This window comes from Arachis ipaensis, chromosome B1 (genome assembly GCF_059453495.1).
Source record: "Arachis ipaensis isolate K30076 ecotype BB chromosome B1, ASM5945349v1, whole genome shotgun sequence".
In the NCBI taxonomy this organism is placed as follows: domain Eukaryota; kingdom Viridiplantae; phylum Streptophyta; class Magnoliopsida; order Fabales; family Fabaceae; genus Arachis; species Arachis ipaensis.
The window spans coordinates 16,212,501-16,282,098 of record NC_142436.1 but is presented as its reverse complement, the minus strand read 5'-3'; the positions used below and the strand labels follow the sequence as shown (position 1 = coordinate 16,282,098).

At 37.2% G+C, this 69,598-nt stretch overlaps 1 protein-coding gene and 1 long non-coding RNA gene across 3 annotated transcripts; both read left to right on the top strand.

Annotated features, from left to right (window-relative positions):
• Positions 1 to 2,186: 2,186 nt before the first annotated feature.
• LOC148575817 (uncharacterized) lies at positions 2,187 to 5,655 on the top strand. Its single transcript, XR_015902668.1, has 2 exons — positions 2,187 to 3,260; positions 3,380 to 5,655. It is a non-coding gene; the product is annotated as an uncharacterized LOC148575817 (long non-coding RNA).
• A 22,761-nt stretch (positions 5,656 to 28,416) lies between these two features.
• LOC107647117 (vacuolar protein sorting-associated protein, putative (DUF1162)) lies at positions 28,417 to 54,950 on the top strand. 2 transcript variants are annotated; one of them, XR_015902246.1, is made up of 36 exons: positions 28,417 to 29,101; positions 29,234 to 29,330; positions 29,796 to 31,987; positions 33,984 to 34,098; positions 35,205 to 36,071; positions 36,264 to 36,537; positions 36,609 to 37,030; positions 37,183 to 37,309; positions 37,386 to 37,510; positions 38,466 to 39,124; positions 39,287 to 39,404; positions 39,496 to 39,612; positions 39,865 to 39,956; positions 40,376 to 40,527; positions 40,970 to 41,025; positions 41,732 to 41,945; positions 44,856 to 45,275; positions 45,350 to 45,627; positions 45,759 to 45,844; positions 45,921 to 46,007; positions 46,138 to 46,396; positions 46,476 to 46,883; positions 46,983 to 47,079; positions 48,528 to 48,823; positions 49,693 to 49,809; positions 49,969 to 50,136; positions 50,340 to 50,462; positions 50,550 to 50,639; positions 50,743 to 50,808; positions 50,916 to 51,064; positions 52,492 to 52,574; positions 52,661 to 52,756; positions 52,864 to 52,986; positions 53,341 to 53,424; positions 53,629 to 53,772; positions 54,461 to 54,950. XR_015902246.1 is itself a non-coding variant. In XM_088501135.1 (36 exons), exons 1-36 carry the CDS (start codon positions 28,821 to 28,823, stop codon positions 54,794 to 54,796), a joined length of 9,459 nt encoding a protein of 3,152 aa, XP_088357261.1. In that variant the 5' UTR covers positions 28,417 to 28,820; the 3' UTR covers positions 54,797 to 54,950. The 2 variants fall into 2 exon arrangements, 1 of the variants encoding a protein (XP_088357261.1); XM_088501135.1 differs by having other exon boundaries at positions 50,743 to 50,849.
• The last annotated feature ends 14,648 nt before the right edge of the window (positions 54,951 to 69,598 follow it).

Genomic DNA, 69,598 nt, shown 5'->3' with positions numbered 1-69,598 from the left:
AAAGTCAAAATCATAGAAATTAACAAAAGAAAAAAAAAACTAAAGCAAAGCTATCGACAGAGGAACCAAACTGACGTCATGGAGGAACGAAACAGGCAGCAAGGGAGGAACGAAACAGGCAGCAAGGGAGGAACGGCGAGACAGACGGGATCGAGCAAACTGACCAACAATGGAGGAAGCCAGCCGACCGCGCTTCGATCTGCAAGTCCACACGACGAAGACGAAGACGATGAAGAAAAGACGAGGATGGACGGCCAAAGGCGGCGACGTGGAGGAGACGAGGATGGACGGCCAAGAGCTCGAAGCACCCTCTATCTGTCACTGCCGGCGGCGAGGCACCCTCTGGCTGACTAGAAGAGTTCGGTGACGGGGGAGGCGGTGACTGCTGTTGCCGCTGGCTGAGAGAGAGAGAGGCTGCTGGCTGAGAGAGTGAGAGGAGTAGCGCCGTAGAGGTTAGGGATTTTTGGGGGGTTAGGGCTGCAAGCAGTATACTATTTATATTATCTATTTTCTTTTTTTTTTTAATTCTAAAAACCGTTAAAAAACCGGTCGGTTCTACCGGTTCGCCGGTTTGACCGGTTTTTATACCGGTTTTTTGCCAAGCAATTTTATACATCAATCGAATCGGTCAGAGAATTGGTTTCCGATTAATCCGGTCGAACCGACCAGTCCGGTTCGATTTTTAGAACAATGAAAAAAACACACCAAATTTCATACGTTATTAAAAAACACTACTATGAATTCAATATCAAAATTAAAAAGCTTTTACGAATTAGTTAAAAAAATTCTTTAATTCATGAATTATTTATTTTTTAAATTAATTTATAATATTTTGATTTATAGTATGCATAATAATTTATTTAAAATTACAAATATAACAACAAAGTTAAATTTAAAAAGATGAGGAAAAAAAATTTAAAGAACAAAACTGAAGTCTGAAACATAACTAAAATTATTTGGTGCGTATAAATATTTACTTATGTTCCAGTTTTACATATGAATATTTTTTTATCTTTTTAAATTTAACTTTGTTGTTATATTTATAATTTTAAATAAATTATCATTCTTATTATAAATCAAAATATTGTAAATTAATTTTAAAAAATAAATAATTCATGAACTAAAGAATTTTTTTAACCAATTCATAAAAAATGATAAATTTTCTTAAAGCTACTCTCACAAAATAAAAACAACATTTAATAGTTTTTTATGCAAAATGTAAAAAAAATTGGTATTCTACACAATAATTTAGAGACTAAATTTTGAATTGGAATATTTGTTTTTTTAATATTTATAGTTTGTAGTATTTAACATTATTTATCGCATACTTAGAATATTTAATAAAAACTAATTAATTTTATTAATAAAGTAAACACAATAAAATATATTTTTTTTAATAGCAATCCATTATAGTCCAAAAATTATTGTTTTTTCTTGGCCTAATACAACAAAATATATTTGTAATTAACGTTTTATTAGAATCAATATTTAGTTGAAAAAGACAAAATGACAAAATCTAAACTTTGTCTGACAAATCTTAACAAAGCAATAATATCAAAGAGTAGGTATCACTCATAAACTCATGCCACCTTAGTTTTCTCATGTATAGAAAAAATTTTATATTTACACTATAGAATTCACCTAAAAAAAATGATTACTTAGAGAAAAAACTTATATCTCATTAGTTTTTGTGTTAAATAATTAAATTCGATTCTTACACTTATGAATGAAAAATACATGGCCATCCATATATGGAAGAGAGTGTATTATTTTGTTTATTAATGATCTTTCATTTTGTAAGCTACTTGCCTCCATGTATCACAATAAAATATGTGTCTCATTTTATGGATGTTCTTTTTTTTTTTCTTTAGTTTTGTGAGGTATCAAAAACTAAGATGATAAAGAAATGATGAATAAAAAAAGAAAGGAAGAGAGAGAAATGAAGAAGAGAAAGAGCTACTGTATTGAGTGGTTTTTGAATTTGTATTTTTTAACTAAATTTTACTTTATAAATTTGTACTATATATAGAATTGCTTAAAGGATTCTAATTAATTGTGCTGAGTTGGACATACAAGCAGACTTGCTAATTAACTTTCTGGTTGCTGCACATGCTTCTCACTCTTACTACTTCTATCACCAACATCTACCCGACTACTTGGACTTCTAACATTGTTGTTGACACTTCTATTACTAACATTAGCCCTACTATTGAGACTTCTATCATTAACTCTGTCTGAATTTGCTATGCTCTTTTCATCAGTTTTACTCCTTGGGATCTCTACACTTCTTTCCATAATTCTGAACTTTTATATGAAATTACTTGACAGTGATTTTGTTAGTGTGTCTGCAATCTGGTCTTGTGAGAAAATGTGTTAAATGTTTACCTTCTTATTACATAATCTCGAACAAAGTACAAATTATCCATGGACAACAACCAAAACACCACGCTAATCATTAGAGCTCCAACAAGCCCACTCAGTCAGAATGCCTTCGTTGCGTTCTCGGCCATAAAACTTCACGATAGCAATTTCAAAGCGTAGAAGAAGCAAGCGTTAGCATGCATCAAAGTTAACAAACTACAGAAATCACCTAGATCCAATAAACATCCCAGTCAAGTTCACCTCAGAAGCAGATCAAAGCCGTGGAATAGAGACTTCAAAATACGCAGAATGGGAGATCCAGACCAATGGCTTGTAGCGTGGCTCATAGCATCCATGGAGTCAAACTTTGTCATTCGAGTAGTGGAGTATAAATACGCATATCAGATCTGGAATGTTCTTGAAGAGTACTTTGAAGCTCGAGTCAAATCGAAAATTAAACAACTGAAAATGTAGTTGAAATCATTCAATAAGCAAAGTTCAACATTCACTGAGTATATGGCCAAGATCATGAATGCACTAGGAGCACCATTTTCCAGTGAAAAGTACATTGAAGCTGCAATAGGAGGACTCAATGAAGAATATAGTGCCTTCATCAGAATGGCAAACGACAAAATCAACCAAATGTCTGAAAAGCGAGTTTGAATCACAACTGCTAACACAAGAAGAATTGCTAGACAGATTCAAAAGAATGAATATTGGACCGGTTCAAGCAAATGTAACACAAAGAGATGAGAGTCAAGAAAGATCATAAGAAAGAAACTACAACAACTACAACAACTATAGCAGTAGAAGAGGATTTCGAGGTACCAGAGGCAGAGGCGTCTTGGTGGCAAGGCAACATGCTTCAATGCCAGCTTTTTGGAAAGGTTGGCCATACGGTAATGCAATGCTTTCACCGATTTGATCAGGAATTTATGAATCCACAAATGAAACCACTAAACACTAATGGTGGTCCACAATGGCTCGATCTCACAAAGAACTCAACAAAATTACCCAGGAATAAGGCCACAAATGCAGAATTCAACAGCATCATCTCCCATTCCGCAAGCATTCCTCGCGCTGCCTTTGACAGTTCCAGATATGGTGTGGTACCCTGACTCTAGGGCCTCCCACCACATCATGTTTGACCAAAAAAATCTCATCACGGGATTTGATTATGAAGGTGCAGAGAAAGTTTATGGAGGTAATGATCAAGGTATGAAAATTGAACATGTTGAAAGTTCATTAATACATGCATCATTGTCAGATAGACCTTTTAAGCTAAAAAACTTTCTACATGTCCCTACTATCTCCAAGAACCTAGTTAGTGTAGCTAAATTTTCCCTGGACAATTGTGTGTTCTTCGAATTCTGGCCTTACTTGTGCAATGTAAAATGCCAGATAACCAAGAAGATTTTTCTTTAAGGACTACTTAAAGAAGGAATGTACAAGTTTGAAGGAGTCCATATAATTTTCAAAAATATCAAAACCAAAGAAACCTTTCCTGATAAACCAACTTGTCACAATATAAATGTTGAAGATAGAAGAAATCTCACTAAAAAGTCAATCAATAATAGGGATGATGCTGCAGAAGTTTGCTTAAGTTCACAAGCTAATAAAGCTGCCAATTAAGAGTCTGATGCTTACACAGCAAAATGAATAACAGAGTCTATTTGAGTGAAGTTGCTAAGCCTAAGCCTAATGGTAATGGAATTGTACACACAGAGTCCAAGAACACATAACAAATTAACAATTCAATTGTTAAAGTTACTAGTTCAAACACTGTTGTTGAGTCTGCTAATAATGTGCTTTGTCCAGTTATTAGCATTGTTGCACATCTTAACTGTAAAAATGTAAGTCCTATAGCTCAATTGTGGCATAGAAAATTAGGTCATCCATCATAAAAGGTGACTAAACTTGTAATAAAATAATGTAATATTTCTGATTCAATGAATAAAGAAAGCCTTGATCCATCTCTACTCAACACTTGCTGCATAAGCAAAATCCATCAATTACCTCATCTCAACTCACATACAACATATGATCCTTTAGAATTAATTTTTTTCTGATATTTGGGGGGCCAACACCTGTTTGCAACAGAGCAGGTTTTAGGTTTTACATCTGCTTCACTGATGTTAGAACCAGGTATACAAGCATGTATCTGTTACAAGCAAAGTCCAAAGTCTTTAATGCATTTTAGCAATAAAAAACAGCCATGGAGCTTAAGACAGGTGTGAAAATCAAGGCTCTACAAACAGACAATGGTGGTGAACATTTGTCTTCAAGCTTTAAACAATTTCTGGCAGCAATAACATAGGCTCACATGTCCCTACACTCATCAACAAAACGGCATGGTGGTTGAAAGAAGACACAGACACATTACTGAAACCACTTTAACCTTACTAGCCCAAGCCAACCTTCCTCTAACATTCTGGGATGAAGCCACCCTCAAGCCACATATCTAATAAACACACTACTAACCTCAACTCATAACAACCTATCACCACTTGAAGCCATCACCAAAACCAAACCTGACTTCAACCTACTCAAACCATTTGGATGCACATGCTATCCACTTCTTAGACCCTATAATACCCATAAATTTGACCATAGATCCCAAAAATGTATCTTTATAGGCTATGCAATAGATTACAAAGGCTACAAGTGTCTTTCATCTAATGAAAAAGAGTTTATCTCAAGAAATGTCGTATTCAATGAGCATGAATTTCCATACAACCAGTTGTTCAACCTTCAACCATAACAAGTATTAGCAACACCCCAATCCCAACACAAACATCCAACAGTCCATCCACTCCCAGACCTCACCAACTTCATTATCTCAAACCCCCAACTTTATCAAGAACCTCAACCCCCAGTAACTAGACCTTCTACTCAACCAACACTAACCCAACTACAAACAACCCAACAACATCTTCACCCACCCAACCCACCTCACTCATCTTACAATGCATTACTTTCATTACATGAAACTCCCAATGATGCTACTCGCATATGTGCACCATTATCTGTCATAACTAACTCTGATACCATGTGAGGTATCAGAAATTGAGATGATGAAGAAATGATGAACAAGAAAAGAGAGGAACAGAGAGAACTATTGCATTGAGTGGTTTTGGATCTGTATTTTTTTAACTAAATTTTAGTTTACAGGTTTGTACTATATATACAGGGTTGCTTAACAGATTCTAACTAATTATGTTAAGCCGGACTCACTAACAAATTCACTAACTAACTTTCTGGTTGTTGCACATATCTAACTGCACATGCTTCTTACTGCTTCTATCACCAATAAGTTTTGCATGTATTAAATCGTATCTTTGTTGCATAGTCTCAATACCATAAAGAAAGAACAATAACTTATTTAAATACTTCTCATTGAGAAGACATCTTATGCAAGCAAAGCAATCTTATTTAACAGCAAATGAGTGTATCATGGATAAGAATGATGGAAACTAATCTTCATACTTGCATGCTTTATTGGTGCATCTGCATAATGTTTTTTAGTTTTACTAGTTTTTAAGACAATTGTCAAATGAAAAAGTATAGGGTACCAACATATTATCTACCAACTTATTGTCAATAATAATTAATTATTATATTTTAAATACATATATAAAGAGACACATCCAGAAAATATATCTATAAAGACACTTCTATTAAACACAATCATAAAAAAGACATTTTTATTAGACACATCTACGAAGACACTTCCATGAAACACAATTATAAATAAGAGTTGGCAAAAGTTGGCAGATATGCTGTTGGTAAGTAGCGGAACCATTGTCAAATAGATTATATCTGCTATCTTTTTTACATTTTCAAAATAAATATACCTCAAATTCTTCGTGGAATACAAAATCCCAACTCTTTAGAAACTGATTGCAAAGTCACGCATTCACCGATTATGAAAAAGTAGAACAACACTTTGTTCGTCTTGTCATTTTCTCTATTTTCATCCTCGTAGCTTTCAGTATTAGAATTTCGGTGAGAACATTACTAGAAAAGATTTTTGAAGTGAAAATACATAGAGATATCAGATGTAACATTTTTCTATTAACAGAATACTATGTTTAACTCATGATATTTCTGTTAGAAAGGCTACTATAAAACTTTTTTATTTATATATATTTAATATAAGAGCATTTACGTTATTATTTCAATGATGTTTATAAGAATATCTGACAATTTTTTTTCAATTATTCAAATTAAATATTAGTCATACAAAAATATATTCAAACAAATATATTCAAATAACCAATAATGTATTATATATATATATATATATATATATATATAAGAATAATATAAAATACATATAAAAAGCAATTATAAACAAAAAAGACAAGAAAAAAAGTTTAGGACATAAATCCAAATCATGAGGAATCTTCTACTATCTTCAGCTTAATGATTCATCTTCTGGGCTATTTTCTAAAAAATGTGAAAATATATTGGACTGGGAATTAAAAGTCCCGATAGAAAATGAGAATACCATAAAAATTATAAAAATAATTACAAATAGTTTCCTCATATCTCACGAATGGTTATATTTATCAAGTCTCTAAGTCTTTTAAATTTATTTAAGTGAGTAAATAATCATTATTAACTATAAAAAAATTCAAGTGTGGACAAATCTTTCCTACAAAAAGATAAAATTGATATTTTACTTATGAAAGATAGGATATGGTTGACAAAACTACTTAAATCATAAAAAGCTCTTCAAAATTCCTAAACTATTTCTACTAACCTAATCTAACTTAACCTAAACTACAAAATAACAATTGATTCATAATTCATCATAATTTCCAATCAAGCTTACAAAATCTATATAAAAATATTTCATATATTTTGTTATTATTCATACCATAGTCCAAAGGGATTCTCCCAACTCTAAATGGACTACACCAAGCCATCAACCCAAACCAAGATATGAACACCTCTACTCACGCAAATCAATATACCCAGGCGGTCAGCAACTCGTTGGTTACCAGGACGGCAGGACCCGAGCCAGACTAGACTTGGAGAATAAGTAACAACTCTCTCCCCACAACTTAGGTTATCATCCTTAGAGAAGTAGCCAACTAGACGTGGATTAACTCTCCATGCAGTAAGGAAAAAATCACCCACTAACTTTAAAGGAGATTAGGGGTGTTCATAGATTGGATCTAATTTGCGTATCCGCGATGTTTATCCAAATTCAATCCAAAATCTATGGATGTTGATTTGATTCAAAAACTGCAGATATTAATCCAATTCGTAAGGCTATCGGATTCGATCCGCACACTAATAGGATCAGATTGCGAATTTTAGGTTGGTATCCGCATATCCGCGGATCTGCAAAAATATATAAATAAATAAGTAAATGTTTTTTTATTTTTTATTTCAATTAATAATTATCGTATATATTGTATTATTTTATTTTTATTATTTAAGAAAAGTATGTTTAATAATATTTTAAGAGTAAACATGTTTAAAAGGGTGAAAAAAAAAAGAGATTTTATTGATATTTTTTAATAAACATAAACATTTTAAAATATTTTCATGTTTTCCTGATATATCCGATCCGCAAATGTGCGGATTGGATCAAATCCAAACTTAAAAACTGCTCATATTGGATCTGATCCGATATTTTAGTGTGGATTTAATTGAGATTTTGGTTATATCTGATCCGATTCAATCTGCATTCATCCCTATCTCCTTAAGTGATGATCAAGTCATCACCTCTCCCTATAAATACCCCAACAGTTTAGGTATTCTCAACCTAATTCTCACTTAAGCTTGCTTAAACTCTTGCCGATTTAGGTATTTAAGTCCCTTGTAGGTACTCTCCAACCTTCATCCTAGAGCTGACGTGAAGGTACTTCAGCCGCATTCATCACCACTTTTGACTTCTTTCTCCTATTCAATTTATTTTTTATCCATTTTAAGTATATTTTGGAACAACTATCATTTTTGCAAAACAGAAAAATAATAAATATAAAGTAAATTTTTCATCATTGATAAATAATATTTTTTATTTAAATAAAAGTCCCAATTTTTTTTTTTAATAGTAATCGAAAACTAAGCCAAATTCTATCCTAATTTTCTCTCAAAATGTGTCAAAATCCCAAACTCTAAATAGTGGTAGGTGAAAATCTATGCATAGATGTCCTTCAAACAGATATTGCATTCATTCACTGTTACATTATTTATGGTTTTCTCTTCATAGATTCCAATTCCAAACCTCAACATCTCTATTAAAGTAACTAATTTCTCCTTTTCTCTTTTCCTCCTTGTTTTTAACATTTAAAAAATTAAATATTTTTAGAATGTCTTAGGTGTTGCAGTTGCAGGTAGCAATGTTTAGACCTCAGCAGTAAAGAGAACAACCATGGCTACTGAGTCAGCAATGAAAACTTCTTTCACTAAATATGTTAAATATCTAACCTAACCCTCTTAGATCCTCTAAAGTAAGGGAGTTAGTAAAGCAATAAAGTGAGAAATTAATTACCATTAATTTTGTAATTTCTATCATATGTGAGTCCTACTATCTTGATTTAACAGTGATTAACTCCTCACTTTCTCACTTTACTAACTCCCTTACTTTAAAAGATCTTGATCTCTAAAATAATGTAAAGAGAAGGTGAGTGTGGTTGTAGAAAGAAAAGAAGAAGAGAAATTGTGGGGTCGAATGCAATGGTGGTATAGGGTTAGAAATTAGGAGGTGGGTTAGAGAATATATGAATTTCCTTAATTCAGTTGTTGTTTCCTAAACTGTGCTTATCAACTGCCACCAAGTAGTGCTCTTCAAATTCCTCTGAAGAGTAATTTTTTTGTAAATTAGAGTCTTGAAATCAACCAAGAACTTGGGATCTTTTATGTTCTCGCATGAATTAGGAAACCTTTGTCAAATAACTTCCTTCACGCTGCATTTGGTTTATGATTGGATTGAGATATAGACACAAAAACATGGACATTGAAAATATAGACACAATGAGACACAAAAATTTTAAGTTGTTTGGTAATTAAATACAGAGACAGAACAATAAATAACAACTATATGAAAATATCAATATTACCCTTATAACAAATACCATCATCCTATTTTTTCTCGACCACCATTTAAGCCGTAAAATCATAAGTTTTTGAAAATAAAAAAAAAGGTTTATTTTATTCTTTAGAATTTAAATTTCAGAAAGTAATTTTATTTAGAGTAACTAAATCAAAGTTACTTTCTTTAGAGTAACTAAATCAAAGTTATGATTTAATTGAGTTCAATATTAATCAGGACTCATGATTTCCATAACAATTGGGTTTTTTCTTATAAAAAATTTAAAGTTTTGGTAATTAAAAAATAATGTGAATTTTATATGATTCAAATTTTATAATTAAGATTCGGGACTTATACTTTAATTTTACGAATTAAAAGAAATTATATTATCTCTAATTTTAAATTAGAGTACATATTTAAAAACCAATTTGTAAGTTAGTAAATAAATAATATTCTTAAAATTATTTTTATTGAGTTAAACTTGGTTTTAAATTTATCATTCTATCCTCCAATTTTATGAAAACACCTAAAATACCTTTTTTTTTTCTTTTTTCTTATCAAAACCCTAACTCTAATTTTTCCTAACACTCACGCTCTCAATACCACTCAACTACCACCCACACTCAAAAAAAAGAAAGAAAGAAAGAAAAGAAAGGGAGAGTTTGAGAGAGTGAGGGAACAGGAAGAGAAGAAAGGAAGAAGCAAGAAGAAGAGAAGAGGAGAAAAAGGGAGACCGCGCCAGCAGTGTTGGGACTCGCCGTCGCCCTCGACATCGGCGAGAGGAAAAGACGCGCGAGAGAGAGATTGAACAGAGATGAGAGAGACATAATCGTGAGAAGAGGAGCAGGAGTGCGACCCGCCGTGAGAAGTCGTCGTCGTCGTCGTCATCATGGACTGCCACTGTATGCGCTGTCGGCGTCGCCGTTGGGTCCGTTGCCGTCGCAGTGGAGGAAGCCCGAAGATAGAGAGAGAGAGAGAGAGAGAGAGAGAGAGAGAGAGAGAGAGAGAGAGAGAGAGAGAGAGAGTCACGAATGGAGGAGCCATTCACCGTCGTCACGTCTGTGTTGCTGCTGCGTCGCCGTCGGAGCTCCACGCCGCTGTTCTGGCTGCTAGAAACCACCACTGGAGCCCTGTCGTCTTGGTAAGCTTTAGCCTTGTTTCGGATTTCCTCCTATGTTCATTAAAATCATTGTTACCGTGAGGGTTGTTACTAAAGTTGTTTGTTTTTATGGAAAAATGGTTACCGCGAGTTACTGTACCATTGCTGCCTGATGCGAGCGAAACCGTCGGTTAAGAATTCCTTCTCGGTAAAGGAAAAATAACCTCGTTGAAAGTATAGTTCTCATCCAACAAGTAATGCTCAATCAAAGTTTACAATTTCTAATCTAAACCGAGAGTAATCAAACCTCGGGTCGTTCTCCTTAGGAACTAATGCCAATGAGTGCATACAATTTTAGTTGTGAGAAGCAAGGATTTTCAATTATTGAAGTAAACAAATAAAGAAATGAAAGAACGAGACAAAATTGCAATTAATAAAGCAATAAAGGAATAAAGGAACTATGTTTGTAATATGGACAAGTAAAGCTAAAAAATAATGGGAAAAGTGGTTCAAAACATAAATAAAACCTTGACTTGGGATGAGTTATGGAATCCCTTCCTTACCATAACTACAACTATGATAATTATGATGGATTAATCTCACTAAGTCAAAACTTAACATCGAAGGATAAGTCAAGTGAGCATAGTTGTTATTAATCCACAAATCCTAGTTAATTTACCAAATTAATTGGTAAAAAGCTAGCATTAGTGGAAACAATAACAACTAACAACCCAAGAATTATCACTAAATGTTGGACATTATGGCTCTAGTAATTGATACACTCATTTCCCCCAAGTCAAGGGGTACAAATTACCCCATAATCAAAATTGGCATTTCATCAAACACATAGTGGGCATAAACATAAAACATGGCAAGATTGGTAAATTAAGGAAAGCTATGAACCACAAATGCTCAAAATCAATAAAGGCAACTCAAACATCAAATTAAACAACTAGGAATCCAAAATTGCAAGGCTATCTAAATGTTGATAAAGGAGGTGAAAATAAAGGCAAGTGTAGAATAAGTGGAATAATAAAAGAGTGAATTAAAGAAATACTTAAAATAAATTTGCTTTAATCCCAAATCAAAACTTGAAGTAAAAAGTGCTATAAAATCCTAATTAAAATCTTAAGAGAGAATTTTCTAATCTACACTACTCCTACTCCTACTATGTGTTTTTCCTATTCTAAGATGGCTCTCTTGTTATGTGTTGACATGCCCTTAATATAGCCTCTCAAACCAGCCTTCAACACTTCAGAAATGGGCCTAGAGACCCCCAAAATTGTGAGTCACGTGCTATTTTAATGGAGGCATGCACTGGTACCTGTGGACGTGTGCGCACGCACACTCTGCCAAAAACTCTACCTGTGCGTACGCACGAGTGGTTGTGCGCACGCACACTAAGCGATGCTCTGAATGTTCGCGCGGCGCATACAATGCAGCTCACGTGCACGCGTCGCTCCATTCTGATGCTTGTGCGTACGCACGCATGTCTGTGCGTACGCACACATCGCTGTGTTTTTCTCCTTTGATTCTTCATGCTTCCTCCTCTATGCATGCTCCTCTTCCATTCTCTCCAAGCCATTCCTGCATTATACATCTGAAATCACTCACAAACAACATCAAGGCATCGAATGGAAGGTAAATGGAATAAAATTAATCAAATTAAGCACAAAAGAGTATGTTTTCACAATTATGCACAATTTAGAGAGAAATCACAAAAGTATGCTATTTTGGTGATTAAGTGTAGGTTTATGTGATAAAATCCACTCAAATCAAACCAAAATATATCATCAAATATGGACTCATCACTGCCACATTAAAGGTCACTAAGGTATAGGCCGGAATCTTTTTTCGTTCCCAACCTTTTTTTGTATACAAAATTGTCCGTAAGGTTTAAAACTAAGTTTTAAAATTGTCCTTTTACTTAAATCTTAAAATTTTGGACCAAATTACTCATAGCAAAAAAAATTATGAAATAATAAGAGAAAAATAATAGAAGGAGAGTGTTTCTACTCATGCGAAGGGGGAAGGAAAAAAGAAGGGAGAAGGGAAGAAAAAGAAGAAGCTGTCTATGATCCACCTTTGCCTCTACTTTCGTTGTCAAAAATTTAAAACTAAGTTAAACCTTAAGAACGATTTTAAAACCAAGTTAAACTTTATGGACCATTTTCTATGCAAAAAAAGTTTGGGGACGAAAAAAGTTGTTGGCCTATACTTTAATGACTAAAATTGTACTTAACCCTAATTTTAAGGGTTTCGACTATTCGAGGTAGGGACTTTTTTAAAAACTATTTTATTTTAAGAAATTATTATAAATTGATATCAATATGAAAAATAAATTTTTCTGTGATTGTGCGAGTCTTATAGATTTGATGGTTTTGTGTTGTTGGTTAGTTATACGTGAATTATGGATTATGGTTGATTTAATGATTGCTGTGATGGTTTGTCTAGAATTTTGATCTTTGAGGAATATGTTGATTTGGTTAATGTAAGACTGATTATTGAGACGTTGTAATAGCAGTTAAATTGATTTGTGATTGGTGGGACTGATCTTGAGACTTGTTGGAAACATTGGAATTAGAATGCCAAACCATTTTCTTGAAAATCTGATTTTTGAAATAAAGTAGTAACTTTGAAAACGAATCAGTAACTTGATATTGAACGAACTATGTGGGGTTAAATGCTGAGTAAACTAGAATAAGTGTAATTGTTACAGTTTAATTTTGAAAGATTTGTTTTAATTGGAGAATTAGTTATGAATTTTTGAAGTTGAATTGTCTGTGGTTATGAACTGCGAATGATTTTCTGATTGTTGGAAAATGATTTGGTTGTTGGAATTCTTGTTTATGTTGAATGATATGTTGAGAAAAAAAGTTGAGAGATGGTTTGGATGGAACTCTTGAAGGGTGAAAAAATCCGAATTTTAGAGGAGATATTGCTGAAATTTTTATAAGTATTTGAGTGAAATCGAATAATAAAAATAATGGAAACCGGTGCTATTTTCATAAAAGCTAGAGATTTTGTTTTAAAGTTTTATTTAGTTCATTTTTATTAAAGAAATCTCTTTGAGAAGCTTTTAGAGAATTTAAAGTATTTGAATTTGATTGGTTAAAACGAAAATGAGTTTTACTTGATTAATTTTAATTAAAGAATTATGTTTTGCGGAGTGTTGGCAAGGACAGACATACAAAGGGGCGAGTGGAGGTATCGGCCCCCAACTTTTTGTAAAAAAATTTATTTAGTATTTAGTCTAGTATAAAAAAAAGTCCAGTCCATCCTAAATATTAATGATTTCTAATATCTAAAAAGTAAGTAACAATATTGAAAAAATATGAAAAAAATATTATTACTAATACTTTTTAATTAAATAAAATTTTTCAAATCTCATAAAGTGAATTCTTTTTCTTCTTGTGACCATCCTTCTTGATTCATTTGGTATTAATTCTCTCTGTTTCAACTAGTACAATTGAGAGATTTTTTTCAGCTATGATTATTGTGAAGAATAACTCAGAAACAAAATGAAAGATGAATTTCTTACTAATTATCTTTTAATTATATTGAAAAGAAAATTGCTGAAAACTTTGACACAAGTTCTTATCGATGAATTTTATGATATAAAGAATCGACCACTTCGTTAGTAAAAAGTACACACATTTTTTTGTACTTTAAAATATATTGTCTATCAGTATATTTTTGCAATACATCTTACATTATATATTTTTTTGCATAATTTTTAATATTATATATGTTATTGGCCCCATGATAATATTTTTGGATCCGTTCCTAAGTGTTGGTGAAATCCAAAGTAATATAGTTTAATTGAATGAATTATGTGTTTTGGTAAGTTTTGAGGTTAGGTGATGTATGTTGAAATGTGGTGTATATTGTTGAGGATGAACTTATTGTCAACGAAAGAATGGAATTGAATTGATGATTGATCTTTGTTAATGAGGAATGATATGGTGTTGGTAATAGAAATTTGGTTTGGTTTCTCTATGGAATTAATGTAAATCAAAATGGTTAATTGACAGGAATTGGTGGGTTTAGGTCTTGAATGGCTAGGATATAAATTGGATTGATGACTGAGTAAAAAATGCGTCTAGAATTGGTTTAAGTTATTTTTAAAAGAGGAAAATTTGAAATTGGTGAAATTGACACTTATGCAGAGTTTAGGTAAAAATCGATTTTTGACCAATTTCGATGGGCCGTAACTTGGCGCTTGAAGTTTGAAGTTAAATGAACTTATATTGAAATAAAGTTAGTGAGGAGAACTTTAAATTCGTCAAAGAACGGATGGAAAATGATTTTTGTAGCAAAAGATATAGATGTTTGAAAATGGGAGTTTAAAATTGAAAAACTTGCAAATTCTGCAGAACTAGGCAGACCCTGGTCTCGCGCGTACAGACCTGTGGTGCGTACGCATGAACGCGCACTTGCGCATACACATAGGTCATGCGTACACATGAATTTGAAAATCCAATTGGGGCAGTGGTAGGTTCTGCGCGTACGCACACATGTGCGTATGCATGACTCGAGGTTTGTGCGTACACATGAGGTAAGCGTATGCATGACTTGAAGATTTCCATTTTAACCCGAGACAAGTTCCATGTATATGCGTGAGGCATGCGTACGCACGAACACCTTGGTTTGGCCAAATTGATGTTTTTGAATTGAACTATTCTGCCTTTCCAGCGAGGTTGTAACCCCCTCTAAATTGAATTAAATTATTCTTGGATAAATCTTTGGTTAACTGGAGGAAAATGTTGCGGGGACGGAGGTTTATCCCGTCCGCAGTAAAGACGGTGACATTGTCCCGCTCACGAAGTAATGAAATTGAATGACTGATAAAGCAATTAGAGTTAACGAATCTAATAATTTATGAAATTGATTTGAGTCAATAATTATAAGTGAATGTGGTATGAATGATTGAATTGGCAAGGACGGTGGTGCTGACCCACTTGCGTATTGATTTAGCAATTGCTCCAGGCGAGGACGATGGTTTTATCCCGCTTGTTCATAGTTGTTTGTCCCGGGCAAAGACAGTGATTTTATCCCGCTTGTTCGTGGTTGCGTGTAAATATAGGCATGGTGGTGTTGTCCTGCCCACGGTGGGGACGATGGTTTTATCCCACTCACGGATTGAGTTTGATTATGGATATGTTTGATTGTGATAAATGTGAATATAAGGAATTATGTGCATGTTTGGGCGTCATTATTTTGTTAAAAAAAGATCTTTTTTTATTTTTTAACGTGTTTGGCAAATTTCTAGTAGTAAAAGTAAAAGCACTAGTAAAATAAAAAAAAGATCTTTTTTGAGAAGCTGTAATTTACATCTTTTTTTAAAAGATCTTTTTTCCTTAAAAAAAAGATGTTTTTCATGTAATAAATAAACAAAAAAGTACTTTTATATTGTTATACCCAAACATAATTGATTGATAAAAAGACCTTTTTACATGAGATATCCAAACATAAAATTACTTTTACTTCTCTATAAGATCTTTTAAAAAAAGATAACTCGAAAAAAGATCTTTTTTAAAAAGCTCATCCAAGAGTGTTACTTGGATTCCGATTTCAATTTTGATTATGATTGATTGTGATTATGATTAAAAAGTGTTCCGGGAACTATATCCCAAGAGTGTGCTGAGGACTATATCCCAAGAGTGTGCAGGACACTATATCTCAAGAGTGTGGTGGGCACTATATTCCTGATAGCACCATTCTCTCGGATGAAAGGTGAGATGACACTCTCTATTATTTTGGCACAGTTGATACCTCTAGGTAAGGTGAGACGACACTCTCTGTTGAGATAATGGTACTATGATTTGATTTTTCTGGGGATGCACATCGAGAGACCATCCGAGAGTACTAGTTACCAACCGAATTTTGTGTCGGGTTTTGCGTAATAACTATCACGTGAGTTCATTGCTAGTAGGATAGGCATGCATCATACTGCATTTGTTTGAAATTGTTTGGGTCTACATATAATTACTTGGTTTGCCTAATTGATATTCTGTGAACTATTAATTGTACTACTTGTCATAATTGTTATTTATGTGTGATTGTTTGATTGTCTATCTGATTACTTGTGATTGTAAATTGTTGGTTCAGATTATGGTGGATTGTGGTAGCTTGTAAAAGATTAACTCTATGATGGTATGAATGCTGATTGAATTTTGGGCCGGTGGCAATGATTGATTGATTTAGTTATATCTCTTGATGTGTTGTGATGTAATTTTGGGCCGGAGGCCGTGATTATTTAAACGTGAATGAGTTTTGGGCCGGAGGCCGTGATTGGATGAATCCTTAGTAAGTTTGGTGAATTAATGATTAAAGAACTAAATGGAGTTAAGAATGAAATAAATGGTTATGACTTAGGCATGATTTTGGTTGAGTTAGGATAAGGATAGTTTGGAGAAAAGATTCATATAAGCAATGATCACTGCTGTAAAACGAACTTATATGTTTCCTTACGAATTTACACATGTATATGTTTCCTTTCAATCGCACTTCATGTCATCTTTTTTCATTACAAAACCATATAGTCGAGCATAATTTCTATAAAAATAACAAGTAGCACCTTCAATTCTCTTCAATTGCATCACAGAATTCTCAAACTCATTTTGTTCTACTTCAATGACTTTGTTTCCATTTTTTATATTCTGATAATTAAATTGTGTTACAAACAAAGAGTCATTGTCCTCCTTCTAGTTTCTATACCATGCTAAATAATTGCAGCTGAATAAAAAATAAATTATCACAACTATTGTGTGAAACATGTTCCATTCATCTTATACAAAAAAAAAAACAATAATTGAATTTTTGCATATGTAACAACGAGGGGAAAAAAATAAACTTCTCATCAAAAGAAAGTAAAAGACGAGCTAGGTTATTGTATGTCATCTCAAATACTCCCCAAAAAAGATTTATTTTGTCAAAACTCTAAACACAAAGAATCCCTAAAGTTAAAATTGATGAATTAATTTTTTACTGATTACATGTATGCTTGCTTTAGTTTGATTAAATAGGTATGATATTTTATTTGAACAATAACTGACGACCTTATTAAACATCATGATGTGGTTGAAAGAAAAATTCCCTTAATTAATTGTATGGAAAAAAAACTAAGAAAAAAATTTACAGAATGTTCAACGTAAGAAAATACATGACAGGGGAGTAATCGATGACAATATACAATACAATAAAATTCTACAACCAAACAAAATATTTAATCAAATCTAATCAAATTGTTATAATGTGTTTTACATTGACGTGCGCGCTCTACGCTATCGTATTTGTCGTCATCATCATCATCATCTTCTTCTTCTTCCTCCTCGTCCTACTCCGCTTTATATTCATGTTGTTATTTCTTATTCTTTTTCTCCTTTTTTTTCTCATCTTTCTCTTTCATTATCGTCATCACCACCACCACACCACCACTTCCATCTCCTCCTCCTCTTCTTTCTTTTTCTCATTTGAATTTCTTCTATCTCCTCCTTTCCTTTCCTCCTCATTTTCCTCCTCCTCCATCATCATTATTATCATCATCATTATCGTTATTGTTATTATCATCATCATCTTCTTTTTATACGTATAACAGTTCAAATCTAGAATGCACTGAAATTTCTTAATGATGACGACACACAAACAAACTCAGTACAGACTAAAGGTGCACCTTATTTAAATTCAGAATGCACCAAAATTACTTACTGATGACGACATACAAATAAATTCGATTCAAAACAAAAACATACTAAGTGCACCTTATTTAAATCCATAATGCACCAAAATTACTTAATGATAACGATACACAAACAAACTCGATTCAAAATAAGCACAGACCAAGTGCACCTTATTTAAACCCAAAATACAATGAAATTACTTAATAATGACGACATCTAAAGAAACTCGATTCAAAACAAACACACACCAAAAGTTTACCTTATTTAAATCCAGAATGTACTGAAATTATTTTTTGATAAATTCTGCATAACTCAAAACTCCTCATCCTCTTTCTTCATCATCATCATCATCATCATCATCATCATCATCATCATCTTTTCTTGTTCATCTTCTCCTTCTTGTTTTACTTTCTCATTATTCTTCTTATTTCACTCTTTTAAAAAGAATAAAAACAAGAAAAAAAATCAAACAAAGAATAAGAAAAAATACATAATGCTGTAAAATCTCTAGGAAGATGAGAAAAAAAAGAAAAAAAGCTCAGCAACAACAGCATCAATAAAAAATTGACGATGAGGAATAAACACACGAAGAAGAAGGAATGCAAAGAAGAAGGAGGATGAACACAAAGAAGAAGGAGAAGAAGGAGTAGGAGGAGGAACACGGGATACAAACGTTGGGATAGTTTGAGTGTGTATTCACGCTCTCACTAATGAAATTGATTTTTGTTGAATTTGAACTAGTTTGGTTAGACTTGGTTCCTGAAAAAACTTGGATGTGTAGTAAAATTTTATTGAATAATATTATCTATCTGAATCAATTCTGCACTGTTTTAGAGGTTGCAATAGGGCCAAAGCAGTTTGGAATATCCTCGACCCTTCATTCATTGAGACTAGAGGATCGTTTGATTTAGCTCCTTGGCTCAAATAGGGCATATCGAGTAAAGACTGCCTTTTCGCGTCAAGAATATGGTGGATATGGAGGCATCAATGTCATGAGATTTTTAACCCGGATGAAGCTTGGTCCAATAAGAAAGTGGCAATGCTAGCTAGAAATATGAGCTTTGATCTTGGGAACCTGGAGTACAACCGATTTATCTATTTAGATATTGAATGGAAATTTAAGTGGGAGCCTCCATCCAATGGCACTTTCAAAGTCAACTGCGATGCTAGTGTTCTTCAAGGAGCCCAGCGAGCTTGTTTTGGTTGTATTATGAGGGATGATAGAGGGAGATGGGTGCTGGGCTGTTCATGTGCTCTTCTTTTCTGGTTTGTTTGTCATTCTGAGCTGTTGGCATCTTGGCAGGGGTTGATGTTAGCTTGGAAAACTGGATGCACACGTGTTATTTGTGAGACGGACTTTGTAACAGCCCAATTTTCAGTATATCTAGATCATAACAAAAACTGAGTGCTACCAACCTGTCTTCCTATTTATTATCTATTATTTATTAAATATGAGTCTAATCGTGATTAATACGTCATTGTTTTACGGTTAATTTCTAATTATTTTGAAAATATTAAGTCATTAGTACAGAAATATACATTACAAAGTTATAGAAGTCTAGCAAGTAAAGCATATAACATCAGTAATATTGTCAACCATCTCAATATATAAGATTTAAGTCTATAGTCATGTGTCATCAACCTTGTACAGATCCAGTCAGAACGCTCCTAGCATAATTAGATAGTATTTATATACATATATATACATATGACATCCCAAATCCTAACCTATTCAAAAAGCTCCTAAACTGGAACTCCGACTAGTCTAATTCTCTTTATAAGCCTAATTCCCTCTAAGGTCACAAAAGTGATGAGAAGAAACTCTAGGTCTTCAGATGTGACTAAACGGGATGTCGTTAAGCAACAACAACCATATGGTCCTTCTTTCTAGCGGGTCTTGGAGTATATACATGCAGATGAGTTCGACGTCCTCGTAAGCGAAAACTTCTAGTAGATCATGGAAAGGTTCTCCCATCTCCATCTATAGGATAGAAAGAGGGGGTAAGAACTGGAGAGTCCTTAGTAAGGTCAGGGTTAGAAGTTAAGTTCATTGATTATTTATTGCTTAGCGTGCCACGATAGAAGTCAAGCAAGCAATATATAAATAGAAAATACACAGAAAACATCACATAGCTAGGAAATTCAAGAACACATACACAAACAAGCAAACAAAGATGCAGTAACCAAGAATAATGAATGTCTAGCCCTACGCAGGCCATGAGCTCATGTGTCGGTTGCCTACTCGCTCCAGATATTATCCGGACATGAATTCCATATATGGCTTTCCAGATATTCAATTACACAAGTCCTATGGCCGAAGCCAATCAATTGATTCTCAAATTGCATAAGACTTATTGCCGTAGCCATTCAATTGACTTTCGATTGCACTAATTGGCCTATATCTGGAAAACAGGGCATTAGCATGCGGGTGTTCCCACATATAATTTGGCACTAAGGCCCCAAACAAACATTCAGTCTTTAAATATATAAGTCTTATGGCTGTATCCACTCAGTTGACTCTTAATTCTTAATCTCCACTTTCCTTAATCATTTCACAGTTATATTTCTTTTTTCTTTTTTTTCTTCTTCTTTTCTTTCGCATCATTCCTTTAATTCTTTACTTTTAGCATTACAATTTATCTTCACACTCTTCTCTCATCTTTCTAAAACTTTTAGAAAAATTTGTCTTTTTACTACTTTTAGTTATATTTTTATTAATAAGATAATTATTTAAATAAAATAATAATAATAATAATAATAATAATAATAATATAATATTTTAAAGCTGAAATTCAATTAATAATATTTAGTTCTTAAACTTTTAAAAATTCATTTGACCTCCAAACTTTTTAGAAATTACACTTTAACCACTTAACTTTTAAAAATTTTGCTTTAATCCCCAAACTTTTATTTAATTAACTTTCAATCCCAAACTTTTTATTATTTATATTTTGACCTCAGAATAATCAAAGCTGCCGGGGTTTCTTGTTTTTCAAGAACCGAACCAGCATCATCAAAGCTCATAAATTTTCACTTAATTTTTAACTAGTTTTTCAATTTTTTCAGTAATCGATTTTTCTCAATTGTTAACTTAACTTCCCAGCCACCAAATCACCTCAAATTTCACATGATTAAAGCTTGTAAACGGCCTTGTTTTAGGCTGGAACATTTCGGTTTCCAGCATCTCTTTGGAACCGAATCGTTTATCTTAAAAAACACCAAATTTTCATAAAAAATCAAGCAAATAAACATTTTATTTCAAGTATCAATCATCACTTTAATCAACACACAACAACAATGTAATTGATAATTTAGAATTTACCAAACCCTACTTCTTTGTTGCAGCCACCAACACCAAAACACCAAGGAAGTTTTCTGATCGGGAAATCTAAAAAGAAAATGTAAAAAATCGGCTACTCCACCTTAATCACCAACTTGGCCGAACCATGCATGAGAGGGTAGCAACATCATGCCAAGCTTCCCTCCGTGAAAGATGGTATCATTATGAAGAGAAAGAAGATACAAACACTTTAATCGATTTAAATTTTTTTACGGAAGTAACGAACTCAATAAATCAAGCTCCGAAGTTCATGGCTTACATGGTTTCTCACGGTTCTTTCTCTCTTTCTTTAGTTCAATGAAGAATGAAGAGAAAATGATGATGATGTGTTATGATAATTAATGAAGGGGTTGGGTGTCACGATTTTATGCTGCTAAGTTAGGATTCAAGTTATAAATATTTTAAACGGATAATTACGAAAGTTAGATGTATTAAAACACAAGTAATAATACATATAGAGATAAATATATGAGTCACTAATATAAATGATATTAGTAATATAATAATTATAAGGATAGAAGATATATAATGAAGCTTTAGCAAATTAAAGTTCATAAAAAAGTATCGACATTTACTTATATCGGCAGATATTGAATTCCATAATAATATTATTATGTAAATTCTATTTTAATTATGACATATAAAATAAAATAATAACATAATAATAATATCATATTATTATTTATTTTATCTTGAGATTTAAAACTGGCTTGTCAAACTAAAACTAGTCATTGAAAAACAAGATTTCAAAAAATATCATTTTGATATAAAAATTTAGGGTGTTACAGATTTGCTTGATGTTTATCTTGTGTTGAGTAACATATCCAGTCATAAAACAAATGGGGAGAAGAATATTATGTTAAAGCTCTAAGATCTTTTATCCAAAGACCGGGAGGTCCAGCTCCATCTGATTCGTAGGGAAGCTAACGATGTTTTTGATTGGTTGGCTAAATTTGGACCAAGAAGTGAATCAGTTCATGTTTCTTAGATCAAGCCTAATATAGATTTGGAGCAAATTCTGGTACTTGAGGCTATCGATTCTAGCTAGTCTGGCTTGGTTTGTGTTTTGTTTTTTTGTCTTTTGATCTTTTTAATCACAAAAAAAATTTAAAGTATAATGACAAATAAATTTTTAAGAATTTATATTTTAGATAAATTAATCTCTAAAAATAAAAATAACCAATAAAATATTTTAAAATAACAAACACAAATTCTAGAGGACTTTATTGAATTAATGTATTATCTTTAATAACTTTATTGATATTTTTTTTAAAGAATTTTTTGTAGTGTAATTTTTTAAAGATTTATTTATCATTTTATTCTATTATCTTTTGAGTAAATAGTTAAATTGGTCCCTGAAAGATTATCTGATCTCCAATTGGTCTCCGAAAGATTAAATTAATCATAATTGTCCCCAAAAGATTTAAAAATGGTCACGTTAGTCCTTCCATCTCTCCTCCGTTCATTCCGTTAGTAACAACGTTAAATCTTGCTTATGTGGCCGTTAGTGTGGCATATCAGCATGATAGGTTGGTGCAAAATGGCTGATGACAAGTTATGTTTAGAGATTTATGTCAAATTAGTCCTAGAGAGAATAAACCATAATCCCTTCTTCTTATCGTTAAATGCCATTGTTGTTGCAGCAATAAATTGATTCTGCAGAGGCCAAAATTGTTGTTGAACTGCATCATGGATAGCAAACGTAGGGGTTGCAGTCGGCCACTGTCGCAATCACACGGAAGCAATGCTTCGAGCTCTTCACTGCGATTACGGAGGAAGAACATGGACCAAGTGTGTTTTTGTGGGTTGAAGACAAAGATCAAGAAATCTGGGACATTAGAGAATCCAGATAGATTGTTCCATGTTTGTCCAAGATACTCGGTGAGTTATGAATATAGTCTTCTTCAACCTCTTAGTTATGTGTGTGGGATTTTGAGATTTTTGTAACCTAATGTTTTGCAGAAGGGCAGCCACTGCAATTACTTTAGGTGGGCTAAGGATGATGTGTATGAAGGATTAGATGGTGCAAAGGGAGATGTTAAAACGGATGCAGAAATGGAGAGTGATGTTGTTGTCTTAAAGTATAACCTATCATGGAAAATGATGAGTTTAGAAGCTGAAGTTAGAGCACTTAGAATGCAACTGTATTTTGGATTAATAGTTGTGATTATGATGGTTATGATTATATTTATGTTCTTTAGTGTCAAGTGAAGCAATTATTGTCAAATTGTGGATGTTGTGAACCTCCTTAGTTTGCTCTTATTGTAAACTCACAAACTTCTGGATAAACCTTTTGATATGCCATGTTCATCTTAATTTAGTAATACAAAAGCTTCTACATGCACTATTTTTTCTTGATCATGACATAATTTCAGCAAATCACAAGAAATAGAATTAAAATGAAGTGAAATAGGATTAGCATAACATAACCAATGGTCTACCAGTTACTATTGTTTCAAATTCAAATAACAACAATATTTTAAGATGATAATAACATAAAAGTAGTATAGATAGTCAAAAGGGTAAGCTCAAAAAGCCTAACATCAGTTTGTACTAAGGCTATTTTTACCTAAAGGGCTATACAAAAAACAGAGCTATCCAATATACCACAACTACCACATTATTTACAAATGGCAAATTTTGGCCCTGACAAAATAACAAATACTAACTGCCCTATATATCATGCCTTCAAGTCTTCAAGTCTTCAAGTCATTCCTTGTCTTTTTTCCTGGGAGGTTTGAACCTCGGAGTTGGAACAAATGTCATGAAGCTAGCAAGCTTCTTGGCTATTGCGGAGCTACTATCCTTGATGGTTTCAATAGATACAACAACTAGTCCCAGAGCAACAGGCTTTGGAGAGGCATTTCCCTTTGTCATGGCCTTGATGACATGGAGTTTTGGAGGCCTTCCTCTAACTTTAGCCTGCAGCAGACAATATTCATCATTGAACCAAACAAAACAGATTCATAATCAACTACAAAGGGTGATATTCAACAGATGCAAGTGACTAATATTCAATTTGAAACTGAATACAAGATAACCTGAGAATCATTGGTTGAGGTATGTGATTGTTGTGTCAGTAGAAGCTGAGCATCTTGACTAACAGGAATTTTAGTCTGTTTATCTAAAGTAGTTGGTGGGACTGCAGGGAGTGTCTGAATGGGCTAAGTGTCAGCTACATCGTCTACTTCCGAATCAGGAGAACCTTTTGGTGGTGGCACAACTGCAAGCAGCAATTGCATTAGCCTTGCCTTCTCTTGAGCATCGTCTTGCTTTTTCTTGCTACAAGTTCTCTTGTTGTGGCCCACCTCTCCACAGTACATGCACCTAATTGGATTATACTTCATTTTCATCTTTGTCCTTGTGCCAGTGGGTCCTTCATCCTTGTCTTTTCTTCTTTTTGTTGTTGGTCTTCGTGGTTTAGGTTTTATTGGTGGTGGAACAGGTGCAGGAGAACCAGTTTTCTCCCATAGTTCTTGTCCCTTGACGAGATTCACATTGTATTGATAGGTTCTTCTGTACGCCTCCATTATCAACCATTCATGGCAATACTCCTCAAACCTCTTATCATTTTTTTTCTTGAATGACCGAGATTGCGTGCATACAAGGCATTCCTATCATTTTTTTCTTGAATGATACCCACTTGGACAGTGGAACCAGGATTGATAGTAAGCAATTCATGTGCATAATCCTATATCAACCCATGCTGTGCAACCTCACCCCTTTCAACTATCTTCCTAGCTTTCTTAAGAGCTCTGGTTATACATGTGCGATTCAACTTGACATTGCACTTTCTATCAAACCACTCATACACCTCCCTGTGCTTCATTTTCGGGTGCTTCCTTAGTTTTGGATACAACTTATTCATAGTTCATTCCTGAGTTGTAGCTCTATTTTTTCACTTTCTTGCACAAGTGTGATTGTCAATTAATGTTTTTATCCGCCATGAACTATCACTTGGGTTGTGTGCACAGTATACTACCTAAGGACAGTCCTCACTCTTACAAACAGTCCTCACCTAACCTTGTCATTCTCAGTGAACCTTATATTCCTGCCCCATTGAATATTATAATCCCTAGTGGTAGCCATAAAATATTTTTTGGACTTGAAAACCATGCTTACCTCAAATTTCAAATCACCAAATTTGGCCTTGTCATTATACTGTGGATGCACAGTAGGACCCTCGTCCCCAGAGTCTAACTCTTGATCAGAATCTTCAGACTGCCATTCATCTCCCTCTGATGATCCTTCATACAATAAATCATCATCTGAATATGAAATTACATCAATTCACCACAAAATTATAATACAAGAAAATAATTCATAAAGATCTATAATACAAGCAATTACAATAACTCATAGAAAATTAAATAAAGAATACATGCATCAGAGCATTCATCAGATTCAATATCCTCATAGCTAGCTGGAGTCATCAGTGTCAATTGCTTTGTCCGTTTCTCTGTCAACAGCAGGCCTATGCTTCTCTCTAAGATTCACTTTCTTAGCCCTTGAAGACTGTCTTCCATCACCTCCACTATCACTGTCACTATGTATATAGAATCTCCTACAACTTTTGGAGGCTTGTGCAAACTGTCTTCAGCACTCTTATATGATCGTGAGAGTCACTATCATTATCAACTGGGGTTGCCTTAACTTGCCTTCCAGATCTTGTTTTGGTTGTGTCTTTGACCTTCTGGTTAATGTTATTGGCTGGTGTAGGATTGGCAGAAACTTTAGCAGCCTGGGGTTTGGTCCAAGGCTTGGGTTGAAGAATGGGCTTTCTTATGTGCTTATGTGTGGGCTGAGGTTCGGGTTGAGGTGTGGGCTGAGAGTTGTTCCTTTTTGGCTGAGGAGATTTTTTTGTGGTCTTACAATCTGGTTGAGACATTGCTTCATTGTGGTCCTTATTCAATTTTTCTAGAGGATCAGGGATGGTCTACTGCATAAATTTAGGGATGGTTGGCAACTGTAGTACATCATCATTCTCGCTCATGCAGTCAACCACGTGTGGCTTAGAAACTACATGCTCAAAATAGATGTTTATGAGGTGATGATTCCTCCTACAGTCCTTAACGAATGCCAATAGATCAGCATCATTTTCTAGCCTTCTCAAGCCATCATCCAAACGCGTTCCAGGAACCTTCCACAAGCAATTGTTCATCTCAGCATATCCTAACTCCTTATAATATCCCTTCACAAAAAAACACATCTAGAGTGTCTTCTTCTACATCCATTAATATTTCAGTATTATCTGATTCATAAAACAGATATCATGATTCATCTGTTTTGAACTTTTCACCATGGTGAAATACAAAGGTTATATGGGGACCTTCCATCTGCAACCAAAATAGCAACACACTAAACTATTGGAAATTTTTTTTCAAAATCAAGCAAAGCAGAGTCATCATCAACTACAAAAATGAAAATAAAACACACACGTGTAGCTATATAGAGCACAAACATTGTTCTCAAATATCGAAAAACAGAATAATTCATGGGTCATCACGCAAGCCCTAAACCTAAACATATTTTCCAAACCCTAAAATTACGAACAGTAACAATGGATTTCCAACGATCATAGAAACATGTTAACAAGGAGACAAGATGACAATCACTCTGAGAAAATAACGAAAAAAAGGTAACCTACCTCTCACGCAAAGTGATGGTGTGCCCTCTTCGCTTGACCAACGTTGTCGCAAAACTGTCACCTTCAACTCCAACAAAATGTCGTCGTTGGTCTACGCTGACGGTCGCCGTTCAATGCTTCATTTTTGTGGAGGTGAGAACCAAAGATGAAGGTTGAAAAATGAAGTATTGTAAGGAGTGACCAAATAAAACGACGCCGTTGAAACTTTTGCTGACATGTCACACTAAGGCCAGGTAAGCAAATGGTAACGTTGTTAGGCTTGGTTTGGTAAAGCTTTTTGAAGAGGTGCTTGTGCTTTTTAAAAGCTCAAGCTCCTCATTTTGTGTTTGGTAAATAAAAAAAATGATGTGCTTGTGCTTGTAGCTTTTAAAAGATCGGGGTACTTTTGAAAGCACCTAGGATAGAGCTTTTCAAAGTTGGCTTGTACTTTTCAAAATTTAAAAGTCTAATATAACCTCATATGTTAACTAATTTTCAAATTTAATGTTTGCGTTTATGTCTATTATAGTATTTTTAAATTTTAAAAGCTATTTTACCAAACACAATTGATGTTACTTATGTTTATTAAAAGCTATTTTTAATTTGATTTACCAAACATAAATGCTACAACTTTTAAAAAGCCATATTTTAAAAGCTAACTTTTATAAGCTACTTTTGAAAAGTAAAAGTTTTACCAAACTAAACCTTAGTTAAATAATAGATGGAAAGACTAACGTGTCCATTTTTAAATCTTTTGAGATAATTACGATTAATTTAATCTTTCGGAAATCATATTTAAAAATCAAGTAATCTTTTAAGGGCTAATTTAATTATTTATTAATTATTTTTTAATAGAAAAAGTAAAAGAATGCTCTTGCAAAGCAATTAAAACCAAATAAAAAACGATTTATCAAATCGCCTAGAACTAAATGTGCATGTGATAATTTTTTAAATGTAAGCTATAGAATCTGAACGACGAAATGAGATTCTCATTGAGAAGAAAGCGAAAATCAACTAAAGGAATCAGGAAAATTAAATGGAAAAAAGTTTGAATTGAAGAATGATTAGGTGTCAGTGCAAGGGAATGAATGGTGAAAGAAGGCACTTTCTAAGGGAAGTGGACAAAATTTACCTACATATGACTAGTAATTAGGTTAAATGATTAAGAAATTGGTTCCAGCTATGTCAATAGGCAAGAAATAATTTGAATTGATAAAATGATTAGCTTTAAAATTTGACTTTTGTGTGCAGCAATTCATTGAAAGAAGATTGCATACGCTTCCAAGTGGTGAGGATGCTGGAGAACTCCCCCTTTCTTTGCATAAACAACGGCAGATTGAGCATCAGACGTGTCGATCACGAGGAATGCATTGTAGTGACATTGTACTGTTAACTGCCAAATGCACGGTCTAGCATAAACTCTAGTCTCGACTCTTGACACAGCTGAACAGGCGATTGCCAAATTGACACGCGTTCCGCTGGGTTGAGTCTCTGACAAAGAAGTGGGGCCCACTCTTTCCCGCCGATTCATTCCCTAGCGTTCCAGTTTCCATTTTTCTCCGTAACTGAATTTCGTTAACCCTCCTTCTTGCACAAACCCACCTTCATGCATATATCGAATCAACTAACCGTACGCACTCTATGATATCACTATCACACTCATTATGCCATTGAAAAGCTTCATCCGACGGAAACTACTCTCCCTGCTTCAGCCATGGTTGAGAGAAGAGCCCCAACTCGACATCCAGTTAGGGTTCCGTCACTCCCTCGCCGTCGCCGAGAACCTTCGTTTTGACGTCTCTGTTCTCAACCGACTGTTCAACTCCCCTTCTTGCCTCTTTATCAAGGAGCTCACAATCGAACACCTCACTCTCAGATTCTCGCCCTGGCACTCCGTAGCCTTCGACATCGAAGTTCACGGCGTTCGCGTTGTGCTAGCTTTTGAGTGTGTAGCTCCAGTTGAACAGTTTTCTGTTATTTGGCGGTTTCAATTTTTTTTATCTTTCTTGTTTTATTTCTGTTTTTGTGATGCACGTACTTTTGTTAACTGGCGTGACTGTTTGGTTTGTTCTTGAAGGATGCCGGATGAGGAGGTAAGCGCCAGGAGGCTGCGTTCGTCGAAATTTGATTATACGGATTATCTTAGAAAGCGCCTTGAGGTTCTTGATCCTGAGGTAATGGATGAATTCCACTGGAAGTTAGAGTTTAGGATACTATTCAATTTGTTTGAATTGGTGAAACTTCTTAGTTTTCAGTCTAATAACTGATTGTCATTAAAAAAATCGATATAAATTTTGGCGGTTATGTTACCTGTTATTGTATATAAATATTTATAGGTACATGGAATATGAGTTTAATTTGCATGCTCGTGGCAATACTATTGGAATATATAAAACATAATGAAAAATAGTACTGAAACTACCTAATGCGGAGAACTGTATAGTAGTGCGTGTTTCAACTTTCAAGCCATCGTCTTAACCGTTAATTAGTTATATGTTGATGCTATAATGGTCATTTAGGTTTGATATATCATTTATGTTCTTTGGATTATGAGGGAGAAAGATGTCTTAGCTGCAAACTTTTGTTATGAGAAATTAATTTGTTAATTATAATGTCATTATTTTTTTGTTTGGATTTAGGGATGTTCTTTGCATCATGTTTTGGAAAGCATAGTTTTTGCTGACCCTGAAAGGAAAGATCTTACATCATCTTTCTTGAATCTTATTATGAAGTCGTCTCACCTAGAGGCACATGACATCAACATGGAGATTCAGTTTCCTATCTTTAATGACGAGTTTATGTGTTTTGGGGAAGTAAAGAATTTTAGTGCAAGATCTGATCATCTTGATCAGAAATGTCTTTTTAGAGGTTTCCTTACTACAATTTTGATTCCAGTGAGAGAGGGCTCATATATGTTAAATTGCACTGGATTGAGAGTCGGATTTATTGGTAAAAATCAGCCTGACCGTGCTTTGCTTTCATCTGATGTGCACATTTTCATTACATTAAGGGATCTTCAGCTGGTTGATTGCACTCTCTGTTTCCCAGAACTAGGCTTTTCATTTACTCCAAAAGATGTTTCTGTATTTCTAGTTATTCACAAATTGCTATCTGATAAGCATAATGAAGCTAGAAGTGCTAGAGAATTATGGAGAATAGCTGCAAATAAAATTGGCCATATGACTATAATTCCTATGTTATCATTGCAAAGATTAGTTGGTATTATAGGTCAATGGAAACATTATGTTGATGCTTATGAGAATCTCTTGCTGCTAGTTGGATATTCTACTGGCCCAATGTGGAAAATGTCCATTTCTAAAATGTTTCAGAGAAAACAGGTTTTCAGTTCTGCTAGAAACAACTGGAAGGTTATATCTAACATTGAGAAGAAGTTACCTGCTGAAGGCATATCACTAGCGAGGCGAATAGCTCGTCATAGAGCAGCATTGGAAGTTCCCTCTGATTGTCATGAGGAATGTTTGGCCACGAGTAAATTTGTTTGCCCTTTTCTTTCTGTTTTGATGCTTATTTGGAAAGTGATCTCAAAGATAATCTGTTGTTTCTTAAACATATTTGGGAAAAAGATAGTGGAAGATTCAGATATTGACGGATGTTTGCGAAGCTCTGGTAAAGATCTTTATCAAAGGTGTTGTTTTGTGCTAAACTTTGGGAAAATCATAGTAAGATTGTCCCAAATTAATGAAATCCAACCTTCTGCATATGAAAAGTTGCATGCACATACTGGAATAGCATACTCAGATTTCCTTCCATTATGTTTCTGTATTGATCAATTTTTACTAGTAACCATTAAAGATAATTTTGGACAGAGAGTCTTTGTGTCATGTGGGCAAATGAAGGTTGAACCTGCACCTTTGACAGTGTTTCCAGAAGCAAGTCCAATGAATAAGCTTAATACAGATGAAGAAAATGGAGAGGAAGGCACCCAGGGATCAATTCTGTGGTGTGAACCTGCAAAATCATTTGTCCTGTCAGAATCTAATGTAGCCCAGGCTGAAGATACTTGTGATTCTCATGTTCATAGCTTTATGGGAAAATTGTCTGCTAGTTGGAAAGGAATTTGTAGTAGTTTTAGTGAAAGTGAGATTGAGTATTCTGAAAATCCATGCCTTCTCTGTAAGTTTGAGACATCTTCCGCATATCAAGACAATAAGAATCCCTGTTTTGGGTTTTGTGAATTTGGTTTTATGCTTGGAAAGATAAATTTATTTTTGACTCACTTTTCAGTATCATCTGTGTCTCTACTTGTTAGTCAGATACAACATGTTTGCACGGCGGACAGGAAGGAAGCATCCGATGCTCCAAACTTAGTACATAAAGCAGAAAATGCCTGGGTCGACACATATGAGTATTATGCCAAACAAATGATTATTTACTTGCTTCAAAAACTACCACAGAATCATTTCCATTTTGGAGCATTTGTTGATGGTCCATTTGTAAGATTTTCACTCAAAAGAGAGGCTGCTCTTGATGGCCAAGACATTAATGACATTGCCAGCCATGATAACTTTGACATCAATTTTGATTTTCATGATATTGAAGTGGCTGTTGGTTCACCTTCATTATTAGATATGTCACCATTGACAGATCCGTTTGGGCTTGATGATGCCAAAGCAGAGTATATTACATTGGAACCTTGTGTGGTTGATATTCCAAAACCTGATAATGATAAGTACGTATCTTCAGGAAAGATATCAATTGGTTCCTATATTCATCAAAATGGCTTAAATGTTTATTTGGAGGAGTTAGAAGACAAACATCAGATTCAACTTTTAGTGGTAAAACCAATCATTGTACAGATATTATCAGTCAGGTAGATGTTTTATTTTGATTATCCATTTTCCTCAATTTATGATGATGTCCCAGCAAGCATTCTTATATCTTGATGAGTTCTCTCTTTCTTTAATATCCCCCCCCCTTCTTTTATTCTCTTGTTTATCTGCTTTCTGCAATATTATTTGTGGACTATTGTTTATTTGGAACTTAAATAATTCTGATGTTGCAATTTTGCATGTGCACATATCTTGACATTGGCATTGGCTGATTCTTGTCTTCATGTATGTTCTTCTTTTAGGCACATCTCTATTTAATTTCTTTTAATGAAAATGGGAATATCTTGAATTTTGAGGTAGCTTGGCATTTGCCATTTCTGGAATAGTTTGTTTGGTCCATTAGACAAGAATTGGATGTGTTATGTACCTTCCATGTCTAAATGAATGTGCTTGCCGGATCTTGTCTCGCTGAATTAAGAATGCATCGTGCGCCACCCCAAAGGAAGTGTCACTGGCATTTACAGAAATCAGATTGAAGAATTGATGAATCGAAAAGTGGAATTGGAATTGAAATTGAAATTGAAACCTAGTTAGTTAGTTACCTAGGCATCGTACCATCAGGCTGGATGCCATTGATAGAGGAAGGCTTCGTCATCATCATCATTCTTTCTCCTAGTGAAGAACAACTAAGAAGAGAAGGTCTGAAGCAAATTTGGGGATTAGGGATTTTTAAAATTGGTCCAGGGACTAAATTGCCATAGAAAAGTTTCGTCCTCTACATCAGCTAGTTGTTATCTTGTCAACCTGTCAAAAACGAGTCCACATCAGCTTTCTGATGATGCTTGTTGACGGAAATTACTTGAAGGACGACTTTGGGTCCCGCAGGGCAACTTCAGGGCTGAATATGAGTAATTATTAACTTGAAGGACCACTACGAGGCTCGAATGTTACTTCAAGGACTACTTTGAGGCTTACCTCGATCCAATAATCTGTATGGCATTCTTGCTGCATTTTGGGTTTGTCCTTCAACCATGGAGTAGCGCCTCAAACTTCATAGCAGTTTTGAATCTATTATTTGGTATGAAATACATTTTTAAGGGAAAATAGTGGCAGTTTGATTGTTTAAGATATCATGTGTTTATAACATTTTTGAGTTCTCGTCCATGAGGCTGTGTTTGGTTAGTATGATAGTGTCCTCCAGCCATAAGGACATGGAGACACAGACACAGAGATATGGTCACAAATTTTTGAACATATTTGGCGATGATGCACAAGACACAGCAGTCAAATAAAAATGCAAATTTCACCGATGCCATAACCACCATTGGTTTTTAATCTCATCCCAAATCAAGTCAATCACAAGATCAGTCTAGAAATTCAGATTTAACCAAAAAAAAAGAAAAAAAAAACGGAAAATTGAAACAAAGGAGGGAGGTAGCAATGGTTGAGGCAGCGGAGGTAGCAATGGTTGAGGTAGCAATGGACACTAACCAACACAGCCTTAGTTACAGAGACAATGGAGAGTTTTGTTACTTGTCTGAGCCAGCTAGGCACACTGTTAAGGGATGGCAAAAAAACCCGCCAAAACAGGTATCTGCGGGGATTACCCTCAAATTAAATGGGGACCTGTGACAGGATGGAGTGGGAACAGGGAGCATTTTCTTAAACGGGGATGGGGAGCGGGGGAGGGTTACCCGCCTCCCATGAGTAACCATTGCCATCCCACTGTTTTCGTTTTGTTTATCTTTTTTGAATAATATCTTACCTCCTTCCTCTGTTGTCCTCTGTCGTCATTCCCCACTTCTCTTTCCAAATTCTCTTATATGATCTAGTTCTACAACTGAAACTTCTATACATGTCTTTTCTTTTTACACAGGAGTTGTATTACTATTAACATAATTGAGATTATTTTCCCTTAAGTTTTCACTGCATGATACCTTGCTTATATAAGTTGTGTTCTCGTGAGGCAGAATTATTTTATGGTAAACAATATCTGGCTGTGATTGGGATAGTGATTTCATTGTTAATTTACTGCAGGAATTACATTTATTCGTTGTGCACAACAATGTCTGCCTTTTCAGCTTCTTGGGACATAACGGCTGGAGGGTTCACTGTTTTCTCATTTTTAGATGAGGTGTATATGATTTGTAAGGTGATAAATTTTGATTTTCCCTGCTTATGTCAAATGATATTTATTGTTTTCTTATGTATTATGCGGGAATGAATTATTGCACATAAGTGCTAGGTATGATTAATGTAGGCTCTAGTACTGCAATTTGTATATGTTATGGACCATCTCTACCAATCTTATAAGCAATAGTCATATCAATAAATGATTAGTTATTAGGGCACCCTCACGCAAGAACCCTTTGGTCTTGAAATATGGATAGCGTATGAGTCCACCATACCTTATATTGGAACTTGACTATAATTTAGAAGTGTGAGGAAAACCAGAATTTAACTCTTGACCATTTAGTAATAGAAGCTTTGACACCATGTTATGATCTATTTCTCTCAAAAGCTTAGGATGTTTGATTGATGCACATGAATAGGGGATAAGTAGGGGAGGAGAGAGTTTAGGAAGGTGCAGGTGTGGTTGTGTAAGGTGTGGTGGATATGAGTTGGTTGTGATGCTGGCAGTGTATGTGTTATTGATATGTTATTGATATGCAAAGAGAATTGGAAAAGAAACCGAATGTATGTGTTATTGATATGCAAGCACTCCGGCCAGAGAATATGTATTGGGATAGGAACCGCCTGCTGAGCAAGCTACAACAGGGGTAGAATGGCCTTTTCATATCCTAATGCAGTTACAGGTAGGTTAGTAGCTGCTGTCACTAACAATCACTGCTAGAGCCAGTTACCTACTGCCATGAGAGTAAATATACCTAGACTGGTATGCTGGGGCTGTGATAACACTTTCCGAACTCTCTTGCTTTTCCTCTTAATTTAGAATAGCCTAACTATTTCATGCATATGCTAGTCGTTTGATGATCTTTATTCTTTCCATATTCATGCTAGCATGGTGTTCCTTGTATCCTTGGTGTCATAGCTTTAGAGGTGCTTTCGAGAATGGCTTTATGTAGAAGGACAATGCTCTATTCAAACACAGAAGTGGCACTAGAGATAATTTTTAACAACCAGTTATTGTTGCTTTTTTTTCTTGCGTGCACAAAGAAGTATTTAATAAATGCAGTTCTATGGAAATTTGTATATGTTTTACCAAGTTATCATAAAGGGTCTTTTTCCTTATTACAGGCTGTTGCACACTTGTCATCTGTGGTATCTTATATGTTTAGTAGCTCTGAAGATGTTGATTGCTGGCATCCTGAAATCTTGAAGCAAGAAGCAATGTTTCCAGAACCTGATAGCTGCGAGCCAACCATAGAAGGAGCTTTACCGACAAATAATATCTGTTCATTTTTTATTAATGGAACCTGCAGATTTGAGTCTATGGATATCATTCTTCATAATTCTAGAAGTTATAATGGAGATGGTCGTACTCCAGTGGTTAACTTTTTGACTGGAAACAAATTGGCTGTGCAGAAGTTGCCCGACTGTGGAATTTGGATTTCCATTCAGCAGACCTCTGTTGTAGTTTCTGGTGAAGAAGAGAAGATGGACATCTTCACTGATTTAGCAGAAATCATATCTTTTCTTTTCACATACCAGAACTCTATTGGAAACAACAATGATCATATTGTACCTGAAAAATTGCTATTGCAATCTGTTGACTGCTTACATGAAGTATCTCTCTCTGGTTGCACATTTACTTTGTGCTTGGGTCTTGTTCAAAATACCTCATGTTCAAGAAATGAGTTCAAAACAGTTGGTAGCTCAGATGCTAATGGTCATATATCTGACTTGGTGCGAGGAAACAATTTGACAGCCTCTGAAAGGTTAATCACTGAATCCCCTCACTCAATTACAGTGATGGGCTCTCCTACAATTATCGGGACGTCAGCTTCAGCAAGGCACTGTTTTCTAGTAAATGCTTCAGTAACTAATGTTGTCATAGGAAGATGCTCAACGAAAAGGGTTCTGGTTGAAGCACATCAATCGAATAAGTTTATGTGTATGCTTTCTGTTGGTGGAGAGTTTCAGATGGTTTCCTGGGAGATCCAGGTAATAATTTGAGGAGCTAAAGATGGCATAATATTCTCAGGCATGTACCTGTGTCGTTGTTTTGAGCCATCTATTGCACATTGAATATCAAGTATATGTCTTTTAATTATGAAGCTCCTTTATGTTAATGCAAACATCTCAAGATCCAGAACTTACAACATTTTGTACTAAACTTTAAATGTTATTGTTCAGGGTGGACTTATTGTTCTTGAAACATCATCTTTGGCAATGGCGATTGATAATTATACTTCCTATCTGAAACATATCAGAAATCTTACATCTGATGTGATGCAACATAATAAAGCCATCAATCAGGCAGGGCATGGTGAAGAGAGCTGTGATGTTAATGATGAGATTCATCAAGAGATTGTTTGCACATCTCAATGGACTGAGAGTGAATCTCCGAATTCGTTTGACTTATCATTGTCTCACTTTGCTCTTGTTTTTGCACATGAAAATGACTCCGGTAATTAATCTCTTCGTACTTCTGTCCTGCAGCTGGGAATAAAAGTTTAACTTTGCAATTAATTACTGCAGGTGGGATTAGAGAAATCATACTAGAGGTTGACATCCATTTGAAATTTGAATCAGCAACTACTGGGAAGAAACTAAAAGCTGAGCTTTCTCATTTGTCTATCCTTTCCCAAATTACTCACGAGAATTTGGAACATGAAACTACAATTCCTCATTTTTCCTCTGTTAGAATGAAAGATTTTCCATCTCAGCTTGCCTTTTCAGAGTTTCAGAACTCTGTTGAATGTCATGCTGTTAGCGAGGGAAGTAGTTCAAGAGGCCCTGTTCCATTTCACCTGAGTCATCAGAATCAAATTCTGAAAGATTTAAGAGCTTCCATGTCACTAGAGAGGCCAGCTGATGGCTCATTGCATTTATGTCGATGTTGGTTTGGCGTTGGTTCTATTTCAGGTTTTGACATGACACTTTCTATATCCGAAATTCAGGTAAGTTCCTATCCTATCATTATTGGTTTACTATAATTATGCTGTTCCATACGTAGCTCTTCTACGGTCTTGTATTCTTCTTATTTTTGTTAGATTTTAATGTGTAGAAATGCTAAAACTCTATTGCGTTTCATCAAACTTTATTGTTGCAGACAATTTTGTCAATGGCCTCTTCAGTTTCTCTGCTATCACTTCAAGATACAACAAGATCATCAGAAAGAAACCATTGGTCTACTAGCCATAATGCTGACAATAGTTTGGAAGCAATGATTCCAGATGGTACCAAGAGTCAAGCTTTAAGTTAGCTGTTTATAGTCATTTGATTACATTTGTAATTAGCTTTGATATTTTGTAGGGGCTGTTGTTGCTATTCAGGATATCAACCAGCACATGTATTTTACTGTTGAAGGTGAAGAAAATTCTTTCAGTATAGGTGGCGTCATTCATTACTCTCTTGTAGGAGAAAGAGCTCTTTTCAGGGTATGAAATAAGTTCAGCATATCTTCTCTAGTGTTTTCTAAAATTTGTTTATCAATTGCAGCAAATTTTGCATGTTTCTTTGGCATAATAAATCCTTGAAGTTGTCTTCAAACTTAAGCTTATTTACTTAAGCAAATACAAAGTCATTTTAATTTTTGGAATCTAGATGAGCATTATGCTTACGCTGAAAAAAAGATTGAAAATGGGATTGCTGCGCATAATATTAAATAAGTATATAAATATTGTGGCTGTCAGAAGATGTAAGAAGTCAGGAGATAGGATCATAATGCTCTAGTTTCTAGTATAACAAGACATGTTTGAATATGTACTGCAAGTATGGTTAGAAACACAAGGATTGAGAGGGCTCTCTTCCACTCACTGCTCCACATGCCTTATTCATGTCTTTCCATAACTCCATTTTGATGAAATAGCTGTGTCCCCACAGACCGCAAAAATCTTTGAAGTGTTAAGGATAATGGTGTGACCACTGATTTCTACTATCTGATGAATATTTGGCTCTGGAAACCTATAGGATCTTGGAAATAGCTAATTATTGATTGCCTCTTCCACCAATAACTTTTAGTTATTTCTTTTGAATTCTATTTCATAGTAATTTTATCCTACTTTAAATGTGTACAGAAATGATTTATCAGTAATGCTGCTGCTTTTGTGCCTACTGCTTAGTACGATTTTTTGTCATTTTATGTATAACTTGTGAATATGATTTGGAATTTCTGTTTCATAATGACTATTCATGATGCCGCATCAGACTTCTGTCATAAGAGGCTCAGTTTTTTGCTCATGGTTTGCATTTTCAATGCGGTTATTTATTTCATAGATCCACATTGACCAAGATTTTCATGTAATCTGGATTCTCTCTTGATGGAAAAAATTGATTGTTCATTTTCCTTGTGTCATCTGTAGTAGCAATTTAATACTTAGAACTATGCTTCAGGTGAAACACCTAATCCAAAGGAGATGGAAGTCTACAATTATGTGGTTTTCCTTGATATCATTGTTTGCGAAGAACGACATGGGTGTGCCTTTGAGATTGAATTCTAGTCCAGGATCATGTTTTGTTGACATCTCGTGTCCCAATGATGGAAGTTGTGCACTTTGGAGAGTTTTCCCTCCTGAGGGTGGAAGTTATGAAGGAGTTACTGACTGGGGGGAGGCTTGCAATCAACCAATAAAGAGAAGCTGCTGCCTTGTAAACAAAAAGAATAACTGTGCTATTGCTTTTGTTGATGGTGCTCCAGAGTTTGTCATGAAGCCTGGAAATCCAATCAAGTTCAAAATTTTTCATGATCTTTCAGTCGGTTATGATGCTTCAGATACAGTTAGGTACCCTAGAATGGCTCCACAAAGTCGTCCACAGACTGATGAAGAAAGTATTTTGTTGCAAGGAGGAAAACTTCCTCGTATTGATATTAATATTGAGAAAATTACTCTGCATATTGTTCATGAACTTTCAGATACAAAAGATCTTTTCCCACTTATATGCTTGTTTATCAACAATACACAACTTATTGTACAAAACTTAGCCACAAAATCCCGGGTCATAGGCACCTCAACTGCGGGTGTTCAGTATTATGATGCTCTGAGAAATCTATGGTTAGTCTTAAGTCTAAGTGCAAATTAGAATTGAAAACAACCCTTTTGTCACTCTTTTCTCATTTTTCCTCATGCCCTGGTGATCCTACCACTCACATTTTAAAAGAATATTGTTTGTTTTTCTTAAAAAATGATCCTTTTTTTTTTGTGTTTGAATTGTAGGGGAGAACTTCTCCATCCTGTTGGAATCTGTATTTTTTACCGATCTAATATTCAAACTACGCTTCCTGAATATGCATCTCATACAGTTCCTGCACATTTCTTCTGTCGGGCCAAAGAGGTTGTTAAGAATTATATCTGATATGATGGTTCTTTATTTTCATTTGAAAGTCATATCGTTATTTTCTGAAATTTCTCGATCATCTGGCCAGTTGGACATATCCCTAAGTGAGAATTCATTGGATGTTTTGCTCTTCATGATTGGGAAACTAAATCTGTCTGGTCCATATATGCTGCAAAGCTCCATTATTCTGGCTAACTGCTGCAAGGTGACCTCTATTTATTTTTAACTTGAAACAAATCGACTTAGTTTATTTTCTTTCTATCAGTTTGCATTATTAAGCTTAACCACAGTTTTTGGTTTGAGACTATCTTCATCTATTATGTCAAATATGTTAGTTTATCTTCTTTATCATAATTTCTTATTTGTTATGCAAATATGTTAGTTTCTTAAGCACAGCCAAAGTATTTGTTTCGATGGTTGTCAATTTGATTAACCCTTATATATTGCTATTTGGCAGGTGGAGAATCAGTCAGGATTAAATCTTCTTTTTCACTTCAAGAAGGAAACAGCAACAATACCTAGAAAACAGTCTGCCTCAATTTCATTGAGGTATGTAGTTGTTCTCTCTCTCTCTCTCTCTCTCTATATATATATATATATATATATAATGGCAAACATTTGAGCATGACTTGAGCCATATAAGTTTCTTTTCATGGATATCTGTTCCTACTATATATAATGAGGATTGGGAGGGGTTGGTGCACAATTTTTTCTCCTAAAATGTCCTTGTATATATATATATACGCATTAAAAATGGAAGGACTTGAACTGAAGATTTCTTAATTATAGTTTGAAGTATATACTATCTTGATTAATCCCATATTTATTATTTCCACACACATAATAGATCAAAAGGTGGATTAAAAGACACTTTCCTATTAATACACTAGTCAGTATAGTCAACATCATATTTTTAGTGGGCAGTGAAACCTTTAATGATAATTATGAATTGGCCAATGTTGTCACAGGAGGCATTCTGATATCAGAAGTGAAGACTCTGATGCTGCAACTTCTGTTTCTATTCAACTTGCTGATTTTGGTTCATTTGCAACTTCTTCAATTCCCCTCTTACTTTCACAAACACAGATAGCTTGGAGAACACGGATTAGATCAGCTGAAGGTCTTTTCACTCAGCTGGGCTCATTACCCTATGTGAATTGAAATTATGATGAGTATCTAATAATGTGCTCTATAACTGTTAGATATAAAAATGAGTAACGATTCTTGTTCCTATTTTATATCCTCCAGTGTATCAACTATTAGAATCATTAAATGATAAATGACTTGCAATATCAGAGTCTAATCATTAACAACTTGCAATGTTAGGTTTAAATCATTCATGATGATGCATCATCTTTGATCATTAATGACATAACAATATATCATATCATATCATGAAGGAGAATGTGTTAAAACCAGTAATTTTTTCCTGTGCAGTTCCACATAGCTAGAAATTGGGTGGTTTGGGATGTTGAACGTCCTGTATATTTGTAGTTGATTTATTGAAGGTATATGTATGATCATAGTAAGCTGTCTTCATTCTCTGATAAATTTTTGAACAGGTTCACGAACTTTCCCTGGGCCAATGATTGTGATTAAGATTTCTAGAAATGCAGAGGTATGCTCAGTCCATTGGTTTTCTGGTTAAAACGTATTTTTTTCAAATTTGAATTTTGGCTAACATGAACTTTTAAAATAATATACAAAATTAATTATAACATCTAAATCTTGTCCTAATTGGTGGGGTCAGCTATGGACCAAACAATATATTATCTATTAGTGACCAAAGTAGGACTTTCCTCCATCTAATCTACTCCCCTAACTAGGTCCATAGTGTTATAATCTAAACCTTATCCATGCTTATACCGTTTATTAGTGATTTCCCCCTATAGTTTTCTTAATTCTCCTACTACCTTTAGTTGTATGATTAACCTCTATTTGTTCCACTTTCTTTAGTGGGTCCTTCTGGCAGCACAATTTATATGTAGTTGTCTTTGTCTGTAGGCTTTGGACACTATGCTAGTATGCTTAGATAAAGATAAATAACAGAGAGGCTCTCAAATCTTGTCTTAACTACACAGCAAGCCTGGATTAACATCAAACTGAGTAAAAACTACAAAGATAACTATATACAAGAATATACAATTTGCCTATATACATGATTTGACATTCTGGTTATCTTAAGAACAAGTACTAACAGATTTTATGATTAACAGCCAAGATTTACTCTTGGTCTCTTACTGATTGACACAATTTATTTCGTTCAGGCGATCACTGTTATTTACATCTATGAACATTAACCGTGTCTGTTCATATTTTGATAGGTTGGTTTGTCAGTTGTGGTTTCCCCTTTGATTAGAATACACAATGAAACTGGATTTCCTCTGGAACTTCAGTTCCAACGAGCTGAACCACAGGGAGATGAGGTTGCATCTGTGGTATTAGAACCAGGGGATTATATTGATGATTCTATGGCAATGTTCGATGCCATAAACTTCTCTGGTGGAGTAAAGAGGGCTTTAATGTCTTTAAGTATTGGTATGCACTTTTATCCACAGTACATTATTTATCTTCTCTCCCATTATGTACTAGCCATGTGAAACCATCATACTTAGAAGTTCTAGTCTTACCTCAGATATTGTTCTATCACTACTTTTATAAATTGCCTTTTGCTATGCAACATATGAATATGATTTTCTTAGTACTCCTTATGTTTATGGATCTTATGTTTGTTGATAATATTTCATTTTCTCTCTCTATTTTTTATACTTTTGTCAGTTATCTCAGTTAGCATGTTGGTTTATAGACATTTAGTTGGACTAGAACTCACTATGAAGTCTTGGATTAAGTTCCTTGACAAATGAAGGCATTGAAGCTAGAAAGATAAGAAAGAAAAAAAAGAGTGATAGTGTATGATAGGTCCTTCGGAGGATCTAGCTCTCTCAACTTGCTGTGTTTACCATTGTAACTGCCTAAGATAGGTTTGTCTTTCTACATCTTTATAGCATGCTCATCAAGCTAATCAAGCCCAGCTCTATATATACTGTATTTTAAGGCCCTTATTGGTAAAATGGCTCTGTTCTAGGATAAAGTTTGCCCAATTTTCCGTCCACTCAATAACAAGGGACAATAGAGATAGGGACAAAGATATAAGTTTTCTCTGTTTTTGTATTTCTAAAATTCTCTCTAAGAATCTCTCCGTGAATATAAAGTTTAATTCATGCAATCATATGTGGAGTTTAGTTAATCAAAATAGATAAAAGTTTGTAACACCAGACTCTCCCCAAAGTTTAAATGATTAGGTTACGACACCTAAATGACTTCATTATTTGTCTAAATGCAAGAACCTGTTGGTCTTTGAGATTAACCAATGCATATAGACCAATTCTTGTGAAAGTTTAAGATATTAGATAAATTAAAATATCATTAATGGTGTTATATGTGTCATATTCCTTGATGCCAGCATTTGGTGGACAATATTCTAAGATATGGTTACAATATTACTATATTGCTAGGTTACATATATTCTAGTACTCCCCTACCTTCACTCCCTATCAACTTCTAGTATGTTTTCATTGTTCATGCTTGATTGCCTCTCTCACTATTCCTTCATTAAGCTCCTTAGCATGGATGTTCCAATTAGCTTCACATTGCTTAGTCACAGTCTATTTCTGATTTATATGGCCATATGGGGCCTCCTGTAGTTATGCAAAGTTCATGCTATAGATGGCTAGTTATGGCATGTGGGGGTGAGTTTGGTCTTATGTTGCTCAAGGATATGCTCAAAATAACTGTGATTGAAGCTTAGGATTTTCTCTTTTTTTCTATCTTCGTATCATGCACACTAGTTATAGGGGGTCTATTTATGCTAATGTTGGAAAGAAGGAAGAATTGCATGAAATAGAAACAACCTGCAAATGAAGAATATGATGAAAAGGTTTGGGTAGCATTTTTAAATTAAAGGCACATTTGAGTGGCAACGAAGAATTAAAGTCTTGTTTTAAGATGAGAAATTGAAATAAGCATGTTAGAAAAGAGAAAGAATGCAAGGAATGTATGAGTTCATTTGATGGGGAATCCTTGACAATATGTCAAGAATCTTAAGTATATGCTTCCAGATTTAACCTCTCTAAGAGAGAATTGTAGAACCTCAGTCTCTCCACATTTTATTGCAATATGATAAATACGTCACCTTAATCCGTACTCTCTCCCTGTTTACATCACCGCCATATTGCCAGCTCCCTCACAACTTTTCCCACCTAAACCAGTAAGTTCCCTGAACAGAGTTAGTTGCTGCGAGCCTGCCTTGGCCTACGGGCTCTCCTCTTTGGGCTTTCTTCCTTCTCCTGTTATAACCACAGTAAGGGGGAAATAGGGTTAAAGGTCATTTTCTTGGCTTTTTTAGATATTATGTTTACAAACCATTTGTATGCCTCAGTCCAATAGCTTAAACTTTTGGAATAAATGGTTCTTGACATGGTATCAGAGCCTTTATGATCAAAGGTAGGGATGGCAAAATTCCCCGAGACGCGGGGATCCCTGTGGGGACTGCCCCGAATGGGGATCCGATTGTGGGGAATTTTCTCCGCGGGGATGGGGATGGGGGACAAAATTCCCCCGAAGCAGGCGCGGGGACCCGAGCGGGGATCCCCGCCCCGTCCCCGCTATTCCCCGAAATTTATGAATTCCTTGAATTATCCTTAATAGTTTATTTCTCATATATGTTTTTTAGACATTTCTCACACACACATATATATAGAAACCCAAAACTCCTAATCTTTATTTGCATAACCCTTCTTTAATTCAGAGATTCCTAAGGCAGTCCATACTTCATCCAACCTGATCTGTAGCCACCCCCTCGTCACTTTTCTCACCGCATCGTCACACCTCACCGTGCCATCACCCTTACAGCGTCGTAATTTCTTTTTGCGGCGTTCCTTTTTGTAACTCTACCGTCATGTCCATTCTCCTCTCTGTTGCCGCGTCTCCCACCTCGTCTACTACTTTGTCCTTTGGCTCGTCGTTGCGTCCCCATTGCGTTATTTCGAAAGAAGTCACCATCGTGTCATTTAGACATTTTGTATAAAATCTTACAGTTTTTGTATAAGATAGATACTTGCAGCTCTATTCATATGGAAATTAATAATTAGTTAGAACTATTATGTATATGGGGAATGGGGTCCCCGCGGGGAATGGGGCCCCGTGGGGAATGGGGATGGGGAGCAATATTCCCCCACGGCGGGGAATAGGGCGGGGATGGGGAGCAAATCTGAGGGCGGGGATGGGGAGCAGGGAGGCATCCCCCGCCCCCGCCCTGCCCCATTGACATCCCTAATCAAAGGTCTAGAATTTGATTCTTCTTGTCCCATTTTTCCAAACAAAATCTGAATTTTAGCTCAAGGTGGGCCTCTCCTCATGAGTTGATGTGGTTTAATCATTAATTTTCAGGTAACTTCTTATTGTCATTTAGACCCCGAATGACCGAGGAACTCAAAAAATTTGAACGATCTCTTTCTTTGGAATGGTCAACTTATGTTAAAGGTGGAAAAGCTGTTCGTTTATCTGGAATATTTGAAAAGTTAAACTACAGAGTTCGCAAGGCATTATTTTCAAAATCAGACAAGTGTTCCTTCAGCACAGCACATTGCGTCCTTATGTCTGAAGGTGAAAGAGTTGCCAATATGCATTTTCTCATCCAGACAATTTCAAGAGATATTCCTGTTGCAACACCTGAAAAGTCTGCAGCTCTGTTAAAGAAAGAGAGTTTGCCAGTTTCATTGCAAGAACAGAAGGAAATATATCTCCTTCCTACTGTACGAATGACCAACTTATTGCACTCTGAAATAGATGTTATTTTAAGTGAAACAGGTAAAGAAATGCATGCTTTTGGAGGTTTTATTTCATTTAACCTCAATTAACTTTCAATTTTTGTTGTGCTGAAGATCAGTTAAGTACTGTTGGCTATGACAGTATTGGAAAGCAGGCGACAATAGCATATGGTTCAACAGCTGTCTTTTGTGCCAATCCAGATGTTATATACTTCACAGTGACTTTAACTGGTTCCAATTCAAGTTCCAAGCTGCTAAATACTGGGGAATGTGTAAAGAAGTTACTAAAGAAGAACAGAGATGTCCAACATGTAGATCTGAATTTGGACTTCGATGGAGGAAAGTTTTGTGCAACCTTGAGACTATACCGTGGGAGCAGGGGCATGCTGGAGGTTATCATTCTAGCATTTGTTCATTAACATTGAGTAGAAGTAATATTTGATATGGTATACGTTAATAGTGATGTTCTATTTTACATGTTCGCACAGTTAATCTTATTGTGCATCTGTGGAGGTTGTTGTAGGTTGTAGTTTTCACATCCTATTCCATGAAGAATAATACAGACTTAGAAATTTATGTTCTTGCCACCAAAAGGTGGCCTCTATCAAGGTGAGTTCTACATTTTTAGACTACTATTAAGCAAATGCGTACATTCTTGACATAATGGTTTGTTCTCCATATGCAGAATTGAATTAGACAATTTAAAATCTCACATTCCTTCAGAGTTAGGCTTATGCTTGCCTCCAAGAACAACTAGATCCTGGTTCTTAAAGTAAGATGGGTTATTATCCGTCACACTTTCATTTTAATATCTGAATTTTATCTTTTCCTGAAATCCTATCTAGATTTTTTTGTTAGTTTTCTTTATTTTTATAGTGACTTATATTTCTCTGGTTGTACAGACCCAAAAGCGTTCAGCTTAAATTGCTGGAGGACAACACAGCTGAGGCACTGCTAGACTTGGATTCATTATCAGGCCTTACGGAAATAAGCTTTAAGAAAGAAGAAGGATCTGGTGTCAAATCTGTAACAAAACTTGGCATGTCTATAGGTCCTTCAGGAGAATTTTGTGTTCCATCACAAATGGTGACAATTGTTCCACGATATGTTATTTGCAATGAATCAGAAGCATCTATCACTGTTCGTCAATGCTATTTTCAGGTATGCTCTCAGTTCATTCCTGATAAAGAGATCATCTTTTTCTTCAGTAAAATGTTATAACAATTTAGCTGCTGTGAAGGATGAGATGGCGGGTGTAATCTCCGTTGGAAGCAAACAGCGAATGCCACTACAGCTGAAAGAAGGATTTAGCAAGACAAGAGAGTTCAGTGTATTTGAGCATTTTATCAGAAAGCACCGATCCCCTAGTGACAATTCTTTGTTATATATTCAGTTTCAAACCAATGAGCCTGGATTGGGATGGTCAGGTCCAGTGTGTATAGCCTCACTAGGACATTTTTTCCTGAAATTCAGAAAACAAACAAAGGAAGTTGGAATATCAGATAGCAAAATGACAGAATTTGCAGCTGTTCATGTTGTTGAAGAAAGTTCTACTCTTATTTTGAGTTTCTATAAGCCCCCCAATATAAGTCTGCCTTACCGAATTGAGAATTCTCTGCATAATCTATCAATAACTTACTACCAAAAGGTTGAGGAATAATTCTATATTTCTATTAATTTTTCACTTTTAGTTGATTTTTCACTGATTTTCTACTTGCTTCCCTCATATCACTGGATAAATTTCCAGGGTTTATTAGAGCCAGAGGTTCTTGGACCAGGATCAAATGCAGATTATGCCTGGGATGATCTGACTCTTCCACATAGGCTGGTTGTTCGCATCAATGGTGCTCATTTGATCTTCTTTACCCCTTCCTACAATTTTTTTTTTCAATATCCATAATGCCTGAGCAGTGCTATTGCTGTGAATCTTAGCAAAAGATTAGCAATTTAATAAAAATGGTTGCTGACGGGGTTAAGTGAATTGAATAAACTAATCACTATAAGCATTACTAGTCATTCAATAGTTTAATGTTCCTAAGTTGAATTGTTCTCAGACACTCAGACTTAACTAATTCATGATTCTTCTTTGGTGTTTTTCTATTTACCTAATATTGAACTTATTACTCTAGTTTTGAATTTCTTGTGATACTTTAATAGAACTAACAAGAAGACTAAATAACATAAACATACTTGAATGGAATAGTTTTATTAAATTCGTCTTTGTTTACAAAAACCAAGGAGGGACAAAAAGAAAGTAAATAACTGAAAATATATTGCTGGAATCGGTAAAAACCCATAACACTGAGTAAAAATGGTATTGGGGGAAACCCGGTCCCGCTCCTTTCCTAAATGAGAAAAAAAAAGTAAATGATCATCGTATAAGGGCACCCTAGACCTCCCCCCTCCCCTTGGGTGACAAGACAACACCTTTCTGGGGCCATTACTTGATTCTGGGTATGTACCTTCTCTCATCCGTCAGCACTTCCTCCTCTTATAAACCTTGGTATATCCTAATAGAATACACTTAGCTAGCCTAAATGAGAATGTATACTAGTATCATAGGGCAAACCATAGAGGATAGAATCTCCTCATGACAGTAGTGCCAACTGTGACCGTAACTGCCTAATGTCAAATGGCCAGTATACTTGTAGCTTGCTCAGCAAGCCAAGATCTTCCTCTAAATATTCTGTGGTGTAATAGTTTGCTATCATAATCAGAATATCATTTCCTAACAGAAAACTGTTTTCTCTCTCTCTGAATTCATCAGATCCCTTCATTACCCCATCATGTAGGATTTTATCACGATTTAGATGCTAAACAGTACATTTATAAAGCTTCTGCGACCCCATTTTTATACTTGAGTCACTTTTGTGGTTTCAATGGCACTCTATGGATGATGGGTTTCTTATTTTAATACATGCTTATGTGGTCTTACAAATAAGAAGAAAGAAATATAAACACAATATGATTTCAATGTTAAGTATTTAGGGTTGAATTGGATCCTCTAAAGTGAGGAAGTTAGTAAAGTGGTAAAGTGAAGGGTTAATCACCATTGATTTTGTAATTTTTATGAAATGTGTGTCCCACTATCTTAATTTAAGGGTGATTAACTCCTCACTTTACCACTTTACCAACTTCCTCACTTTAAAGGATCTTGATTCATTTAGTATTAGATGTTGGACCCTCATTTTAGTGTGTAGGTGAATCTGAAGTTCAAAATAGGTTAGTAGTACTGCAGTGACCATTGTATATTAAATCTAATAGCATACTTGAATGTTGATTTTTCCTGTAGGTAGCCTACAATTACAGGAGATTAAATTGGACAAGGTGCGAGCATGGAAACCATTTTACAAACTTGGTAAACAAAGAACATTGTCTACACATTTGGTTTTAGACAAAAGGCCAGGCGATCATGCTATGGAGATGGAAAAAGTGGGGTATGAAATTTATGCAGAAGGGCCAACCAGAGTTTTGCGAATTTGTGAGATCTCTAATAGTTTCAGGGGAGATAATGTTCTCAATTTATGTGCAAAAGTTCAAGTTAGAGTTTCTCAGTTTGCAGTTCACCTGCTTGAACATGTGAAACAGGTATTCTTGCTTTTGTGGAGTGGTTGTATTCATCAATGTTTGATACCCGTACATTTTGCTGAGGCTTCATCTTTATAATTTAAGGATGCTTAAATGAGTCTCTTGTGAAATCTAATAAAAACTACTTCAGTTTCATAACTGATACATAGATTGTTACCTGTTGATCATTTTTGTGTTTCACACATTTGGAATGGCTTCAAAGTCTGTCCATTTGAAATAGAAATTGAATAGGGAATTTGACATGTATCTATAATTAAGGGTTTGACATGGATAATTTGTCAGCAACTCAATTTCAAACACTGTCAATATTACTAGGTGGAAACTTGCATGCAGTTGTCTTTATGTGAAGTTGATCATTGATAACCTTTAGATGATAATTTAGTCAAATCTGTCAAATCATCTAACGGTTCTTAGCTATCAACTTTACATGAAGACAATTGCATGTGAGTTTTCACCATATTACTATATTAATGGTTTTGAAGCTTTATTATCCTTAATTATGTTGCTCTAGGGAGAGGCATAAGTTATAGAAGCAGTTCATGACTAGGCATGGTAAACGTGGCATTCCTCTGTTTTATTTTTTTATTTTTCTCTAAAGGAAAGTTTTAAGCTCCAATTTTCTATGTGAACTTTTAGATAGAGGTATAAGCATAGTTTTTATATGTAGCACAGAGTTCCATGCAAGTGCCCAAGTGTGGACAATGCTTAGACTCACCTTACCTTTATTAAAATTAACTTTCATCTAGAAATAAAGGGGGCAATAGGGATTGAACTGTAGGTCACTAGTACCATATAATAAATTGCGTAGAACTTGCTTATGTCTAACAACGTGCTAGTCGCTATTGATATATTTAAGTTTCTCTTGCTAGGAGGGTGATGAGAATGAGCTGCAAGATTTTACACCATTTTCAGTAGTGAAGCTTGGGAATCTGCACATGTTTATGGTTTCTAATAATGATCAGGTGTATAATCAGTTCAGTGTACAGGTATTATGATTCATTATATTTTACTCGACTGCATGTCTGATTTATACTCTTTATTGCACAAAATTCACGTCTTCTTTTTCTTCCCTGTTCTTCACACACCAAGTCTCGGGAAATTTTTTAAGAACTATGTTGATCATATCCTGTAATTGATTGGCCCAGGACGTGAATTTTGAGCTTAAGTGGAATGGAGCTCCTTTCGCATCAATGCTCCGCAGACATCAGTTAGATTACAGTGGCTCAAGTGATAGTGTGCTGAAGATTGTTTTTATTCTACTTAACTCTAGTTCCAATCTTAAGCAATTTAGGTATTCATCAATTTTTCTTCAGGTAAAAGTTGGAATGGCCCTATCTCCTTTGGTTCATATTTATCTGGGTTAACCTAGTAGAATCCCTCATCTAGGGGGAATGCTTAACTCTTGTTTTTGTTGGAATAGAAGAGAAAGCTATTCAATAACGGAGAATGAATTTAGCTTCTAAAGTTCATATGTTTATTGATCATACTCATCAATTTGACATTTTGGATTGTGTAGCCAATTGATTTGAATCTTGATGAAGAGACATTAATGAAAATTGCATCATTTTGGAGAACTTCTCTTAGTGACTCAGAGAGTCAAAGGTTTTACTTTGATCATTTTGAAATCCATCCAATAAAGGTTTCCTTCTTCAGTAACATCTTTCGTTCAGTTTGAATACTTTCCCTTAATTACTACTCAATGTCTATCCTATATTTTGTGTTGTAGATCATTGCAAACTTTATTCCCGGGGAATTGAATTCGAGTTATAGCTCTACACAGGAGGCTTTGCGGTCCTTAATTCATAGTGTTGTTAAGGTTTGTTTAACATGCTCCTGCAATAATTGTTTTTTTTTCGTTAGAAACCGTGATGTGTACTCAATTGATTAGTAATGTTAACCATTTACTTTTCTCCTTTCAGGTGCCTCCCATAAAAAATATGGTTGTAGAACTAAATGGAGTCCTTATTACCCATGCTTTGATAACAGTGCGTGAATTATTTTTTAAATGCGCACAACATTACTCATGGTATGTCTTTGGTATAATTCTATAACAATTGTGTGATTTATGGCTAAAAATTAAGGGCTTTTCCAGGTACGCAATGAGGGCTATATATCTCGCTAAAGGAAGCCCCTTACTTCCGCCTGATTTTGTTTCTATTTTTGATGACCTAGCTTCATCATCTCTTGATGTCTTCTTTGATCCGTCCCGCGGTTTCGCAAATCTTCCCGCATTCACTTCAGGTATCAGTGTCATCAATCATTCAATCATATTTTTGTGATTTATATTTTATAAAATGATTTAATTAAAAATCTAAATGAAGAAATATATTTTTATCTTTTTCTACTTCATTATACTCTTAACTTCTCATAATTTCCAATTTATTTTGAAAATACATTAAGGATAAATTGGAAATAAAATTGTGATAAAATGGAAGTTAAAATGTCTTATCCCCTTTATATTGGAGTTGACATTGTGGATTTATATATTCTTTACCTTTATCTTAATGCAATTGTTTAATATATTTCTTTTCTTAAGTATTTTTAAATCATTTGAGGTGAGCTTTGGAGCATCGATTAAGTTGTCTCCATGTGACCTTAAGGTCACAGGTTCAAGCTGTGGAATCAGCCATGGATGCATTTATCAAGTTAGGCAGTCCTGCTTAACCCAATCACACAGGATGCTTGTGCAGCGAGCTGCCCTTTTTTGTTTAAATCATTTGATAAAACTCAAACTGTTTCTAACAAAAAACTAAACAGGCAGTTGTAAGCCTCTGTTATGATTAGAGTGAAACTACAATTGGCCCTGACAATTCCTATATCATAGACAAAATTAACTTCAGACAAAAAAATTTGACAAATTAGTCCCTAAAAAAATAAATGGACAAACTAGGCTCTTATCTTTTAAAATGTAAGACAGTTTAATCTTTCAATCACATTATTTTTTATAAAAAAATGACTAATTTGACACTTTTTTCAGAACTATTCATGCACTTTAAATGATAATGTTTCAGACAACCAAGTTTTATGGGATGAGATAGACTTCTGGCATCTTTTTTATGTAAAGTTCACGGTCTTTCTAGAGGAGTTTCCTTTTCTGAAATGTTAATAGACTTTCCTCGATAGCTTTCTCTTTTCTTATGTTTGTTTTCTGCTCTTGTAAGGAGACTTATTATTCTCCTACCTAATGGCATTCTTCTTTTAGGGCCACAGACATATTAATGAATGAGTGCAAAAGGTCGTCCTAGATTTCAGTGAGTTTAAATTGAATCCTGAAAGTTAACTCATGGGGGAAGGGTTGCTCAACCTTTGAAACCAGCTCATGGAGGGAGGATTTCCCAAATATTTATAGAGGATATCATAGCTATATCCATTAGGAATGTGGAACTCCTAACAAGTTTGTAACTTCTAATAGAGTTAAAGAGAAATGTCACACCATGGAGTTTTTTTAATTGACCCACATTCTAATAAAAATACTCAAAATTAATTAAAAAATATAACAGAAAAATAGACTTCAGTAAAGTAAAAGGAAAGCCAAAAGAAGCTTGTAGCATAACTAAATGTGCTGAATATGTTCTTTGGTTTTATATGACATTAAGGCAAGTTACTTTTTGTTGTTTCTTGTTTCTTCTGCTTATTTGTATATTTTTACCCTGTTTTATGTGGATCAGGTACTTTCAAATTAATAAGTAAATGTATCAAAGGTGAAGGATTTTCAGGGACAAAACGATACTTTGGTGATCTAGGGAAAACTGTAAGTCTGTAAAAATTTCCCCCTTTCGTTGACTAGCATGTGATTGTGCTGTATCAGTATATTAATCAAATTATGCCGGCTCGCAGTTAAGATCAGCAGGTTCAAATATAGCCTTTGCAGCTGTAGCTGAGATATCAGACTCTGTTCTGAAAGGTGCAGAAGCAAATGGTTTCAATGGATTGGTACAGAATTATTACCTTATGTTCCTTCATTTTGCTACTTGAATTTTAGCAGGGACTTGTTTTCCTCTGTATCATTATGCTTTATATATATAAATTCAATTTTCCAGGTGAGTGGCTTTCACCAAGGAATTCTAAAATTGGCTATGGAGCCATCAGTTCTTGGAACAGCATTGATGGAAGGTGGACCAGATAGAACTATATTACTTGATAGAAGTCCAGGAGTCGATGAGGTATTGCAAAATATATTGCTGCATCAATTGTAGACAAGTAAATTGAATCACGTTGATACTCTGTCATTCCCTTTGGTTCATCACTATACCCTAGTAAAAAATCTTGGTTGTAAATTGGTTGTTGGTATTTTGATTGTCTGGAAAAATACAATGGTGGTGGACACTTGCAAGCTCTTTTTCACTGTGTCAAATAGATCCTCTCCTTGCTTATTGACTATAATGTTACTGCCTTCTTTTATTGTTGTGCTTTTATCCATAACAAAAGAAATATTCATCCTTTCAGTTCTCTCGTCGTGTTTTTTGAGAATATTGATTCTTTTGATAGTGACTAACTAGATATGTGGCCTGCTGCAGTTATACATTGAAGGATATATCCAAGCCATGCTGGATACGGTTTATAGACAAGAATACCTGAGAGTTAGAGTTATTGACAATCAGGTAATCGTTGAGTGAAATATAAACTTTGGAGAACCAAGAAGGACTAAAAATTGTCTTGCAAGCTTGGCTTTGTTTGAAAGAATTGCTTGAGTGTGTTGATTTTACTTTAATAATGTAAGAATACACATAGCGAAATAATTGAACAAGATATCTGAAAGTATACTCTTCTCTCTATGGTTGTGATGTTGTCCTGTACATATTTAGGTTATCCTGAAAAACCTCCCACCGAATCATACTCTTATATGTGAGATCATGGATCGTGTTAAGGAGTTTCTGGTGAGTAAAGCATTGCTAAAAGGAGATCCCTCAAGTATGGGTCTCCCTTTACGCCGCCTTCGAGGAGAAAGTGTAAGTTCTATTCTTGTGAGCATACTTATATTTAATTAATTAGAATGCATAGTGGCATGTGAACTTGACTTGAAGCCTGGTCGATACTCTCAACACATCTGTTGAGTCATAGCTTGTTATATGACATAAGTTTATTCAAAAGGTTATCCGATAGTATAGGTCATGCCTAAATATTATCAAGTAAGCCTTGATTATTATACTCTCCAGCTTTAAATAGACAACATTGATTAATTTTTTCCACTGAATGGAAATAGTTACAAGAATGAGAGAGCAGAGTTAATAAGTGTAATATTTAAGCCAAAGGAATGGTCTAGTGGAGAAGTGTTTGGGTAGTGTGCAAGAGGTTTGCCGGCAATGTACTGAAACAAAAGTGAGAGGAGGGGGAATCAAAATGTTTCTAATCAATTCCTTAATATGCATGTTTATAACTATACACATACTTGGACATTTTTTTATAACTATAATGCTTGGAGGTCCTCCAAATGTCACATGATATTACTGTTTTATGCATAATTCATATTGGGTGCTTTTTTTACTCCTAAGAGTGAAAAATACTTCTTGATGAATAATTCATATTTAAGTGTGAATAATTCTTTATACGTCTGGATATGCAATCACTAGTTGCATAATCCTCAAGTACCCTTCCAAGTCGTACCTGAAGTTACTGATTACGGTATATCTGTGGCAGGAATGGAGAATTGGACCGACAGTTCTGACATTGTGCGAACATCTTTTTGTTAGCTTTGCTATACGTATGCTACGGAAGCAAGCAAACAAATTTGTAATCAAGATAAAGTGGGGAAAGCAATCGGAGGTCGACAGTCATAAGGATGCTCCTGCTGAGTCTAATAAAATGGGGCAGAAATTGGGTTTCATTCGAAAATGGGGCATTGCCAAATTTGTCTTGTCTGCCCTGTTGGCATATGTTGATGGACGTCTATGTCGTAGTATTCCCAATCCTGTTGCCCGTAGAGTAGTTAGTGGCTTTTTGTTGAGTTATATTGACAAAGATGATGATGAATAAAATCTGTAGTTGTTGTTCCTTCCATTTAAAAGAAACAGGTAGTGGCGCCGTGGCGAGTGAAATGCTGTTTGTGCCTCGGCATTTGGGATCAGCATCTTATGTTTCCGTATGAAGCTCATATTATATGATTTGTATATATTTTTGCATTCAGATCCAACCAAGCGGTATGTTTTACGTGCATGTAGATGGCTTTTGATCCCCGTGTGGTCTGTGGTGTGTATTATACATCTGGACTTTGTGAGAAAACCAGAACGGTGACGCAGTGCACTCCAAGGCTTGTGAGAAAACCACCGTGGCTCTGTAGGTATTGCACAGAGGGATTTACAGCACTTTGTTCCTATTCTTCTGGTCTTCAAAGTCTTGTTCATGATAGCATTTTAAAGAGTCGTTGAAAGCCTTTTCTTTTTGCCGTCTCTTTAATTTGTTCTTCGATATGGCTATAAAAGACGCTTGCCATTTGAGTTGAAAATGATTTTCCTGTTTTGTTTTGTGTAGAGCAAAGGAGAGAAGCTCTTCAATAGCATTGGAGTCAAAATACACCGTTTACATGAGTTGACATTTTTCAGATTAGCATTTTAGTGGGAACGTGACTTTGGTTCACTTTGGTTCATTTTTTACGCTCGGCAATCTGCTTTTGAGGTGGCCAGAGTATTTTAGAGTCGAATTTGAGGTTATACAATCATTACATGATCCATTCCAATTTTAGTTCTACCTAATTTGTTTGGCTTAAGGAAAAATATTCTTTAATATGTTTGGACATTTGAGAAAATGTTAGATGAAGTACATGAAAATTTTAAATTATATTTGTGCTTTTTAATCATCAAAATTCATTGAGATATATGCAGAGCTATCATAAGAAACGTTGAAACTAAAAGTGATCAACTTTTTCAAGAACCAAAGAGAACATATAATGAATTAAATTTTAGTTCCCCTATTTCTAATTTAACGAGTAATATTCAAAATGTTTTTGAGTAATCTATTAATTAAATAATCTACTGAACAACATTATATTTAAAATTAGATTATTTTAAAATTCACTTCAAATATGATTATTAATGATCTCAGTTACAAAAAACTTGGTGGAGATCTTAAAGTAGTGAAATATTTAAAGTGTACTTTTGGACAAAATTTTTATATAAGATTAAATATATAAGATCAAATATTTAAAATGTTGGGGTTTGAATCCTGTCTTGTGTATACAACAATCCATTGATCAGTGATAAACTCTTAAATAGAGTTTAGTACTGCAGTGGATTAGTCCTTGATCTGCTGGACTAGGGGATACTGTGGGAAACAAAAAAAAAAACATGTTATAAGAGTGAATTTAGGATTATATCTTATTTTTATTTAGCCTTTGTCTAAGGTGAATTTAGGATTACTTCTTGTAGTTCTCGATAGGATTAGGACATGAGGATGCGACAAATCTCATTTTGGGTTGTATCTCCATGTTTGCATCTTCATAAGAGTGGGGTACTTGAAAAGGGAATCTGACGCTCAAATCAAAATAGGTTTTGAGGTAAAATACTAGTAATATAAATGTGTGCATGTGTGAGAAGTGAGAACTGTGCTTGGGAGAACTATTAGCTCCCTCATTTATATTGTTTGTATCTTAGAGTAGGTGATGGATTTAATTAATTATTTCTCATGTTTTTAGGAATTGTTCGCGACCCGCTCGGATGGGTCAACGCGCATGACCCGTCCGGTTAGAGACCCGGCCATGCACCCCTGGTGCCAGCTGCTTGACAACTGTGAAGAAGGAACCTTTCTGGAAGGAGGCCTTCCTCTGTGGGGCCTCCTCACTGACAAGGTATATAAGGGGAGGGTCCTACCTCTCCCCTCAGGTACGTCACTTTATTCTCTACTCACACATCACCTGTACACTGTCTTGACTTGAGCGTTGGAATGCCTTTGCAGGTGACACCCCCACGCCATCCGAAGACCTCGGGAAACCGTCTGCTCCACTCAACGCCCTCAATCCAGCGAAGAGGCCGGGACCCGCTCCTCACGTCCATCACTCCAACCCGAAACGTCCGGTGACCGACTCGCCGAACATTGGCGCCGTCTGTGCGGACTGGCCTGAATGGATTTCCTAATGGGCCCAATAGAGCCCGGTGACGCGATTGAGCAACAAGGGGGAGAGGGAGCACCGCGAAGCAATAGAGCGGCCTCTATGGCTTCCTCCCGCGAACGAACGAGATCCCCCCTTTGACAAACCGGCCAACCTACGCGATCCCAGGAGAGGCGTCCCTTTGGAGGGATCGGAAGCGACAGTGCTAGGATAATGCAGGAGCTCCGACACAGAGTGCAAAATCTAGAACGTATGCTAGCAGATCGGGACTCCCCCAATCCCCCCAGTGGGGAGAAAGAAGTCCCGAGAGAAGCCGCTCTAGGTACGCGTAGAGCTTCCGAGAAGAGTCCGAAAGTCAAGGAGAAAGTCGGGAAGCGCCAAGGCAGCGACGAGACCCTGTAATATACACTCGACCCCCGATGGGACCAGCTAGAAGAGAAAACCGAGAAGGCAACGAAAGGGCCGGCAGAGTGAGTCGTCCAATAATCATGGGGGCAACCCCCTTTCACCCGTCCATTCTCGAGGTCTAGCTGCCGAAGCATTTCGACAAGCCGACGGACATGAGGTATGACGGGACGCAAGATCCCCAAGAGCATTTGACGGCCTTCGAGACCAGAATGAACCTGGAAGGGGTCGGCGACGAGGTGAGGTGTCACGCCTTCCCTATGACCTTGGCCGGCCCGGCCATACGCTGGTTCAACTCTCTTCCCCAGGGATCCGTGACGACCTTTGGAGACATCACCCGTACCTTTTTAGCCCAGTTCACCACACGAATCGCCAAGGCCAAACACCCCATTAACCTGCTTGGGATAACCCAGAGAAGCGGCGAGACGACCAGAAAGTACCTGGACAGGTTCAATGACGAGTGCTTGGAAATCGACGGCTTAACTGATTCGGTGGCCAGCTTATGCTTGACAAACGAGTTGCTCAATGAGGATTTTAGGAAGCACCTGACCACTAAGCCCGTGTGGACGATGCAGGAGATCCAAAACGTGGCCAGGGAATACATTAATGATGAAGAAGTCAGTCAAGTCATGGTAGCCAACAAGCGGCAGCTCGTCTACAACAATACCCGCTAGCACGGCAGCGGAGAAAAGCTTAAAGAACACTCCAGGGATGGAGCCCCAGCTAAAAACCCCAGGCCGTTCCCCAGGGTCGGCAAGTTCACCAATTACACCCCCTTTGCCGCCCCGATTGTGGAGGTCTATCAGCAGATAGCCGATAAGGGTATTTTGTCGAAGCCCCGACCTCTTAAAGACCGAAACGGAGGAAATAAAAGCCTTTATTGCGACTACCACAAAGGTTACGGGCACAAGACCCAAGACTGTTTTGATCTCAAAGACGCCTTGAAACAGGCAATCTGGGATGACAAGTTGGCGGAACTGTCTCATCTCATTAGAGAGCCGAGGAGGCGAGATAGGGATCGACCTGAGGACAAGGACAGAGCCATCAGGCAAAGGAGGGAAACCGACTAAGACAGCGAACGGGGGCTCACGGTGGTGAACGTCGTAGTCGGAAGGGACGCCGGTCCCAGATCGAGATCGACATGCAGGAAGGATGCCAAAGTCATGGCAGTATCCTCATCCAGCACCACACTTCCCCCAGGAGAGTACCACTAATTTTGTTTGGTCCGAAAGACCAGTGGACTGAAGGCATGCAGGAAAACCCTCCTATGGTGATCACGGCCAGGGTAGGAACCGATCTCGTAAAGCGAATCCTGGTGGATGCTGGCGCGGATTCAAATATCATGTTCCACAATGTGTTCGATGCCCTGGGACTGCGGGATGCCGACTCAAGACCCACAAGCACGGTGTGGTCGGTCTCGGAGATCACTTTATCAAGCCGGATGGGATAATTTCTTTGCCGATCTCCATAGGCAGAGGTCCAGAAAAGAGGACTGTCATGGCGGAGTTCGTTGTCCTAAGGGACTCCACAGCTTACAACATCATAATGGGAAGAGAAACAATCAATGAACTCGGAGCAATAATCCACACCAAGTTACTAGTAATGAAGTTTGTATCTGATAATGGATCAATTGGATCCATTAAGGGAGATTTAGAAATGGCAGTCGCATGCGACAACACCAGTCTCTCCCTAAGAAAGAAATCTAAGGAAGCAGCCGGGGTCTTTCTGGCCGACCTGGATGCAAGAGTCGAAGACAAGCCCAGGCCAGAGCCTGAGGGAGACCTCGAGAAGGTTAGGGTCGGCGACTCAGAGGCGAAGTTCACCTTCGTGAACAGAAACCTTTCCTATGAGGTAAAGGAGCTATTGGTGGGAGTAATCCGGAAAACGGCGACCTGTTCGCATGGACGCCAGACGACATGCCGGGTATCGACCCGAAGGTCATGTCACACCACCTAGCGGTGAGAGCGGACACCAAGCCGGTAGCGCAGAGAAGGAGGAAGATGTCCAAAGAAAGAGCCGATGAAGTGGTCAGACAGACGGCTGGCCTTTTGCAAGCAGGGTTCATATGGGAACTGGAGTACTCAACGTGGCTGTCAAATGTTGTCTTGGTCAGGAAACCCAGCGGGAAGTGGAGGATGTGCGTTGACTACTCTGATCTCAATAAAGCCTGCCTCAAGGACTCTATCCCCTCCCTAACATCGACACGCTGGTGGACGCGGCCTCGGGTTACCGATACCTGAGCTTCATGGACGCGTATTCTAGGTATAACCAGATCCCGATACACTAACCAGACGAAGAAAAGACGGCGTTCATAACGCCAGGAGGGACATATTGCTACAAGGTGATGCCATTTGAGTTGAAGAACACGGGAGCCACGTACCAAAGACTGATGAACAAGATATTCTACAATCTCATCGGCAAGACGGTGGAAGTCTACGTCGATGACATCCTGGTCAAGACAGTCGAAGCCAACGACCTCATTCGTGATTTGGAAAGTGTTTTCTCATCTCTCCTGCGACACAGTATGAGGCTAAACCCGTTAAAATGTGCCTTTGCCGTGGAAGCCGGAAAGTTCCTAGGATTCATGATAACCCAGAGAGGGGTAGAAGGTAATCCAGAAAAGTGTGAGGCGATCCTACAAATGACAAACCCGGGAAACATAAAAGATGTGCAGAGGCTTGCGGGAAGACTAACCACGCTATCCCGTTTACTCGGTGCGTCGGCCGCCAAGGCCCTCACTTTTTTCAACCTGATGAAGAAAGGGATCGCGTTTGAGTGGACTCCGGCCTACAAAGAAGCCTTTAACCACTTCAAGAGAATCATAGCGTCACCACCAGTCCTCGGTAAGCCCAAAAACGGGGAAACGCTATTCTTGTACCTAGCAGTAACGGACGAGGCCTTGGCGGCCGTCTTGTTGCGAGAGGAGGGGAAGGTGCAACAGCCGGTCTATTTTGTAAGCAAGGTGCTACAAGGGGCGGAGTTGAGGTACAACAAGCTAGAGAAGCTGGCCTACGCGCTGTTAACCTCATCCCGTTGACTCCGGCAATACTTTCAAGGGCACCCGATAACAGTTAGAATAGACCAAGCGATCCAGCAGATATTGCAGAAACCCGACCTGGCGGGTCGGATGATGGCCTGGGCAATTGAGCTGTCCTAATACGACCTACAATATGAGCCCAGGCACGCCATCAAAGCCCAGGCATTGGCATATTTCCTAGTAGAGGTAACAGGGGATCTCCCTGACAACACGAACACACGGTGGAAGCTCCATGTGGATGTAGCATCCAACCAAACGTTCGGAGGAGCAGGAATTATCTTGGAAAGTCCTACCAAAATTGTGTACGAGCAGTCGATCAAGTTCGACTTCCCCGTATCCAACAATCAAGCCGAATATGAAGCCCTCCTTGGCGGCCTCCAATTGGCAAAGGAGGTCGGTTCCACAAGAGTAGAAGTGTGTAGTGACTCACAGATCGTCACGTCACAGGTTAATGGGACCTATCAAGCTAGAGATTCACTATTGCAGAAGTACCTGGAACAAGTCAACAAGATGAGAAAGGAGTTTGACGAAGTCATTGTACAACATGTCCCTAGGGAGGAAAACACAAGGGTCGACCTCTTGTCAAAATTGGCAAGCACAAAGCCGGGAACGGGCAACCACTCCCTTATACAAGGCCTCATGAAGGAGCCAACAGTGACCTTACACTTTGCCCGCTCAAGTCCCAAATGGATAGACGCAATCGCCGATTTTTTAGAAAGCGGTAAGCTCCCTAGTGACGACAAAGCGGCGAAAGGACTAAGAAGAGAAGCGGCCAAGTACACCATAATACAGAACCAATTGTTCAAGAAAGGGATTAGCCAACCCCTACTGAAGTGCCTGCATCCCGACCAAATGGACTACGTACTGCGAAAAGTCCATGAGGAATGCTGCGGCCACCACATTGGGGGGAAGGCCCTAGCTCGGAAGCTCGTCAGGGCTGGTTACTACTGGCCTTCGATGATGGCAGACTCTAAGGCATTTGTAGAAAAGTGCACGAGGTGTCAAGAGAACGCCAACCTCCACAAGGCGCCGGCGGCAGAACTTAGCCTCCTAATGGCTTCCTGGCCATTTGCACAGTGGGGAGTCGACCTCTTGGGGCCTTTCTCGGTAGGGCCTGGGCAGGTGAAATACTTGATAGTTGCCATTGATTACTACACCAAGTGGGTGGAGGCCGAGCTACTGGCCAGTATATCATCGGCCAACTGTCGGAAGTTCATGTGGAGACAAGTGATAACTAGATTTGGGATCCCGGAGGTGGTCATCTCGGATAACGGCACCTAATTCGCCTACAAAAAGTTTGGAGAATTCCTAGCCGGATTAGGCATAAGGCAAAAATTCTCATCGGTTGAACACCCCCAAACGAATGACCAAGTAGAGGCCGCCAACAAGGTCGTTTTGCAAGGCCTCAAGAAGCGACTCGACCACAAGAAAGGGGCATGGGCGGACGAGTTAGCCTCGGTCCTCTGGTCCTACCGCACAACCACGCAATCGTCTACCAGGGTTTTCGCCTCACTTACGGGGTGGACGCAATAATACCTGTGGAGATCGGCGAGCCGAGCCCGCGGTTGATCCTGGGAGGAGTCAAAGAGGCCGTGGAAAATGACCTCGTAGACAAGGCCAGGGAGATAGCCCACTTGATAGAAACGGCATTAAAATAAAGGATGGCCCTGCGCTACAACGCCAAAGTACTCAAGAGGGAATTCGAGCAAGGTGACCTGGTCTTACGGCGTAACGACATCGGTCCTCCGACACCAGGAGAAGGGAAGCTGGCGGCCAACTGGGAAGGCCCGTACAGGGTAAAAGAAGTAATTGGCAAGGGCGCCTACAAGTTAGAGCGACTGAACGGCAGAGAAGTGCCAAGAACGTGGAACGCGAGTAACCTAAGAAGGTTTTATTCCTAAGCCAAGTACACCGACCAGATGACCTGCCAAACTCAGTGAGACCTGCGCTACCTTAAGTTGAGTCATTTATCTTTGTCAATCATTTGTCATATATTTGGCTAGGTTACCGGTCAATGCTCACTTTATGATTTAATTACCTCCTACATATATATTCTATATTGCACCCTATATTGTTAACAAGTTTGTTTTGTCCAATAAGAACGATGGCGACACGGCAACCCGGGACTGATCACCCCGGGTACCATCAAAGTAAATAATAAGCGGCTATAACGACAACGAAAGCCACAGTCTGGCCTCATCATTTACTACCACGTGGCCTCGCGAGCTACCAACGTAACGGTAAATAAACAAGCAAATAGCCAATACCAACAAAACGGTAACAAAACAGAACGAAAGCGCATTGCCGACTAAGCGAGGAACAAACAATAATAATAAGCCGATCAAGCGGCTCCCAATTCAGTAAAGTAATTCAAAGCTACGAGGTTCAGCATGTAAAACGACAAAGTTCACAAAACCATAAAATTACAAAATTTATACAAGAGTACAAAGATCACTTCTTCGGCATATCGACAATTTTACCATCCTTAATGGTCTTAAAGACCCCAATTGCCGATGTGTCAAAGTCAGGAGCCACGAACTTCACTTGGGCTTTAAGAGCCTCTTCAGTCATCAGTATGGCGTTCTTCCTCTGTTTCACGGTCTCCTTTACTTCTTCTTAAATTTAGCAGCTTCAGTTTGAGCAGCCTTAGCCGACGAGGCGGCCTCGTCGCGTTCCTTCTCCAAAGCAGCCACCCGACCCTGAGTAGCATTGAGCTGGCCCTCCAAAGTCAGCTCTCGCTCGGTTAACCGGGAAACGGCTGCATCAGAAGTCTTCAATTTTTCCTCAGCGACTGTGGCCTTCTCCTCGGTAGCTTTGAGCTTCTTATCCGCGCTGGACAGCTGCTCCCGAAGTGATTCAACTTCCACTTTAAATTTATTATTGGCTTGAACAGAAGACTCAAGTTTCCTCTGAATAGACTGCGTCCCCGCCAGAGCGAACTCTGCTTTCCTCGCTATGGCTACCCCACGAAGCAGAGTTCGGTACATCCACCTTGCTTGTGAAGGAAGATCCTCACCATGGAAGAAGTCCTCCGTGCCGGGAAGCAGCTGGGCATCAATAAAGTTCCCGGCATCAAAGTTCCTCTCCATCACAGTGAGGGCTCCTTCAGGGCTAGAGGATGATCGCTTCCTCTTCGGGTTGCTTACAACAACCACATCATCCTCCTCAAATTGTGGTTGAGAGGTCGAGCTCTCGCCAGTACCGACCACTTCACCTTGAGTAGGAGAGACATGCGCTTCGGCAGCATTATGAGGCAACACCTTGGCAGCATGGGGGGGGGGGGGGAAGGCACCGCCTGGTTCTCGTTATTTTCGGGGGGGGGGGGGAGCTCCTGGTTCTCATTGGCCGGCTCTTCGTCGCTATCGCCAGCCAGAAAGGTGTTGAATAAAGCGTCAAGGCCAGTCATGTCGGTAAGACAGGTAATGGTAATAATAAATGCATAACACTATTAAGCGACTACTCACATATATAATTCCTACCAACCTCCCGATCACCCATAAGGAGATGGGGGTTCACGTGGTTCTTCCCAAAGACGGCCAATAACACGTCGGCAACTCATTGATTCTCTGGGGTCATCCCCTTGTAGGTTACTTTAGTAAAAGTATTAGCCCCGCCCCAAAGCTCTAATACGTCTGGATACGGTGCTCCCCCTCCAAGGTCAACCAGAAAGGATGCTGACCTCTTACGGGGTGAACCTTAAAGTATTTGTCCTTGAACCCATGGTAAGACTGCTCGAACAGACCAAAGATCCTCCTGCCTTGGGCAGATCGGAAAGACATAAAACCTTTCTTCACTTTCCCCTCTTTGGAGGGGTTCGTCAAGGTGAAGAGAAAAAAAAAAACACCTCGACAGAGGTCGGTAGCTCCAAGTATTCGCACACCATCTCGAAACAGTGGATAGAAGACCAGCTGTTCGGATGCAACTGAGATGGCGCCACGTCACATCGGTTGAGTAGCGCCATTTGGAAGGGAGAGAAAGGGAGTCAAACCCCCAACTGGGTAAACATTGCCTTATAGAACCAGATCCAGTCGGCAATCCGGGGGGGAGTGCAAGTTTAGTTCGTATATCCGCTCGTGAGGAGCAGGGACGAAAACCTCGTAGTTAGACTCTTCGTCAGTCCCGCCGCACAAGTACTCGGCTCGGCGGAACTCGGTTAGCTCCTCCACACCCATTTGGTTAGGAGTCTCCTTTACCTCAGAAGTTACCCAGGCATACTGGTCGTACGCCGCCCTCGCAACGGGAACCCGACCAATATGACGTTGGGCCATACCTACAGTGGGGGAACCACTCACAGTTAGTCTAAGTTACCGGGAGGTCGGAGGAAGCCCAGAAACTACATCTTGCCTACTCTATGGCCACAATCAAGCAATGAGCGAACCTATGGCTAAAACAAATCCTAAGAGGCATCATGATGGAATGGTAACCCCCTAGTATGCCTACTAACACTAATGTCATTCATGCAAATCAATCAGGGGAATAACATGCACATGAAGGCATGAACAGTAAAACCAAACTGCATGAAGCAAAGTGCAAAGAATGAAAACTTACCAGGGTAGCTGTAGTGACTTGAAAGGAAGCAAGAAGGAGCGAATACGCAGGAATACAGAAGTCACAATAGGAAATTCGAAGGTAAAGAAGGCAAGTGCGGAAAGAACAAGGGAATGAAAAGGAAATGGAATGAAAAAACTGATTAAGGAATTAGGAAACTGACTTAAGAAGCGCGAAAGGCAAGGGTAAAAAGGTCTTTACTCGCAGGGTTTTGAATAACCCATTATGAGCATTAAACGCTTGGCGCAGAGAACGAGGAAATGAAGGTTATCCCCAGTAGCGAACAGGCTTGCACGCGTAAGAGGCGCGTCCTCTCCACGGGCAACCGAACGCTCAGCGACGACCTGCAAAGGGGAAGACGGAACGTGCCACCAACGGTGCTCGCGGCCGCAGCTGGCGCGTTGGGGGCACTGTTACGACCCAGCCCAGCTCGGCACATTAGGCAACCCAGCCCGAAGACGTCGCGACCCGCTCGGATGGGTCAACGCACATGACCCGTCCTGTTAGCAACCTGGCCATGCACCCCTGGTGCCAGCTGCTTGACAGCTGTGAAGAACGAACCTTCCTGGAAGGAGGCCTTCCTCTGTGGGGCCTCCTCACTGACAAGGTATATAAGGGGAGGGTCCTACCTCTCCCCCCAGGTACGTCACTTTATTCTCTACTCACACATCACCTGTACACTGTCCTGACTTGAGCGTCAGAGTGTCTTTGCAGGTGACACCCCCCACGCCATCCAAAGACCTCGAGAAACCGTTTGTTCCATTCAACGCCCTCAATCCAACGAAGAGGCCGGGACCCGCTCCTCACGTCCATCACTCCAACCCGAAACGTCCGGTGACCGACTTGCCGAACAGGAATGTTTAGATAAGACAAGGTATATTTTTAAATATGAATACATGATTCAAATGTAAGAATATAATTTCATATGGTTTGAATTATAAAATGTCGTTAGTGATTGTTAATCCCCAAAACCAGGTTTGGTTTGAGCCATGAGTTAAGTGGTTTTATTACGTCTAAAAAAGGGAATGTCTAGAACAAAGCTTCCAAGCATGAGAGGTCGGATGCTAAGTACCCGTGCTTCTTAAGTTCTAGTTATCCGAGGTGGAGCCGTGTCAATGCTAGCTCTCTAAGGTAGAACGATGTGTTTGTAAATGATGGGCCTTTGAGGTAGAGTCGTGTATTATAAATGATGGCTTTCTTACATAGAGTCAAATATTGTAAATATTGACTCTTCGAAGTAGAGACATATATTTTAGATAATTGCTCTTTGAGTTAGAGTCGTGTATATGTTGGCTTTCCAAAGTAGAGTCGTATATTGTAAATGTTAGCTTTTCAAGGTAGAGCCATGAATTTGTAAATGCTGCTCCCCAAGGTAAAAGCGTGTATTGTAAATTATAGTTCCCCGAAGTAGAACTGTGTATTTGAAATTAGTTTTCAGTGTGTAAGAAAATTGCTTTCTGTGGTTGTAAATGACTTTTTGTTTGTTAGAAGTTGGCTTTTCAAGGTGAAAACTAGCTTTCTTTGATCAAAGCCGCCAACTGGAGCTTGTAGGTCATAAGCTCAAGCGTTTGAGTTTATAGAGGTAACATCCCAAGTTTTTTTTAAAATATTTTATATTTGATTTCTTTTATTATTACCCTAACCTCTAGGATAAAATACCTAAACTACCCCTTACCCTTTTTTTTAAACCCTAACCCCAATTTTACTTACACTTACCTCACTATTCACACTCCTACATACTCTGAATAATAAAACAAAAAGGAAACACAGATGAGAGAATGAATGAGAGGGAGAAAGCATAAAAAGGGGGAAGGAGAGGACGATGTCGGCTATGAGAGCGGGGGAGAGAGGGAACGAAGGCGCGATGAACAGAAGAGAGGGAAGGAGGCGACGATGGAAGCCTTTGTCGCAGTCAAAGGAGATGTCGTGGTTTCTGCCTAGAGCCGTCGCTGCTGCCCTGATTAAGGAGCCGAAGGAGAGAGAAGGAGCTCGTAGAGAGAGAAACGCGACTGGGGAGGAGCCGCTCCTCTGCTACTACTGCTTCCATCGCTGTTGAGTACGCTGCCATCTCTATTGGGGGTTGCCCTTGTTGCTGAATGAAGAGGGAGAGATTGAGCTGGACAGAGAAGGGAGGAAGAGAGAGAGTCACGATGGAGGAGCCATTCACCATCATTGTGGCTGCCGTTGCCATCAACAGAGCTTGCTGTCGAGGGGGCATCACCGTTGTCGCTGTTGATGAACCGTCTCAGTTGCTGTTTTGGTCTTGCTCAGTCCCACACTCCCTTCATTCTCGTCTCTAAGGGGTTCGGTCTCTTCGGTCCCTTGGAACCAAGTTGTGAGTAGGCTTTATATTTATAATCATTAACCTTTTGGTTTATGCAGTTTTTAATTATATTTATAAAATTATTGTTACAGAATTTTGATTTGATTAGAATAATTGATTTATTATAGTTGAATAATTATTTTTATGAGGCTCATACCTTAGAAATTTTACATGAGACTATATATATATGTTTGATGAAACTTCATATTATTTTAAAATATTTGATTTTATTTGAATATATACTTTTGAAACATTAAAGTTTTTGTTGGTATTCACTTACTTTAAAATTGTGATTGAAATTATGAAATATGTTTAAAATTTCTTATGATTAGAAAAATATGATTGGAAAAGGTTTCGGATGAGGAAGTATTATCTGATTTAATTTGATTCAATACCTTATATATTTGAAAGATCAAAGATTTGTTATAATTGAAATTATATGTTTTGAATTGGTTTGGGAGGCTCGTATTAGAAAATTGTAGTTAACGGTGGTCACGACGTTAACTTATTTGCATCTAACTTAGACTCCAGCTAGCAGGGGTGTTGCTAGCCTAACGTGTATGCCACACATTAGATCTGTTATTCTGTTAGGACACACAAGAGGAAAGGGCTACCCATAGAGGTGGAGCCGCCCAAGTGTGGACTTTTGATTTGATTTCTGTATGAGAACTCCCTTATTAATTCACTTATTATGATCAATTACTATTTTCTACTTAAAATTACTTTAATAATAATGTTTATACAGTCTCATATGAATTATAATGTATTGTCTAGTCACTGAGTTGCAAAACTCATTCCGTTTTTCTAAAAATATTTTTTAGGAATAAATACTTGAATATGTTAGCCCTTCTATTCAAGAGTTATGATCTGCAATGGGTATCTGTTCCTTATTGAGTTCCTAGACGTTATATGCTCCATACGTCACAGACAGGATCCAACTATTCTTAATTATTTTAACTTTTGTTAAAAATGTATAACTATTTATTTTAAAACTTGTAAATTATTCAAAATCTTTGTAACTTTCTTATTTAACTTATATTTGAGTCTGATAGACTTACTAGGGGACTGTTTCTCTGAGCGCCGGTCATGGCTCATTTTGGGCCGTGACAATAGATGCTTATGTTTTATTTTTCTTTCATCATCCCTAACTATGTCTATGGCCTCTTTCAGTGGGTGGTTCCAGAAGCAAAAATTTCAATTGTTGCTGGTGCCCAACCTAGCCAGGCAGTCTGCAACCATGTTGCCTTCTTTGTGGGTGTAGTTGAAATGGATTAACCAGCCTTTCTTTTTCCATTATGCAATGAGCCGAATAGAGGATTTGGGTGCTTAAGGAAATCGTAGTTGTTACTGATGAGCGAGATGATGGCTACTGCATCGCAATTTATGATCAATTTCTTGATGCCCAACGTCCATGCCAGTTTGAGGCCCTAGTGGATTTCCCATAATTCTGCTTTGAAGGCAGAGCAATAACCAATGTCATAAGAGAAGCCTCCCAGCCACCTTCTTTGAAGATTTCGGATGACACTGCTACAAGAAGCATACCTCGGGTTCCCCAAAGATGCTCCATTGGTGTTGAGAGCTATCCAATCTTTAGGAGGGGCTATCCAACCAAAATGAATTTTAGCTATTCTCACTGGCTCAATCACGTAATCACTCTCTCTCATCGCTCCTTGAATCTGTTTGACTTGTGCATTTGTTGGTCTATGATAGTTGTGATTATGCACCTCCTGGTTCCTCAAAAACCAAAAACGCCAACAACTAGTTAGGAAGATGTCTCTCCAACTACTCCTATTTTCATTCTCTATTTCCTTCTCTAAAATTTGCTTTATCCGTCTCCTAGTTTGAACACCAAAGAACTCACTAATTTTTAATTTTTTGGAGCCCTTCAGTTTTTAGATTCTCTCCTAGATAATTTCCTTTGGTTCTAACCAATTGGCTGACCACTTGTAGGTTTTCACAATAGACAAGTCTCCATCAATGGAGTGTTTTCATCCTATGGAGTCTTGCTTTTGCTCAATGTTTGGGCAGAAGGGGCGGCATAGCCCTATTCTTGTCAACAACTTGATTAGGAAGAGCTTCTTTAAGTCGTCGTACATCCCAGTCTCTTGTATCCATCTAAAGGTTGGTCTAGAATTTAGTTGATAGTAGGGGTGTTCATAAAAAAATCAAAATGTGGTTAACCGGTTAAAAAACCATAATCACATTTTGGTTAACCAGTTTAATGAAACAATTTAAAAACCATATCCATATTTTTTAGAATTGGTTAACCAAAACCAAATTATAAAAAACCGGTTTTTAACTGGTTAACCAAAACCAAAACCAAATTAAAATCAAAACCTAATTTCAAAACCAAATTACATACTCTTTCTCTCTCTCTCTCTCTCTCTCTCCCTCTCCCCCTTCCTCTCTCTTTCTCTCTCC

Bases quoted from the DNA above. Each gene is read 5' to 3' on its own strand.
- LOC107647117 (XM_088501135.1), top strand. From the start codon at position 28,821: ATGCCATTGAAAAGCTTCATCCGACGGAAACTACTCTCCCTGCTTCAG. The intron at 36,538-36,608 runs GTAATTAATCTC...TAATTACTGCAG, and splicing joins TGCACATGAAAATGACTCCG to GTGGGATTAGAGAAATCATA. The intron at 40,528-40,969 runs GTCTTTTCACTC...ATTTTTGAACAG, and splicing joins ACGGATTAGATCAGCTGAAG to GTTCACGAACTTTCCCTGGG.